The 72089-nt window shown below is 37.5% G+C and overlaps 1 protein-coding gene across 2 annotated transcripts; it reads left to right on the forward strand.

Annotated features, from left to right (window-relative positions):
- The first annotated feature begins 8482 nt into the window (after nt 1-8482).
- Nucleotides 8483-56200, forward strand: GABRG2 (gamma-aminobutyric acid type A receptor subunit gamma2). 2 transcript variants are annotated; one of them, XM_053464718.1, is made up of 10 exons: nt 8483-8662; nt 25712-25860; nt 30837-30904; nt 32002-32222; nt 34277-34359; nt 35744-35881; nt 46593-46745; nt 47122-47327; nt 51797-51820; nt 54782-56200. In XM_053464718.1, the coding sequence occupies exons 1-10, from the start codon at nt 8553-8555 to the stop codon at nt 55055-55057; spliced, it is 1428 nt and encodes a 475-aa protein (XP_053320693.1). In that variant the 5' UTR covers nt 8483-8552; the 3' UTR covers nt 55058-56200. The 2 variants fall into 2 exon arrangements, with proteins under 2 accessions (XP_053320693.1, XP_053320694.1); XM_053464719.1 differs by lacking the exon at nt 51797-51820 and having other exon boundaries at nt 8489-8662; nt 54782-55059.
- Nucleotides 56201-72089: the final 15889 nt, after the last annotated feature.

The raw sequence follows: 72089 nt of genomic DNA on the forward strand, positions 1-72089 counted from the left end.
TCTTCATGGCTGTCACAAGGCTACCAGACACATAATCTATCCAATTTAACTTATGTTATTATCTTCCCTCCTTCTATTCTCTATCACCATTAAAAACACAACTATCTCTCGCACTAGCCAGGCCTTATGGCTCGGGGTCATCCTCGACTCAAACCTTTCCTTTATACCTCACATTCAATCCCTTGCCAGATCCTGCCACTTGCACCTAAAAACCCCAATCTCTCGCACCCACCCATTCCTCACCCAAGAAGCCACAAAACCCCTGGTTCATTCCCTTGTCATTTTTCATCTTGACTATTGCAATACTCTTGGCATTCCTCTGTCTCAACTCTCTCCTCTGCAGTCTCTGCTATGCTTATCTTCCTTGCACAACACTTTTCTTCTGCTTCCCCACTCCACTAGCTCCCTATTACACTACTCCTTCATACATTTATGTCATCATAACAAAATACTCCCTTACTCATTCTTAAGGTTCTTCCCACGCGCAAAGGCTTTCCTTTTCACTTGTAATCTCTTTCTTTTCTTCCTTTTTAATCTCATGCGATTTGAGTATCATCTGCATATAGATAATACTGGAAGCCTATATAGTTTCCCAAGAGATGGAGTGTAAAGAGAGACCTGCAGAGGGCCAAGTACAGATCCTTGGGGACGCCAATAGAAAATGGCAGAGGTGATGATGACTGCCAAAGAAGCTGACAGATATAAGGAGATCCAGGATACTGCTGTATCTTGTTATGTAGACACCATGTCATAGACGTCAGAAACTTCAGGTAGACACTGTTTTTTTTCAGGAAAAGTTCTGTAAGGGGATAATTATTATAAAATGGGCAAACGTTTTCTCCCACCTCTAACGAAGAGTATCATTCATTTCTGTAATACTTTCAATCTTGTCCTATTTTATTGTGTAATTCAAAATCACTGGTTGCTACAAAAATATATGGAATTTGCCATGTTACAATTACAGCAATACATCAGAAACTAACAAATCAAGATTTGGCTTCATGTTTACATTTTTCAATGTGTTGAGTGCAAAATCTAAGAACATTTCTGAATGATTAATGTCATCAAAACTCAGTGGGTGTCAACTTTAGAAACTCTGTATTAATCTCGTACGATAAATGTATTAAAATTAATGCATTACTCAATTGCAAAATGCAATGATTAATAACTGTTGGCAATCCCTGGTCATACTCATTTATGTCAGTGGGGGAAATTTTATTCAGTCTTGGAATCACATGAATAGTCTTACTGAAGTAAAACAAACTTCCTGTATTTGATTTGACATTCCCTCAATTACAGTGGTGCTTAAAATAGGTTTGATGCATTTAATATATCAGCACTGCAGAATAGCTTACCTTTAATTTTAATGACATGCTGGAATAAAGTATTTAATACGAGGAAACTGAACATCCATGTTTCCAGTCTTTGGTTCATATACACTCACTGGCCACTTTATTAGGTACACCTTGCTAGTACAGGGTTGGACCCACTTTTGCCTTCATGGCATGCTTTCTGCAAGGTGCTGGAAACATTCAATTGGTACTAAAAGTGTGCCAAGAAAATGTCCCCCACACATGGGCGTCGGAACCGGAGGGGCCGATAATGAAGAAATCCCCCTAAGGGCCGTAGGAATCCCCCCAATCGAAACGCCGTACGGCACCCAGGCGGAGGAGAGAGGGGTGCTGAGCAGTCGCTCATGAGTTTTCGGCAATCGCTCTGCGCCTCTCTGCTCCCTCCCGCCACCCGCCTCAGCATTGCCCTGACTGCAGTGGTGGCCTTGCGCTCCCACTTCAGCACGATGAGTGAACTACAAAGGGGGGTAGGGAGGGGGTAGGTAGTAAGAAGGGGAGGAGAGGGGGTAGATAGTGAGAAGGGGAGGAGAGGGGGTAGATAGTGAGAAAGGGGGATAGATAGTAAGAAAGGGGTAATAAGAATATTGAAATAAAGAGTGAGAATTAATTAATATATGGGTGAATTGTGTGACTGAGTGAAAGAATGAATTAATGTGTAGATGAATTGCTTGAATGATCTGTGAGAATGCATTAATGGATATGTGTATCATGGGTGTGATTTAGGACAAGGCAAAGATGGCTCAAGCAGGGTGTTTGAACCTTGGGGACCAAGATGGCACAGACAGCTTGTTAATGGGACAAAGATGGGGGCTGTTTGGTGACAAAGATGGCTCACGTTGGGCTGTTTAGGGACAAAGTTGGCTAAAGCTGGACTGTAATCTGCTTGTGGTTGCTGGTCAGGTTCTATGCGGGTAATGTGAATGTTGGGGCTGGCTTTGGGTTGTGCAACCTTTGATCTATGCCTGTAATTTAGGGGGCTTTATCTATACCTTTAATGCTGAGTTTTTATGTGAATTCCAGTTGATTAATGCCTGCAAAGCTGGGTTTATGTGTTATTCTGTTGATCTGTTTCTGCTGTGCTTTGTTTTCATACATTATTTATGTATACCTGCAAATATAGGGCTTGTATGTCTTATTCAGTTGATCTATACATGCACGTGCTGTTTCATGTGTTGTTTATTTGATCTATACCTGAACTACAGGGAGTAAGTAAAAGAGCGGTATGGTTTAGTGAATGAGGGGACAAAGGGACTCTGGGGATGATTACGGGAGGGAGAGGACCTCTCAATGTCACGGTAGGGTCTCACAGTCTTCCCCTAACCTGCAGTCAGTGTGGAAAATATTTTTTTTTTGGTGTGGGAGCGGAGGGAATGATTGCATGTTAGGAAGCGTGGAGCGGGGCCCAATGAAATGCTTGCCTAGGGTCCAATTTTTCAATATTTAACAAAAAGGAATCATCCCAGCTCACAGCTCAATTCTTCCAAGAAAATTTAACCAAGGATATCGACTTGGGAAGTGTATGGGGAGCATACAAATGTGTACACTTAATTAAGAAAGAGGCTCAAAATAGAATAAAGGGTAGGAAGAAGATGGCTGACTTATACATCTCCCTGAGTCAACTAAAAAAGAAATGTGCTGACACAGTAGATGCTGTCTCTATATCCAAGATGATTCAAGTTAAAAAAGAGATTGAGGAACAATCTGTCATCAAGGCAAATATTAAATTAATGAAGCTAAAACAAAAATTTTACTATGTGGGCAATAGAGCGGATAAAATGCTTACTAACCAACTAAAAAAAAGTAATTTAAAATCAAGAATATATAAAATTACAGATGGAGCAAATCATTGTTATAGCCCAACAGAGATAGGCCAGGCGTTTGAAGAATTCTACTCTAAGCTGTATAACATACCAGGGCAATTTCAAGAAAGAGATCAGATTAAAAAATACCTAGCAGAATCAAAACTCCCTAAGGTTTCAAAAGACATAGCTACTCAGCTTGATACCCACTTTAATGAGATCGAAATACTCAAAGTGATTAAGGCACTGAAAGTTAACAGGGCTCCCGGACCAGACGGCTTTACAGCATTATTTTATAAAAAATTTATGAAATTGCTCTCTTCTCATTTAACTAACACATTTAATGAAATTAAAGATATGGGGTTTTTTCTAGGCGGTATGCTTGATGCATCTATAATTCCTATTCCTAAACTGAGTAAGGATAATACGATATAATATAAAATATACAATATATAAAAAGATATCCAATTTTAGACCGATCTCTTTATTAAATATTGACACAAAGATCTACTCAACTATATTACCTGATAGATTAAAACCGGTATGCCCACTCTTAATTCATAAGGACCAAACTGGTTTTATTAAGGGTCGTCAATCTAATGATAATCTACGCAAAATTATTAACTTGGTGGAATATGTTTTAACATATAAACTTCCCTCGATATTTTTAGCCCTAGACGCCGAAAAGGCCTTTGACAAAGTAAGCTGGTCTTTTCTTGAGGAAGTTTTACATTTTTATGGCCTGGGAGATAATGGTATTGGCGCAGTGATGTCCTTATATATCAAACCTTTTGCCAGAGTAATAGGTCAGGGGATAAGCTCCAACTGGTTTGGGATAACCAATGGTACTAGACAGGGATGCCCTTTGGCTCCTCTTCTATATGTCTTAACTTTGGAGCCATTAGCATCTAGAATAAGGAATAACACTGACATAAAGGGAACTAGGATCGGAGACTTAGAGTGCAAAATTAGGTTATACACTGACGATGTTCTGTTAGCTCTTTACGGTCTAGAAAATCCTTGGCCTCAGTGATGGAGGAAATTTCAAAGTATAGTAAATTTTCGAATTATAAATTAAACATAAATAAGACTCAAGCTACGCTAGTATTTATCCCAGAACCGGTAAAACATAATCTGGAAGTAAATTATGATTTTATTTGGGAGGCTGGCAAAATAGATTATTTAGGGATTGCTATGCCACTTAAGATCTCTCAGATAATAGAAATCAAATATTCAGGACTGAGGGAAGACTTGTGCAGACAAATTAGAGAATGGAAAGGCTTATTTGTTTCATGGTTAGACAGAATGAACATACTAAGAGCCTATATAATCCCCAAATGGCTCCATTTATTATGGATGATACCAAAAAAACTTCTGTAATTTGGATTAGATTATTTCAAAAAAACATTGAAAGATTTATATGGGCAGACAAAAAACATATATCGCTGAATATTCTATTTGCCAGGAAAGATAGAGGTGGGCTACATGTACCCCATTTAGGACGATACGTTCAAGCCAGCATGTTATCTCACATTACAGAGATACAATATAATCAAGGTAAAAAGGAAGACTGATATTACATTGAGCGAGAGTTTATTGGTACATCTAATTTAGAATGTATGTTATGACTGCACCAAAACAAGTTGGAAGCCTTAAAAAGCACTATGCCGACTTCAATTAAAAGCTGTTTAGAATTTTGGTAAATATTTAAGAGACGTGTTAACATGAAAGATATTATATTGACATCATCCCCTCTAGAAATTTTAGAGAATATCCCCCAACTAAGTCTTCGTTATTGGAACAACTACAGGAACTGTAAGATAAAGGATATCATATTATCGGGAAAAATAAAATCTTTTAATCAGCTTTCTAGAGAATATAAATGTAAAAACTCAGAATTTTTTAATGTACTAAGGATTAAAAATTATCTAAAATCACATTTGTACATAAACGGGATTCTGATACTAGAAACATGATTGAGGATATGTTTACGACCGAACTTATTATGAACAGTTTGAGGAAGTAGTACATATTATTGGAAAAATTAGAAACCACTATTAAGATAAAAGCTGTAGACTCATTGCAAAAGGAACTAAATCTTCATATAGATAGAAAGCAATGGTTAAACAGTATGCTGGAAATTAAAAGAACTACTCACTGCTTAAATATGGTTGAGTTACACTATAAAGTTCTGTTATGATGGTATTTATTTAGTTCCTGTTAGGATAGCACAATTTACTCCAGGAACTCCATCTGACTGTTGGAGATGTAGACTGGAGCAAGGCACTTTTAGTCACATATGGTGGAGCTGCTCCAAGATTAGACAGACTTGTATTTAATTATTTAGTATTATTTCCAATCTTACAAATATTATTTCCGTACTCACACCGGAATTGGCACTGCTGCATCTTAATATGGCCACTATACCCCCCAACAGGAGAGCCTGGGTCATACAATGTTTTTAGCCATGAAAATTGTTATTGCCAGGAATTGGAGACAGCAAGAGGTAATACCCATTGGGAACATCTTAAACCAGATATATTTTCAATGTCAAATGGAGCGGGGCTATTGTCAAACACACCGGGAGATTTATAAGTTCCATAGAATCTGGGATGCCTGGCTGGGTGTCAGGAACTGAGTCCATACAGATGACTGTAACGACCCAGAGCGCCCACAGATGGTTTCAGGAGTTGCTGCGCAGTAGCGGAGTTGGACAGGGCCCAGCGCAGGGCGACGGCACTCTCTTAGCATCCTGCACATGATTCTACTGCTATGTCATGCCTACTCCAAGGTGCCTACAGGATACCTCCAAGTTCTGCTTTGTTCTGGACTACATCAGCTGCTATGCTGCATCCTGCAGGCACCCTGGAGCAGGCATGAGACATAGCTCTAGAATAATGTGCAGGATGCTGCAGGTTGGGAGTACGGAAGCTAATCAGAGTATCAACAGAAACGTAGCAAGGAACAGGGAGACCGAGCAAGGAGCATCGGAAGACAGGACATACCTGCTACAGAACAAAGGTCAGGGAACAAGAGTGAGAAGCCGGAATCCTCGGACGCTTCTCCTTAAAGCAAGGATAGGACAACTTAACTGGGACATGGGGAGAGGAGAGAGGAACCGAAATCCTCAGATGATTCAGGGTAGGAGGGCAAAGGTAAATAAGAGACAGACAAACATGAATACAGGACTAGCCTGGTATGTAAACAATGAGTATTTAGTTCCAATGAGCGAATTGTTGAATGCGTGAATGAGCGTGAATGTTCTTGTCCACGGTGGGAAGGGACCCGTGGTTATTGGAGTCCGGTTATTTAGGTCCCCCTCACCGATTGCCGTAATTTTTACGGTTTAGACATTATTGTTACACTGTTTTCTATATTGATATGTTGTAATTTTGTTATTTGGAAAATAAAAGAAAAAAAAGAAAAATATTTAAAAAAATGTTTTTGTTACAAAGATTAGCTGTTTTTTCCTATATTATTAAACGTACGTTATTTTTACCAGTGTTTCAAGTTATATATTATTGTACCTGTTTCCAAAAAAGAGATGGGGAGAAAGTAGGGTAATAATAAATAGTGAGGAAAGAGGGAGAAAAAAGGGGGTATCTGATGCTATTCCCCCAGACTTTTAGAGGTTCTTACGCCCATGCCCTCACACCATTACACCACCACTACCAGCCTGAACCTTGATACAAGTCAGGATGGATCCATGCTTTCATGCTGTTTACGCCAAATTCTGACCCTGCCATCTGAACGTCATAGCTGGAATCGAGACTCATCAGACCAGGCAAGATTCTTCCAGTCTTCCATTGTCCAATTTTGGTGAACCTATGCGAATTGTAGCCTCACTTTCCTGTTCTTAGCAGACAGGAGTGGCACCCGGTCTGGTCTCCTGCTGCTGCAGTCCATCTGCTTCAAGGTTTGACGTGTTGTGCATAGATGGTATTCTGCATACCTTGGTTGTAACAAGTTATTTGCCTTTCTGTCATCTCAAACCAGTCTGCCCATTCTCTTCTGACCTCATCACCATTTTCGTTCACATAACTGCCACTCACCATTCTCTGTAAACCCTTGAGATGGTTATGTGTGTGTGAAAATCCCAGTAGTTCCGCAGTTTCTGAAATACTCAGAACAGCCGCCTAACACCAAGAACCATGCCACGTTCAAAGTCACTTAAATCCCCCATTCTGATGCTTGGTTTGAACTTCAGCAAGTTGTCTTGACCACATCTACATGCCTAAATGCATTGAGTTGCTGCCATGTGATTGGCTGATTAGCTATTTGTGTTAACAAACCATTGAACAGGTGTACCTAATAAAGTGGCCAGTGAGTGTATATACACACGTTGTCTAAAGCAGATTCTGTAACCCTGACAACAATTCTAGTGAGGAAGGTACTGCAGCCTTTTGTGAGTATTGCATGTAAAGATAAGGTAAGAATATTAATCAGTGACTGGATAGACTGACTTGACCTATCCTCTTTCATTAAAAGCAATGAAATATGTGACCAACTTGTGCACATTGTACACAAAGCCAATGAGTGACTTAAGAGCCCAATTAATTTTAAACATGCCCGATAAACCTAATTGATATTTCCCAGTTTAAATATGCCACACACACGAGAGCTACAGACATGGACCAACAGGTCCGGACTGGCCACCTGACACAATAGGCAAAAACCAGGTCAGTCGTGGCAGATAGGGCTACATACTTATCAATGTTGCCGCTCTAACAGCAAATCAGGTCCTGCAGTCTGTTGCTGCATGCTACGAATGTAAAAAAAAAAAAAAAAAACAGAACGTGCAGCCACATCTATGTGCAGCCTGTGACCACATGTACATCATTTGGTGGCCAATGGCCCTAAAGTGCCAGGGCCGCTTAGTCATCCCCAGTCCTGCCCTGTGCACTGACTTAGGGCCACAGACATGAATATATGTATACAATAGTGACATATGTTTTAGAGCAGTCAAATGTTAAAAACCATCTCATCAGACATGTGTTAATCTGCATTGCTGCAGTGTGCATAGATTCCACTTTGACCTCTTAGCTAATCTGCATTCACTCAGAGGCTCTCTTTCTCTGATAGATTTGCTGTGTATGTATGTATGTGTGTGTATGTGTATGTGTGTGTGTGTTTCCCCTGCTTCTCCTTGCCTTTTTTTTTTTTTTCCTCCAATCCCTCTGCTTTCTCTTAGCTTTCAGAAGCAGTGCGGGCGCTCAAGCTGTCAGACACTGGATCTGCTGCCTCAATACACGTAAAACGGATCTCATTTCTTAAATATTAATTCTTCCAGCCTGGCGGAATGTATCATTACAGTCAATGTACCTGGTAGGGGGTGGGGAGGGGGGCACGACGGGACTATTCCATTTGCAACAAAGAGAACGGTGGAGGGGGGAAATCGGAGATGTGTTCGCCAAAGAAGCCAAATTTTGGAAAAAATACCTTATTCCATGTACCATTTTTACACCACAAAATGATCGTGTGGATACTCCTGCTTTTCTCCATCATCCAATGGTAAGGTCGCCGTGCTACATTTAATTATTGTTTGCATTGTATATGCGAGAATGTGTGTGCGATCTTGTGTGTCTGTGTGTATTAAGGGTATATGTATATATAAATACATGTGTATGTAATTTGTTATTTTCAGATTCCATGTTGCACAGTGTGTAGTTTTAGAATCCAGTGTCAATGGCATTTTGGGGATTTTTTTTTTTAGACGTCTAGGATCATTTTCACCCTAAAACAATATCCGTTTATTCATTCATTACGTGTCAATGCAGTGGGCACATTTAATGAAGGATCATGAAAGCCCCAGGTGGAAAAATATCACAGCTGCATATGGAGAAAAAAAAAATGGGATCCTTGCCTTTGACATAGTCTTTCACATCATAGCGTTTTCATATCATTCGGTTGTTTACCGTGATGAAAAGAAAAAAAAAGGAATTTGCAACCGATTCGTATCTAGTCTATTGGAAACGTACGGGGGATACGGAATGAGCGATTCAGCACCTTGGATACGGTACCTGATTCCACTAGAAATGATGGGATACGTTCACATTTCTGTCGTGTAATTCTACAACCAGTTATGCACTGTGTATATTTTTTTTTGGTAATATACTTTGTTTTCTATAGAAAATGAAGCTGCACACATCTAGCTTTGAATTGTACCTCATTATTTCCCACACCTATTCCTTGTGGCTGGATGCAGTAATGATGCTGGTGCTGAAGCAGCCCTCCTTAGTGAATCACTATGGAGGGAGAAACACTTGAATAGGCAGAATATGCCATGGAGAATGATTGCACTGCTAGGTCATTCATAAGCTGATCTCAGCTTTTGTTTATTAACGCTGACCTTTTTTTTTTTTTTTTTTTGCATATGCTCGGTGGACGTACGTCTCACATTTATTTTGACAATATTTTGATGAAGAATTGGAGCGAACGCATTTTCTTTAGCAAACCATTAAGCACTGCCATGTTGAAATGTGCTCATTACGGAGCACAGTTTCCAGTGGGTTTCCAGTGGTTGTGTCTGTTTCTGCATTGATCCCTGGGATATCTGTGCTTGCATTTGAAATCATCACCAACATAGCACTGTGTCCTATACGCAAGAGCAATAAATAAAATAATAAATAATAATCATTTTAAAAATGTTATAATTATGCTGAAATTAAGGACACACTTGTGGAATATAGTTTGTGTAGCACTATTGTATCACTATGGACATGTCACAAAGCTGATTAAGTTTGTAAACTTTTACAGTTTTTAGTCAATTCTGTGTCAATTTCCCATTAATGTTTTAGTATTTAAGGTAACACCGGTTCTGAATTGAAAAGGCTTTTAAACTATAAAAAGGTAATATTTCATTGCTATTTTAATTGAAGTAGTGCATTATAAACTATAGGCAGGGTTGTAGACATTTACTACAACCTATGGGATTGCTTAGGCCTGAAGTAGGTAGCTGTAGGTAAAGGGAACTGATTTATTTATCACATTGATATTGTATCCGCTACAGAATGCCTAGTCATAAATCGATGCACCACAGAGATATAGACACACATTTATAGACGCCCCGTTTTCTTCTGGGGCACTGGTTTCTAGAACAAATATTTTTTGCAGTTTTAATTCACACACATTTTGCTATCATTAAGTTTTTACGCTTTAACGTTTGAAATATGTAATTGTCTTAACTTACGGCAGGCCGAGACTGGCCATCCCACACACTGGGCAAATACCTGAGCCACTGTTCGACAGGGCCCCAAACTCACTCAATCTGCCACTCAAGGGGCAGATAGAGTCCTGTAGTATGAGGCAACCAGTTAGATACACCCAGATGCCCTCTGCAGGAACATAAAAATGCTATGTACACCTTTACCCCTTGGCGACCAAGGAAGTAGGGTATATATCACAATATAATCTGGTTCTTAAGGACCTAAGACGTATGCCCTAGTTCATGGCAATTTTGCTCTGGCAGGACTAAATTTCTCCCAGGGGAATGGGAGATAAGGCTGCAACATCATAGCCTGGTCTCTCCTCTAACAGCTGGGGCCAAAATGTGTGGCCCCAATATGTCAGATTGAATGTAATGGTGCTCAATTAGTGTGGTATTACATTCAGCAGGGATTAAAATGCCTGAACTGGAGTTCGGGTAATTCGTTTTGGCAACGTCATTGCTGACGTCGCTGGGGAATCCCAGTAATATGTCAGGGACTTGCACGGCCTGTAGAGACCCTAATTGAGTACCCTGCAATTGTAACCCACTGACTGATTGCACACTGTGCTTCCTCCCTATGACAGAGCTGTCACATGGCTTCCTTATTTGCAATCAAAGGGCTCCCTGAAGTATTCCCCTGGCTGCTGTAGAGGGAAACCCCTCAGGGGAGCTCTCTGCTGTACAGGGGATCCCTACAGTGGACCCCCAGTGACATCACAAGAGTTCCCCTGTGCTAATTAGAGATCCGTGGGATCATAAAAGACACCAAAGTGGATCTCTATATAGAGAACAGTGTAAACATAAAAAAGGTAAAAACATATTTAAAAAAAAGGTAAACAAAATTCTCTCATAACTATCCCTATCACAAGTTGAAAAAATTCCATCCCCTACAATGCTCAAGTTCTCTCAAGAAAATAAAATACATATAATAAAAAAATGCCAAGTACAGATACTATTTTTATTTATATACTTTCTTGTCTAGAATACCAGCATGTGGTGATACATTAAACCTCTTTTTTTCTCTTTTCTGAGAAAAGGTCACATCAGTTATACATTGGTTCAATGTATAATTAAATGATTCACACACTGCTTGTAATTACAATATGTGGCTGCCATTTGCATTAATCCTTGATTTAAAAAAAATGTAAACATTATAAATATAAAATTAAATTTAGCTATCTATATTTCAGATCTTCACATAAAATGTACAATACATAATCCATATTTTCACCCCATTATGTAACCGTGTTGGCCTTCTCTCAACTAACCTGAATGTAGTTATTTGGTATTTAAAATAAACAGTTGATTCCCCATATATATTTTTACTTAATCTGTGACAGTACACGATGCTATGTAATATTTGTAATAATCCATCAACAACATCTAAGTGTTCTTGATGCCATTCTTTCAATTAAGGAGGTAACCTATGTGACCTATTTGGTTCCAATGTCAGTTTTTGATTCTACTATCTAAGGTCAATTGGCTTGAGATTTGCAGAGCTGTTAGGAAATCAGTAAACAATAAATTAACAGTTATAATCTCAACCCCAGTGCAAAACATGTTTAAAATAAATCATGGAATGAATATTGTCATAATAGCTATATTAAAAAAAGATGTCTACTTCCATCAGATGCCTCTAGACAGCCAGATATGGTGTGCTAGTGCTATCCATATGTTCAGGGCATATAGTTATCCACATATTGAAAGGGTTATTTCCTATTGCTAACCATCAGTGCAAGGGTATCTGATAATGTTGGCTTTAATTTAAAGCAGCAAGACAGTAACTACTTGGCTGACATTTTTATCAGGAAAATAAAAACATAGCTCTTTCCAAGTTCCAGCTAAACTGTAAGTACACTTTTTAAATAACTGTTAATATTTCTATAGTTCCATATACAGTAGCTACCAAACCTTCAGGTGCTCTATGTACAAAATGTAAGGTAATACAATGTATATTTCACTAAGATTATTTGTGATTGTGTTGCACCACTGCCCAGCTCCCAAGGTGCAGGAGATTTCAGAAAGATTCTGTTATTTAAATCTTGGTACTAAGTATTAACATGTAAGTGGGTTAAATCCAGAAAACGTACATAAGGACAATATTACCCATTCAGCTATGAAATTTTAAAAACTATTTTTATACAAGAAACTGGAACACAAGGTCTCAATGGCAAACATTTCACAGATGGAGAATAAGAATATGTTAACGTAAATTTCTTTTATTTAAAGGGGACAGAGGGTTCTTGCTTTTGTTCCGGTCTTTGTTGAGATTCACTTAGGATTGTATTTTCCGAATTAGATTTTTAGCTATTCATAATTGCATCCTAAGAAAAAAAAATGAGCCGACATGGCTGATGGAAAGGTATGGCTGAAAACAAGCAACTAGTTATTATGTTTTGAATAATTCCCAGAATGAGATTCTATAGCAAATGAACGTTACAACAGTAAGGTAAATACCGATAATCAGGACAATAGAATGCTTCTATTGCAGTAAGAGCTCCGCTGACTCTGTATACTGCATAGTTAAGTCAGCAAAATCTCCTCAAATGGATCAGGAATTATGCATTATCAAGGGCCAGCTCAGCTCTTCTTGCTGGAGGAACTTGCCAGTGCCTTTCAATTTGCATAGTGAAAACCAGAAAGTTAAAACCATACCTACGCTACAAATTCTCATGACAAATCTCTCTTTAGTGAATAGGCTAGAGTTCCTTTTTTTAAATGCTGTAGAAACATGTCAAAATACCACACTAACATACAGTGAAGGAAAATATTATTTGATCCCCTGCTGATTTTGTATGTTTGTCCACTGTCAAAGAGATGATCAGTCTATAATTTTAATGGTTAATTTATTTGAACAGTGAGAGACAGAATAACAACAATGTTGTAATAGTGTGACAAATAAGTTATAAATTGATTTGAAATAAGTATTTGACCCCTTTGCAAAACATGACTTAGTACTTGGTGGCAAAACCCTTCTTGGCAATCACAGAGGTCAGACGTTTCTTATAGCTGGCCACCAGGTTTGCACACATCTCAGGAGGGATTTTGTCCCACTCCTCTTTGCAGATCCTCTCCTAGCCATTAAGGTTTAGAGGCTGACGTTTGGTAACTCGAACCTTCAACTCCCACCGCAGATTTTCTATGGGATTAAGGTCTGGAGACTCCAGGACCTTAATGTGCTTCTTCTTGAGCCACTCCTTTGTTGCCTTGGCCGTGTGTATTGGGTCATTGTCATGCTGGAATACCCATCCACAACCCATTTTCAATGCCCTGGCTGAAGGAAAGAGGTTCTCACCAAAGATTTGATGATCCATGGCCCCATCCATCGTCCCTTTTGATGCAGTGAAGTTGTCCGTTAGCAGAAAACACCTCCAAAGCATAATGTTTCCACCTCCATGTGTGATAGTGGGGATGGTGTTCGTGGGGTCATAGGTAGCATTCCTCCTCCTCCTCCAAACACGGCGAGTTGAGTTGATGTCAACGATCTCGATTTCTGTCTCATCTGACCACATCTTCTCTGAATCATTCAGATTTTCATTGGCAAACTTTAGATGGGCCTGTACATGTCCTTTAAGAGAGTGCTACTAATTTCAGCTTGTTACCTGTATAAAAGACACCTGGGAGCCAGACATTTTGCTAATTGATAGGGTATCAAATACTTATTTCACTGAGTAGAATGCAAATTTATAACTTATTTGAAATGCGTTATTTTTTGTTGTTATTCTGTTTCTCACTGTTCAAATAAACATACCATTAAAATCATAGACTAATCATGTCTTTGTCAGTGGTCAAATGTACAAAATCAGCAGGGGATCAAATTTTTTGTTGGGCAAACTATAATCAAAGTTTTGTAAAACCTGCATTACATTTTCTAAAAACATCTAAACATTTAAGAGTCTACAAAAATAGAAGTGGGTGGGTGAAACATAATTATCATTATATTCTATCACAGTTCCAGAAAACATTAACTTCATATATATCACAGAATAAAAAAAACAGCATAGCCCATGAAAATTGATGTAAGAATGTCAATAAGGGAGGAGTATCTATGCCAGATATTTATAATTTACAAGAAATTTGCATGCTTACTCATCTTAACTGGAATAAGGATGACGCTCACACATCAGCTTGGTTTGATATGGAGAATACGGTATATAAAAATTTTCGAAGCCTATACACTATTTTGGACAAATTTAGAAGACACTAGAAGACAACATGATGGAGATTATATGAATTAAAAAAGTTTTATAAGATTAACGGATATTACCGAAAACCCAATGCTTGAGGAATTTCTAGGGAAACAACTTAAATAGAAATTGATATCAAGAACTGGAAAGTATAACTCCCAACAGAAATGGAAGTCAGATTTGGACAAACCATGTAATACTGCTAACTGGTATCACGCTTATACGCTCGCTCACTGTATGGGAATACACAAGCTGTGTTTTAAAATTCTTCAGAGATGGTATATGGTTTCAAATTGAGTGCTCAAGTTCAATAGGAATATATCAAACATTGTTGATGTTCTAAGGAGATGGACACGCTGTACCACATGTGATGTCAATGTGAAGAAGTGGCGGGCATCTGTGAGTGTATTTCCTCATTATTCCAGTTAGTTAAGACTAAGATAATCATATGCCCAAAGATGTTTATTTACCACTTAGATATTCCTAATTGCACTTGGTATCAGGAATCTTTGGGCATACAAATTGGTCATCGCGAGAAATTGGAAAAGTATGGGAAACTGCTCTTCTCAGATCCAACTCCAAGGCAGAATGTAAGAGGGAATGAAGTAGAGGACTACGTTGAAAGTTTATAAACATCTGGGTGTCCTAGATGGACCGTGAGCATTAAGAACTAAGAAAACCTAAATTTGTTAAGTGGCATGAATAGATAATATGACCTTTATTTGATGAGCCTGACCTTCCTTGGGAACCTTCCTCCTAGATTTTTTACAATGACCCGTTGTCCTCTTAGCTTTCCAATCCTGTAAAATGTTTGATGGGGTGACTAACTGCTACCTATCAGTTTTGTCTCTTAATTTACAGTGTCTGCATGTAAATCAGCATGTAATATTGTTGATAAACATCCTATATGGACACCTCTGTTTGTATGTCTATGCTATTAAAAGAAATATATAAAAATTAATATTATCTAATAAATGACGTAATTAGTAGTGTGTATGAATGGAAATGGGTTTTGGTGTTGTAATTTGCCTACAAGTATATACTATAATTAATTACATCATGTTTTTCACAGGACCACTGTTACAACCATTACAAATGGTGTACTTAAGTTGTGACCAAATAAAAAGTGGTCAGCGGCCTCAAATATGCACACATGGGACAAATATAGGATGTGTGCTGCTATTAGTATTAAAGCCTTAATCATTTTAATATCAAAAATATTAATAGTCTATAAATGTGAATTTTTAGATTGTAATTTTTTTAATACACCCCTAGCATCATGTGTTGACAAGTTACCATAAACATTTATGTAAAACATGCCTTATGTTTTAACATTAACTTAAACAAGCAATTGAGCACTTATGCGTGTATTGTTAATTATAAAAACTTTACTAACTAAATATTGATATTATTTTTAACAGAGTATAGGCTTCCTTTTTTAGTCTTATTAAGGTCATGGCTCACTATAGGGCTTAAAGGGAAAAGCCTCATTGGGCCATAGGGTCTGGAAGGTCTACCGGGACGCGGCCAGGAGTACCCGCTGATGTCAGCGGGCTGTCCCGTGACGTCGGTGGGAGTACCCTTTGACGTCGGGGGCAGTTCCCATGTATGGCTATAAATGGCAATATCACTTTTTTGTCCAAACGTATTAATTGGAGTTTGCCAGTCTCTGACACTTTCTGAGTGCTTCTACAAAAAATCCTGGTGAGCAGGGTTGCCATTTTGGGTATAATAATAGAGTAATAATAATAAATACACAAAAGAAAGAAAGAATTCAGTGCATACCCAGGGATTTAAATAACACCCAAGACATAGCATAAATATTGGAGAATATATGACCATATGTTGCTTAGCCCACCACTACAAACTCGCCAAACTTGGGATGCTCTGACGTAATGGTGGGCTAAACAATATATGGTCTTATAGTGTGACAGAATTCCTAATATTTATTCCTTAGATATGTGTTTTTGGATGGTATTCATTGGTTATACACTGTATTTTTGTATGCTCGACATAAATTGAACATTCTGTATGATCTTCTCAAATAGAGACTCATTTTATTTATTGAGACTCAAGAGTCTTCATCTTAGTATGCATGTTTTTCACTTAGAGTTTCTATCGTTTTTCTCTTTGTGGTCTGCAGTCCCTTATGCTTAATGGCCTTGATGACATCAGAATTAAAAGCTTTTTTTATTGGTGCAAAATTCCCACTATTTGCTAAATCTAGGCCATTGTACAGATCTAAATACCAGCTGTTATCCAGATGCAGTATGTCAAAGTGATAAGCTTACAATCATCTAATGCATTAAATTCTTACAGAGCAGAGAAGCCATTTTATATAATGTTACCAAGCACAAAATACATTAGCTACTTTCATGCTGGCTTTGGAAGGGTTAAGTTGGTTACTACAGACTAAATTTTGTACAATGGACGCTTTCACAGATGCTGTCACTTGAAATATACTCATTAAAGCGAACAAATATTGTAATTTAGTAAACACTTCTATAAGATTGCCTTACAAGGTGAAGTACTGTAGGTTAAAGAGACATTCTTATTTAGACTATTAGTTTATCTAAGCAGGAATAATTTAACATACTAATGTAGGTTAAAAAAAACACAAGTACATCAAGTTCAACCACACTCGGGGGACTGAGACCATCAATCCCCAGGCAACAAAAAGTAATGCCCCCCCCATGGTAACGCCATTTCCTTAGCCATGCCCTATCAGGATCATGCTTCTTCCTGGTTAAGTCCCTCCCTGGTGGTAACACCCCACATATCTAATTTTTCTGTATTTGTACTAATAAAAAGATAACTTTAACAGTGTAAAAAAATTTGGTTTTCATAGTGCATCTCAAAAATATAATTCTTATTAAATAATATGGGCCGCTATTGAGAAATACAACAATATTGCACGAGTAATCTTAAATACATAAATATATAAATACAGAAACTCAATATGAAAAAATACAAAAGTAAATATATTTACTATCACTGTACACAAAAACTAAAAAAGAAATGCAAAGGCTCTTGAAAACATAATAAAAATTTGACACAAAGTAGGTCTTATCAAACAACCAGACTAAATGAGTGTGATTCCCGCATTAACTCTAAAGACGCTGCAGAGGAATCTGGTCTCTGTGAATACTGGGTCCTGATTTCTTCCTTCCAACGAACAGAAGGTGGTATCCGAGAACTTCTGGAGCAGTGCCACAGGTTTTTATGATGTTTTATACGACTGAGCACTTGAGCTGGTCACAGTGCCTCACCTGGATGTAAGTGTATATAATAAAGTGTGCAGATTAATTCATCTACAGGTCTACGCTATATATATTCTTTTTTCTTTCTCCAAATATTATTCATTTTGTTTATCCATTTAAAGTGGAATTTCTCTAATTTTTTATGGTCTTTCGAAATAGAAATGTTTTATCAAATATGAGTGACTCAACTGTTATAAATATGAATGTTTCCCCTAAAACTTACAGTAGAAGAACAGTAGATTGGCTTGGCTTAAGTTTTGGCATACAAATTATAGATGGAGCAAAGAGCTGAGTTCAAGGGGTAAGTGGACTGAATTGTCCTCAATAGGTATAAGGCTATGGGCTCATAGGGTAGTCCTTAGGGTGCTGACACTCCAGACCCATTTAAGGCCCATTCACATCCCTTCATTCTAGACACCCACTTGAAGGGCCGTCACCCCTGAACTTCATCCCAGACCCCCTGAAGGGCTTATCACTCCCCTGGGCTGCCATTCACTGTGTTGTAACGTACATGAGGAAACTGTGGGAGGGAACTCTCTAAAGACAGAAAGCCCACATGACCACTTCTTCCTCTCTTCTTCTGTCTTTCTCTGCCTTTTCAGCAACATTTAGTATAGTTCATCTCTGGAGGGACGCATACCTGGGGCCGGCCCTTGTGTTACCCCCCTGATGAGTGGCACCCAGGGTGGACCAGCCCCCAGGTCCCCTGATCCTTGCATGCCCTCAATCCGTTCCCAATGAGTCAGTCTCTTCCTGACCACACTGTTTATCCAGAATAAGGCAAAAACTCACATTGAAGTGATTTCCTATTGTGCGTTACTGGATCAACAAACTATTATTAATCATGTCTTTATGACCAGTTATAATCGTGAAAAAATATTCCGAGGCTCCCCTGACTTTTTGGCTTTGTGTTTTTTGATCGGGCTTCTAAAGTAATCCTTTGGACTTTGTCAACCCTTGGGGCTCAACCCCTGCAATTAGGAAACTCCCTGTTATTAATAGCCATCACATTCTAGGGGACGTTTGTGACAGATTTATTGATGTTTCATGTGTCAAAATATAACAGACACGATTATTTCCTTAAGTGTCAGACTTGTTTACACAGTATAGTAGTAATTTAAGGGTTATTCTCAAAAAAGTATGTTTCCACACATGAGTATGCCTTTGTATAAAGCCATGGTAGCACAATTTGCTATGGAATACACTAATTGTGATACAAACAAATCTTTAACTTCATTTTAGGTTAGTGTATGTCCCTAGAATAAAGAACAGTACATTTAGCAAATATCTGTATTGAAATATATATTTTTTCCCTCTATCAATAAGGTATTTAAAGCTCATGACCAATGAGATTCAATATAAGTTTAGACTAATATTGGTGTCATATAACAGGAAGAACTTCAGCCTGACCAAATCATCCATGGTTAACATCAATAAAACAAAGCCTGGCATCTAGAGCAGTGTTAATTAGCTGCAAAAGGTCTGCAGAAATAGCTGGTTGATCAGCCCACATTTTTTAAACCTAAAATAGAACAGTTGATAAAGATAGAAACAGATTTTCAGCAAACATTTAGTTCTGCAAAAGTGACTCAGTACGTAGCAAACTCTGGTTTCTACAGATATTTAAATACAAATCAAATAAAGGCTTATATATTTTTTGGAATGGTACAAAAACTTAGTGTTCAAATGTTATTATCTGTGTGAAAATGCAATCAATGTATTTTAGTCAATGACAAACTGAAGTGGAAATTGATTTGATGAGAATTCAGTTAGGGCTAAATTTGTATCCAAGATGGCTCCTAAGGGCAAGCATTAAAATATGAGCTTCTTCAACTGGTCTCCAGTAATGATAGAGAAAATAGCTCACCATAGGCAAATACATTTTTGTTATGTATAATTGATTAATGTTTTAATTTTATTGAGACATAAAGCACATATTCCACAGTATATTTGATAATGATTTAGATACCATCTCAAGAAGAAACATCCAAGGGTGTCAAAATTTATTTTACTATTTTTAATTTGTTGGCCCATTAAAAGGTCAATATTGACCAAAAACTCTGTCCATTCGTGTGCACAAATACACTATAAGAATAATTTTTAAAGACACATTAGTATAATACATATATTATTTATTCATCTACCCATACTCCATTCCTCGGTTAACTTGTCAGATCTACATTATATTTTTAAAAATGAGTATACATTATTTTTTGGCATACTGTCAAGACCAAATTTTATATATGAAAACCCTAAGCTCTTTGCACAGAGGTTTGCCCAAGTGTTCTTATAAATTGTAGGAACTTAAGTGTTTTTTCCTCAGCATATCTTCGGGCGGAAAAGATTAAATGATACCAGTATTTTGTCTTGGGGTTGATGTATGTTGAAGAAAAGTTGCCCGAATTGCTTTTAAATCTTAGCTAAAGCTGTGGGGGTGCAGGTAGGACGTAGGACTGGCCATCCGGCATTGTGGGCAAATGCCTGGTAGGCTGGTGCTACCCACGCTACAAAAGTGTGGGGTATGGCCATAGGCAATTAATTTAGGTGGCCACTGTCCTTAAAGTGCTGGGGCCAATTTGTTTTGCTCTACTTTAGTACTATTGGGCTGGAACTCAGGGAGAGAGTAGAAAGAGTGAGCACATCAGGTATACTTCCAACCCAAGCGCTTTCTGTTAGACTTGTGTGCAATGGTATCCGTAATGAACAGGAAGGTACAGTGATGCTGGTATGTATTTGCAAATGAACTAAGGCTGTGGACAGTTTTCTTCCAGTCTGTTGTTTGTGTTATTATTTCCGGATGGTGAGGAGAAGCAAGTTCTTTTCTAAGCTGACATATGGGTTTTAGGAATTTGATTATTTTAAATGACAACGTGGTTTTAGGAAAACTAAACTTTTACTTAACAAGAAACTCTAATATTATTGCAAAAATTCAATTGTAAAAGTGAAAAAAAATGTACATGTATATCCTAACATGCAAATAAAAGTTTAAAATTGCTACACAAAATAATTATTTTATACTGTAAGTATTCATCTGAAAGTGAATAATGTTAAATTTAGGGTGACGATAGCCTAAAAACTAATACATTCAGTGAATTTGTCAATTATTTTTTTTACACCGCAGGCCTAGCGTGACCTATAAACCTAGCAGTTTATGCGTAAAGCTACTGAAACTAAGTATGACACAAAGGTTTTAATTATCTTTTATTATGTTACATGTTATCCTATTAACGTGCATTAAACAGAATATGCAAGAATATTATACCTCTGTGCAAAGCATTATGCCTTAATTAAAATGTGACTTATTAAGAAATATGAAGAATCACAAAATTTAAAAAGGAGCAGCTCCATTTCAGCTACAGAGAAAGTACATTTTACTTGCGCTAGAAAGAGGCACCAAAAGTACCCTCATTACAATGTACTAATACATTTGAGACCCATATAAGCTATTTTGTCCACACGCACAGCAGATAACAAGAGGCCATTTATTACGATTAGAGATACTGTGCCTAAATCAAAAAAAGGACATTCCTCCCAGAATTGTTTTTGTTTTATAAAGTATGCAGTCAGAACAAATGTAAGACTTAATACCAAAGGCAAATTAAAATACACTTAAGTGATTATAGGGATGTCTACAACGTTTCTCTTCTGAATTAAAAAATATGTAAACCTTCCAATAAGTTAAAAATAAGGTCACAATTAAATCAGTCCCGATTAAATCAGTCATAAAACCAATTTCTAAATGTATACTCACTAGTTAGCAATTAAACGTCTAGGAGGTAAAATAAACTAAAAATATTGCCATACAATATTTCTAAATCCATGTTAATTTAATGTTTTTAAAAGTTATTCGTTAAATATGGGACAAAACATCTCGATGTCCCTTACTAGGCTTACATTCATCACCCCACTTCGTACATTGGAATTACTGATCCCTGGTCTACTTATATCTCATTGGACTCGACCTAGTTTTAGGGTTCTGAGCGATCTTCACACTGACAATATCTTGTCCTCCTTTACACACCTCTCTTCCACACATGGCATCCCACATCATGATTTCTTTAAATACCTACAAATTGGCCACCTGCTTCACTCACTTCCGAATTCAATCTCTCACAACTCCCGTGACCTCCATTCAGTGACTTCTTATGTAATCTGGCCCCAAGGTTTACAGGGGCGATTTCAATTTGGTATTCTCTGTTAATTCCTCACTTTTTCTACCTGCAAACTCCCCCATATGATAGCATGGGAAAAAGAATTACATCTTAAGTTCCCACTGGCTTGAGTCAGAGGATATGATGAGAGGGGTGTCCCACTGCACTAATAATCTTGAATTACAAAAAAAGCTTAGCTATTGCTGGTACCTCACTCCTGTTCGACTGTCTTTCATGCTGAGGTCCCAGTCTAGGCTCTGCTGGAGAGGTTGCGGACAAGACGGTTCTATGGTTCACATGTGGTGGAGCTGTCCAGTACGGAAACCACTTTGGGAGACAGTGTTTGCTTCCTTTCGTCCTATTTTTCACCTTGAATTTGATTTTCTCCCTGAAATTGTCCATGTTTCCGGACCCTATCTCTAACCCTATCCGGAAATTAATTATACATATTTTTTTGGGCAACTAAATTATATATAGCCAGGAAATGGAAAAGTACATCTCCCCCTAGTTACACTGAAGTTGTCTCTACTCATTGACGATGATTCGTTCCACCCCCTTGGCTCATAGCTATGTGCAGGGAGTGGTGCCGCACCTGACCGGCGCCTGCCATTCCAATGTGTTATCTATGCATGCTTGTTACTGACCGAACATGTTTTTCCATGCCATATGGTTAATTTTGCACTGTTTCGGCAAAATACGATGTATTGCTACTACATGTCTAGACGAGACTAGCTATTTTCCCCACTCGTACTATTTTGTTTTGTTTTCTTTTTGTGTTACAAATTGTTTATTCGAAGAAAAAAAAACCTCTCACCAAGCTACTATATTCCTCTCCGCTTGGCATTCACAAGGTAACCTAATGATCTTTTATTGTGGTAACCACCTTCTGAGCTCCCTACCTCCATTTTACACGATTGAGGTCATGCTTTTTCCATACATGGTGTTTACTTTACATATGAGCTGTGTCTCGGATCTGAATAAAAAATGTAATCATAAAAAAACTATTAGTCTATTAGAAAATACAGTAATTATGTAAAGATTTTAAAATTATAATTTCAATTACATTTACTTATACCGATTGGTGAGGATTATATGATTTCACCAACATTAAAAGGTTTACATTTCGACATCAGGCAGGCGAGTATCATATATTTGCCCCTAATATTGTTGACTAATGTAGAATTCAACTATTTATGGGCTTTTTGCCACAGAAGTGTCACTTCTCAATAAATTTATCCACATTAAATTTAATTAATTGAATTACCTGCTGCAAGTGTATATGTTTTAAGCGGGATAAATCCATGTTGTTTTTCATTTTGCAACCTAACCATTATTTAAAAAAAAGCTTATAGTCATATATTACCAGCTGGATTTTTTTGTTTGGATTTTTACAACAGCACTATGTATGAAAAATACCAGGATATTCAGGCAAGATGCTACAACTTGTTCAGGAAAATGTTTAATAAAAGATATGTAAATATATCTTCAACCATAGAGAAAACGCTGAAATGAAATCCTGCCTTTTTATAAATGCTTTTACTTCCATACTCATGTTATATCATGCTAATCATATATGTTTTCTATCAAATATACAATATATGTAAGGCTAAAGAAAAGGCCACAGAGTTCCAGGCATCGCACCTGCCAATAAAACAGGACCGGAGAGGCCGAAGCAGCAGCAATGAAGTGTCCCTTCTGTCACACAATAAATAAATGTAGGCCAAGCAGATAAGCTGCGCACTCACATATGAGTCACTGTTATCTGCTTGGCCTTCATTTATTAATATATGTAAGGCTGCCCGTTTAAAAGGGAATCTTATGTTTAGTTTATACGTGAAATATTTTTCCAGATTAAAAAAAGTTGATGGTTTTTTGATAAAGCCCCTCCATAAACATGTTATGTGGACTATATAGTTTTATACAATGATTGCATAAGCGAAATATTTAGGGAAAATATTCCAGCTGTGAATCATACATGAATATAATTGAAATATATTCTTTTTTTGGCATTTTCTCCACAAAACCGTTTTTTTGAAGTATCTCTTTTTTTAGGTAGCGTATGTAAAGTAACCATTCACTCATTATTCCAGTTTTCATATGAAATGTGACAGAATCCTTTTATATGACAAATAATAAAAAAGGCTTTTGTGCATTGGCAAATACAGTTTTTTTATGATTTACTGATTAAATCAAGAACATAGAACAGTACATATTCTTTACCTATCAATAGGTTTATTAAGAACAAGCAAATATTAAGAAAATGAATTGATGTGTCAAATATGAGGTAATGATCTTTTTGATATTGTTATAATTTAAGTAAACACAGATAATATCATGATTAGTTAAATCTTCAGATAATTATGAAGCAAATAAAAAAAAAATGTTTTAGCACAAAATATTTAATTCCCACAGACACATTGCAATGTCATACGTGTGAATGTAATCAGTAATATTAATTGATATATTATTGTCATTCCTTCTATTGGAAGTCATACATTATAAGTTATTAACCTTTTTTTGATTATTTTGATTAGTCTAATTGTTAAGAACAACAGGGTATTTTCAGAATTTCTGATGTTTTCTGCTGTATTATAAGCCAAAGAACAAAAAAAATTACATTATATTTGTTCTTTGTACACAAATACATTAAGGCCCAGCAAGAAAATGCTGGCATGACAAGAATCATAGAACAAAATATAATTTAAGCTGCATTAATATGCAAACCATACTTCATATTAATTATTAAATAGAAAGGTTTGCCTGTTGGAAATGGGGTTTGTGGTGAGAATGTCATAGGGATTCTTATATTTTTTTTGTACAATAAAGCAAACGTAACCTACCATTTGTATTTTCAACCACAGCAGGTGTATTGTTAGGTGGCAGAACAAGAAATGTAACTGTGGAAAATGATAAAATGCAAATATGCATTTATCCATTTGGTTTTGCCATGGAGTAGAATTGGTAAATGTTTTTTTGAGACATCCACTACATACAATTTACCTTATTTTCACAACTTCTTTATATAGTATGTGAAGAATTATGTGTTGACAATATACTGCTCGTTAGAACTTAATCCTGGTGCCCATATAAAAATCAAATTTTTATTTCAAATGCCAAGGATGTATAATGATGAATATTGTGTATTTTACTCATAGATATTCTGACCAAACATTAATCAGCAAATGCCTTAGGTGCCATTCTACATGTTAAGCAGTTATTCTGTGTTTTTTCAGTCAATAATCTCTAGTCAATCACTAGACAATATTAAACACATACCCTTTAATACTTGAAAGTGGCAAATAATAAATCTATTGCAATTTTAAATGCATCATTTTAACACTAAATAATTTCCATTAGAACTGTGTAATAATGTTACCTTGATCATATTTTGTTGGTCTGTTCTTGTGGTGTCTTTAAGAGTGTAATTAAGTCAACTGGTCAGCTTGCCCACCTTCAGTAGTTTTTTATATTGTATTTTCATTTATATATAAGATAAACATGGTTGTGAAGCTCTGCTAACATTTCAGGTTCAATTGAAAGGTGAGGAGAGTAAACTCTGTCTCAAAGTTGAATTTTAATGTTTTCATCCCTTCTGTTTGTCTTTGAAACATAATTCTAATCACATATATAACACATTCTCACAGCAGAGTTGGATGCTTTTTAACCATTCTTTTAGTATGTCAGCTACTAAGCTTGTTTTTTTTTAATGCAGCATTTATATATGTAATAAAAGTGTACCTAATGTTTTTTCTTAGTTCAGTTCAAAAGGAGGATGAAGATTATGAAGATGCTCCATCAAATAAGACATGGCTACTGACACGAAAATTTCATGATAATGATGTTACATCTATTTTAAATGGTCTTTTGAAGGGGTACGATAACAAGTTGAGACCCGATATTGGAGGTATGTGTGCCTTAAGCATGTTTTAATTTAAAAGAGTTAATGAAGTTGTCTAACAATAGGTAAAATTACAATGTTATTTTAAGTGAAAATGGCACACTTATACATATGTTTATATCCAACTGAATAACATATACAATATGACCAAAAGTAGACACCTGACCATCACACTTATATGAACTAGTTGGACATCCCATTACAAAACCACAGGCATTAATATGGAGTAACCCTCCCTGGTTTCCACTCTTCTTGGAAGGCGTTATCCTAAAGAGCATATGTGAGTTCAGAAAATGATGATAGATTAGTAGGCTTGTCTTACAATGAGCATCCCAATTCATCTCTAGCATGTTCAGTTGGGTTAAGAGCAAGACTGTATGTAAGCTGCTCAAGCTCCTTCTCACCAAACTGGTAAAAACGTGTTTTTATTTACCTTGCCTTGTGCACAGGGGCACAGTTATGCTGGAACAGGAAGGGGCTTTCTCACAACTAGTGCTAAAAAAAATGACAGCATACAATTGTTTGAAATGTCTTTTGTAGCTTTAACACTACCCTTCAATGGAACTAAGGGGCCTCGCCCAAACCCTGAAGAACAACCCCAGACAATTATCCTTCCCCCCTACCAAATGCATTCCGGTAGTTAGCATTTTCCTGGAATATGCTAAACCCAGGTCCCTCCATCAGCTTTCCAGATGTGAAATGTGATTCATCACTCCAGAGAACACACTTCCACTGCTCCAGAGTCCATTGGTGCTGTGCTCTACGTACTTCAGCACTTGGCATCCTCACTAAATTGGCATGTTCTACCACTTTGTGGCTGAGCCGCTGTACTCCTAGACGCTTTCTCTTCACAATAATAGCACAGACATTTTACAGACTCATGGCAAAGGTGGCATCATTTACTGAGGTCTTCTGTACAACCCATTCCACTGCCAACGTGTGTCTACGGAGATGACATGTCTCTAACTTTTTACACTTGTTAGCAATAGGTGAGGCTAAAACACCTAGATTCAATAATTAGGAGTGGTGTCTACATACTTTTAGTCATATAATATATATAACCATAGATATCTCATTGCTTCACACATTTCTTTAGTCTGCCTTCTAAATCATCATCTTAACTTCATCCATTAGTCATATTTATCTCAGGTTATTCCCCGCAGGTGCTGTCATTATGTCAAATCATTACTTTTAACTCACCTGTAATATTGCTAAACAGGCGCGGTACAGTACAGGGAATAGATGTAGATCACACAACTTGTGGGTATTGTAACAGGAAATTTCCCGGTGGGCCGGCCGGTCCGTGGGCCGGTTGCCAGCAGACCAACATTTAAGGCGCCGAATGAAATTAAAGTCGCCGGCGTGCACACAACTTACCTGCGCATTGGCCGCATAGTGTGCAAGCAGCCTCTCGGCCAGGAAAAGCAGGAACCCAGCGGAGTCACGTGAATGCACATCACATGACTCTGCTCCGTTCCTTCTTCCCCTGGGGGGCGTGGCCAGAGAAGTTGTTTGAGAGGAAGCAGCAGCACCCCTGCAGTAGTCTGCGAGTGAGAGATCTGCAGTTCAGGCAAGGGGTGGGGGAGGGTGTATGAGAAAGTATGTGTGATTAAGGGAATGAATGAGTATCTGTAAATGAATAAGTATATGAGTGTGTGTGTGGGGGGGATGGCATGGCATAGGGAGCCTGTAATCACACTCCTATCATGCCAAGGTTCTAGCATGTGCTGGCTGCCTGGGCATGATAGGAGTGTGATTGCAGTTAGACATTATATATATATATATATATATATATATATATATATATATATATATATATAATATTGTTAATGGTTTTTGGTGTGTTAACCATTTTTATTAAAAGTAACAGCAAAATGCAATAACAACATAAGGGATCCATGTATTAAGTCGATATCGTGGCAAAGGTGATAATTGTTAACTTTATTTGCATGCGCCTACCCAGAATCCCTTGTGGTTGTGGAAGGACCATGAGATTTCTGAGGGAAAAACAAGCCTTCTGGCTTGTCTGGTGTCTGTAGATGAGTGTTTAATAATGCTTCTACTACCCCTTAAATTTAAGTGGAAGGGTTTCCATCACCTTTTACCCACCATAACCTATGTAATAATATATATATATATATATATATATATATATATATATATATATATATATATATATATTATTACATAGGTTATGGTGGGTAAAAGGTGATGGAAACCCTTCCACTTAAATGTGTGTGTGTGTGTGCTGCTTGCAATATACATTTTTGATCAACTAGAGAAAGAGAGTGTCACTTACTGTTTATAATTTACATAATGTTGCATTTAAAAACTGTATGTTTGCAATCAATTCATGTATGTAACTCTTCAATGAGCATGTAAATGATCCACCAGATGGAATTATGTATACTACACACTTAGAGTAAATTGTGTTACTAAGAATAGTATATTATAAAAGACAAAGGAACATTGGTATAGTGAATAAAAGCACAAGGAATATGAATAATACCTATAGTTAAAAACATATTCTACAATCAACTGTAATTGAAATATTACTATTATGTAATAATATTAGATGGATATGTAGAAACTGTTTTATTGGAACAACATAAAACCAAAAATAGAAATTTTTCATAATTTTACCAAGGAGATACAATCATATCATAAGTAATGTAATTGGTGGCATTATTCAGAACTTAATGGAACAGGTAGCAAATATAAACCAACACTCTTCTAATAGTTCCCTTTTAATAGGATTATAAATCAGACGTTAATTAGGAAAGAGGGTAAATGCATTGCATTTCTATTCTACACTACTTATCTGTAATTATGTTCAATAATTACACAAACAAAACAATGAAGACAAATATATATTTGTTTTATTTTTACCTGGTAGCATATCTCATTAATTAGGCTCAAAGCCTTGTTATCTGGCAAAATAAGTTTATTTGCTACAAGAACATCTGCTAGAGATCTTGGTTGTCCAGCTGGGAGCCATGCACACTACGTGTCGTCTACACTGGCATTCATTATGTCCTTAGCATCCCTTATAGCCAATATGTTTTATCATCTCAGGCCAAGTGCAAGAAAAGTACAGATTTTAAGTTTGGTAATTTCACCTAACTGCTATTAAAATAAAAATGCAAGCATACAAAAATGTAAATAAAAAAAATTCTCATAACAGAGAATTGTATTACCACACTATTTGATATATATACTATTTTGAAAAAGTAGTTTAGATGTAATGTAAGGAACTATCATTTCATTAATAAGGCAGTAAGGTGTAAGTAAAGCAGTAAGTGTAGCACCATTTGAGCAGTGGTATAGGTTAATGCAGGTCAGGCATGACACTATCCTGTAAATCAGACCAAGAAACAAAAGGGGTTGAGGTTTTTAAGACAAAAAAAAGTCTAGGAGGGCTGAATGGTATCTTATCAAAAGTCTATGTTTCTGTAGTCAACTTTATGCTAAAGCACATTTCTACTTTTGAACATTTTTATTGAATTTTCAAAGATAAAAACAAAAACAAGGAAACCAGAGTACAACATAATAAGAAACAAGTGGCATTGCGAAATGACACAGTACCCCAGTAACGTCCCCCAAATGACCATTGAATGAGAATATAAAGAAGTCTAGCATGAAAACTCTAATATATTATTCCCTCCCCGCAAACATTGACTTGCAACATGGTTATCAAGAACAAAGATAAATTCAATTATGTAGTCACACTCTGTCCGTTGTCAAGTAAACCATTGAATGTCTTATGGAGCAACTCTACACTAAACCAAGACGTATGCTGCAATGTTTGTCATATCTGACGTTTCAATATATTGTCTGGTGTGTAAAAAACCTAAAAATCGATTTGGTGTCTCTTTCTTTGTTCAATGATGTGTCTAACCAGTCCATTCTGAACAGTAATAATAAATTTTTTTTACGTAACAGAAGCAATGAGGGTGGTTCAGGGTGTATCCACTGATATAGTATGGTATTTCTGGCCACAGCCAGGTCGATACGTGTAAGAGAAACATGTGTTGAATCAGGTAATGACAACAGGCCAAGAATCACAGCCTCTAGAGTGATTTGAAGATCACTGCCACTTAGGGCGGAAAGAAAAGTTCATATACTACACCAGAAAGAGCGTATCGGGGGACACGACCAGAAGTTATGATACAGGTCTGACCACACTTGAGGCAAGAATCTGAGGGCAGTATTCCCATAAGAAATTGGCAAATGGGAGAGAGAGATGCCTGATGAACAATCTTTAACTGCATTTCAACATAGGTGCTGGCCCGAAGTATCCTACACGTGGATATTGTAGATCTGATTAAATCCGACCTATTAACATCCGAGCAGTGAGTCATCCACGCCTTTAGAAATGCGGACACTACCATAAACAAATTTAGTGGTGATATGCTTCGAGGAAGGCAATCAAAGTTGTGTATCCAGAGGATTAGTCCATTCCACCCGTTCAAAAAACGTCAATTGGGAAATAGCAAAACTACATACCTGTAAGTAGGTAAACCATGAGACACTAACCATATAAAGACTATCCCTACAAGCTGAAAAAGACAATAGAACAAATTTATGAGAATCAAGAAAAGGAATCAAATTTCGAGCACCGTGGTTTGCCCAACCATCGTAGGGATCAGATGCCACCCCCCTCTAAAAATTATTGCAAAATGGCTGAAACAAGGAAACCTTCCACTGGAGTCCCTGTCTTATTCTTACCACTTTCTACACCCGTATAGTCGCACGAAGAAGTGGGTTGTCACACAAAAAATGATGGAAGTTGTGGTGAGGGAATGTGTAAAAGGGCTGGAAGCGCTATATCTAGGCTAAAGCACATTTCTTATTGTCACCGATAGTTAAATAAGTAAAAATGAGATGAGACTTTTTCATACTATATGTTTTGATAATTAACCTTCAAATTACATTTAGTGCTTACACATGTTTTCTGTTTTTCTTTTTGCTCTTTTTAACAGTAAAGCCAACAGTAATTCACACAGACATGTATGTAAACAGCATTGGGCCAGTAAATGCTATCAATATGGTGAGTATAATTTTAAGGTTACGCTATAATTGATATATGTCCCGCTTGTTGTTTTAGGTCATTCCTCTCAGTCTTTCAAGTTAAGGAGTAGGAGGGAATTTTTGAAGATAATGGAGCGGGATGGCATGGGCCAGGAAAGATGTTGTGATGTTAAGGAAAGGCAGGGACGGGGCAGGACGGATGTTGTTACATTTATGGAGAATAAATGTAAAAGCAATAGAAAGAGAGGGAAGGAGAGAGAAAATGGCAAGAAGAAGGCGAGGGAAAAGGGGAGAGAGAGCGAGAAGGGAAAGAGATTTTTTAAGGCCTGTAAGTTTAATGACTCTATTATTAATACATTTTTGCTGGTTCCGTTTCTTATTATATAGAGCTGCATCAGGGTCCAAAATTTATATATTAAAAAGCAAAGAATTTGTTAAAACATAAAAGTGGAAAACAAATGGTTCAACTGCATATCGTTACTTACATTTCTAACTATCATTATTTGGAAACGGTAAATAAGACAATTGACAAATAACATTCATTAATCCCCAGAATAATGATAAAGTCAAAACTAGGAGGTGAACATAATTGTCAGACTGACAGACATCTTTGAACCCTTATATTTTTTAAATCCATTTGAATGTTTTGTAATGATTTTATTGTCTGAATGTAAGTTGTAAGGAAAAAGTCCTTTTCGTATAGGACAAATCTTTTTACATTTTGCTCTATGAAACTGATTGAATTAGAAAGTTTTTCTGGGCAGCTCCCATTGAAATTAGCGGGATTAACAGCAGACATGTATGATTTAAAAAAATGTTTTACAGAGAAAATTGTAAGCAAGGCTCAGATTGATGCAAATTAGATTTTCATTTCTGCATATGATAAACAAATAAATTGAATCTGCTTAATTATATCAAAAAACCCTAATGAAAAAAACCTGACAAATCAAACATTATTTTAGATATAATAATTGTAAGTTTATGTGGACTGTTTTAAAATGTAACCAGGAAATTGTTTCTTTGCGCACATGTCATGCTATGCAATTTGGTTTTTAAAAAGTAAAAAAAAAGTGTGATATTATATTGATTTTCAACTTTATTTATTTTCTTACACAGGAGTATACCATTGACATATTTTTTGCGCAAACCTGGTATGACAGACGTCTAAAATTCAATAGCACAATAAAGGTACTCCGGCTGAATAGTAATATGGTTGGTAAGATCTGGATACCTGACACTTTTTTTCGGAACTCCAAAAAAGCAGATGCACACTGGATAACAACACCTAACCGAATGTTGCGGATATGGAATGATGGAAGAGTTCTTTACACTCTTAGGTATATAGATGTATTTGGAATCATTTATTTTCTGACAATGGTCTTCAGGTTCTAAATACTTTAGTAGTACAAATCTGCTTCAGGGTGCAATAAATCAAGTGGTTCACATAGTCTGACCTTTACACTGAAAGTCTGTAATCTACAGATAGCTGTTCTGAAGAAAGTAAAATACTAGCCAGTTGATATCCACTACTAGGTTTGCGACAAAAAAAGACAAGTTGGACTTCTAATGGAAGCCTTTGTGCCCTGGACGAGGCTAAGGGGCCAGTCGCCTCCCTACAGACTATGGCTCCTGGCCTTGTAAGGGTTCTGAATTGAAAAAACAATAGGGAAAAGTGTACATGCACTACAACACTCTGTGGGAATCCCACTCTCCCAAACTTCAACAAGAGAAAAGACAGGTATTGGTGGTGCAACCCACCAACAGTGAGCAGATCGACAGAAGTAAATATAAATGTAACTCACCCCAGTGGGTTATGTAGAATAAATGACATGAAAAAATGACAAGAAAAAAAATAATAGTGCACTCTGTATGATAAAATATAGCAATTTTTTTTAAAAAAAATTATAAAAAACTCACATTCTGATGAGTCAGACAAAGACTTACTCAAATCATCAATGCCTGGTGTGATTAGGGATCACACACCCAACTGTATTTGAATGGAGATATCTACAAATGGATAAAATCACATAGAGCAGTATTGCAACACATCCAAAATGGACCAGAAAAAGGTGGCTACAGTTAACGTCTCACCTTGAGCTAGAGCTTACAGAACCTGGCTCCAGGGTTAAAGAACACTGTACTGACTTAGGGCAGTACTCCCCCTTTAAGGTGATGGACAGCAGAGTGGATCCAGCAGAGTGTATGGAGTATATGTATATAAATATAATATAAAAGGTGATGTAAAATGTAGAATAAATACTTTATTACATAAGTTACAACACTATCATAAAATATACTCTATTTAAGTGTTGCTTGGAATCCTCCAAGAGCGAATGTGATAACCACTAATAATCGGAGGATTCACAGAGACAGAGTATATTTTATGATAGTGTTTTCTATGAAACTGAGTTCATTTTACCCTCAAGCATCTAATCTCGGCTGATGTTTCTTGAGGCGAAGACAGTAGCTTGGCCAATAATAAGCTTGAGGTTCAGCGGTCGGAGTAGCAGAGGAAGCCGACTTTAGCGGATATGCCTGCCCATTCGGTTACAGGACTCCCCACTGTTTTCCAGACTTCTGGCAAATATGTATCTAAAATTATATTCTTGCCAGCATTGGGGGACTAAGAATATACACGTAAATTCAAAACATTTACAGGCACATTAGAATTTTATAAATATAAGAAAACTTCATATAAAAATTACAGTTTCACTTATAAAGTTACTAACTCACCAGCCCAGCTAAATTATAGCAATTTATGATGGCAAATGCACTCTAAATTGACTTAGGTATGCAGTGAGTTTAAAAAGCCCAAAATAGCCCTATTATATGTTTCAGGTGACGAGAAGGGTAGAGAAGTAAAAGAAGTTAGTAAAAAAATCATTCTCCAGTTTTCATTCAATTTATTACTAATTTTTCCTGTATCTTGGCAAATGAAATTATAATTATTAATTATATATAGATATAGATATATATATATATATATACACACATTACTTTTTAACATTAATTATGGCAATAAGGCGTACAACACTAAAGCACACTGAAATCCTGCAAAGCATAATATTTTAAAAATTAGTTTTATTTATCGTTATATGTCCAACAAAAAAACTGTCAAAATATATATGTTTTTTAATTTGCTGTATATTTGTGGAAAAAAAGAGAACTTTCATCCAGGAAGTTCTCCCTAATACAGCTGCACATGTTGTATAGTTATGAAATTTTTTTATTTATTTGCTTGAGATGGAAATTAAACTCCTCTAATCTGAAGCAATGATAAAATAGAACAAAACAATCTCCTCACACCTGTACCAACATTACATAACAATACAATATGTAATTATTCTGTGAAAACACAAATGCTAATAATTGAAATATTTTTTATCCACAGACTTACTATAGATGCAGAGTGTCAATTGCAGTTACACAACTTTCCAATGGATGAACACTCTTGTCCCTTGGAGTTTTCTAGCTGTATGTATGTTTATATATTTTCAGTTATGTACAATTACATGATATGCTTCTAGTCTTTTCACCAACATTGTGTGTAGTCAGATGGAATAAATGAAGGTCAAATCATCCAAAATCTGCATTCTGTCCTGTCAATTAGACAGATCTTCATACATAACCAAATTTAGCTAAAGAGAAAGTAAAATGCGTTTCCAACTACAATTGTCATAACAAATAAGACACAAACATGCAAAAATAAATACCTGCTCTTGACAAATACGTATATGCAATTTACTTAAAATAATACTCTCCCATAACTCTTAGAGAGAACTCTCTCATAACTCGAGAGAACAACCAGTCTATAGCATGTGCGTATTACAGTTTCACCTCTTTGATTTCACTTTACATTATGAACAACTAATCCCTGCTGAGTTTCTGTTCCAAGAATAGCTTGGAGGGACACACATAAAACATATTTATATCAGTGAGATTTCTTGAATGTCACTTCATTGAATTATACATTATGCAGGGTCAGCTCAACTCTATATAACTATATATCTCCTATAAAAAGCTACCTCCATCTGCATCATAATCGTTATATCAAATTATGTAAATCAATATTGTAACAAAAAAAACATGCCCATAAAGCTCAGATCATCATTATGGACCTGACTTGTACCGTCTGTGCTCCATTGCATATACTCAGAAGTGACTATTCATAAACGGTAATAAAGAATACACCAAAATTAGGATAATGGAATGTGTTAATATATTAAATATTTAAAGCCACTTCCCTCCACACCATCAATATTAAAAAAAAAGACTCCGTCACAATATCTCAGATAATTACTATGGGCCCTTCTCTTCACTTACCACATCCAAAAGAAAACACCAACACTGGACTAATAAGTGTAGTAAAAGAAATATCCCCACAAACCTACAATATTTCTAACATACTAACAGGGCGGGACTAGGGATGACTAAGTGTCCTTAGTGTGCCCATATGTACCCAGCTGCACACTGCAGTACCCAATCTGCGATTGGAGAAACAGTATGGCCCACCAGGCACCAAATGGCGTGCATACCGAGCTTCCCATCACACATTGTATCAGATTACTCTTTAAGTAATAAGGTATCCATGCTAACATGTGGCTTGTGTAAGGTTAATGAAGACACTGAACTTGCTAGTAGTCTCTTGAGTAAGCGTAGTATGTGTAAATAGGGCCATATGCTATAAATTAGCTTTTTATTGGTGCATAATTTGGCGCATTGACAGATGTTATTCATAGTATTATTTTAAAAAAGTTTATAGAAGGAGTGAAACCACAAAAGAAAATGTGTTTTTCCAGCCTTAAAAACAATATTTTTTCTATTTCTATATATATAATTATTTTTTATTTCATTGAAGATGGGTATCCAAAAGAAGAGATTATTTACCAATGGAAACGCAGTTCTGTTGAGGTTGGAGATGTCAGGTCATGGAGGCTTTATCAGTTTTCATTTGTTGGTCTAAGAAATACAACAGAAGAAGTGAAGACAACTTCAGGTAGGCTAATAACACTTTATAATTAGGGACTTTTGATTAGCGCATGTTAGCAAGTGACTATTTAGCACTAGTTCTTTTTTTTCAAAGACCAGCAAATAGGGTTTATATTCTATAAAAAAAAAACAGCAAACACTTTATGCGTACCCTTGCAAATTGTCTGAAAGAGGACATGACTCATGAATATGACAATTGTCTCATGGATCTCTAGGCATAACTCTAGTCTGCCTAGTAGATAATCCAGCTCTCATTGTTAAAGTTGATAAGCATTTGAATGCCAATGATCATGGCTACAGAAGTAGCAGGTTAATGCATTTCTTATTCTTTTAAATTAACTTTGTCAGAAACTAATATAATGCCAAAGTATTATTTGATTCTTGTGGAAAGATAAAATATGCTTTTTGCGCTCTGACATTTATTATCTTTCCAATTTGTATATATCTTTTAATATAGAAGGAGAATGCAAATTCAGCTCTAGAGAGCTGTACGATATTTGTAACAGAGGAAAATAGCACTAATGGAATCAGCACAATCTGGTTTTCATTATGTAGACACTGATATATATAATTAAATGATGTGTAGGAAGTTGATTGCATACACAAACAGGTTTTAAAAAGAAATAGTAAGTGTTATCTATTAATAAAAGTATACTCTATGAAAGTGCAATTGTCAGTCTGGACATTTGTTCTCTGCCTTTCTTCTGATGCCATTTTAAAATTACTTTCAACAGATTTTATGTAATTGCAGTCAACTTCTGTATACAGATTAAAATAAAAAGTTTTTTGTCCTTGTTGGTTTTGTTTCTGAAAACAAAGAATATAAACCATTTACTGATTAAAATTTTAAAACTGTGTTCAACACTAACCAAAAAACAAAAAAAATGTGTGGTTAGGGCTCTGAGTTATGCTGCTGCAAATCTTTATTTAAGGTGAACTGGTTGGAGGTTGTTTGGAGCAGGGCCGGACCAACCATGTAGGACACCAAACAAATGCCCGATCTCCCGATCTAGCAGTTAGCCTGGTTTGGAGATACAATTAAAAACTTGTTTGAATATGACAGAAACATTTAAATTTAACTTTTTATCATATACAAAATGTCTGTCCTAGAAAAACATGTTTCGTAGCCCTTCTCTAAACTCTCTCTAAAGTATCTCTATCCTTCTGGAGATAAGGTCTCCAGTACTGTAAGGTCTTAGAAGTGCTCTCTACAGCGGCATGAGCACTTCCCTCTTTCTACTGCTAATATCTCTCCCTATACAACCAAGCATTATGCTAGCATTACCTGCTGTTCTATTACATTTAATACCTACCTTCAAGTCCTCTGGAATAATTACTTCTAAATTACTTTCCTCAGATGTTGAGGTTAGGACTGTATCAAATTTTATGTACTCTGTCCTTGGGTTTGTATGCCCTAGGTGCATACTATTGCATTTATCCACATTAAAGGTGAGTTGCCAGAGCTCTGACAATTTTCTAGTTTACCTAAGGCATTTGGCTTTTGGCTTATCCCCCCATTAGCAAAAAGACATACCTTACCTTCAAGACATTCTGCAGTATCACTGATTAAAATATTACAGAGAATGGGTCCAAGTATCAATCCCTGTGTTACCTCAATGGTAACAAGACCTTGCTCCCAATATACTCCATTGACTACAACCATCTCTTATCCGTCATCCAGGCACTGCCTAATCAACAGTATTGGAATCCAAAAAGATTGCAGTTTATTGTAGGACATTGTCAAAAGACTTACGGAAATCTAGATAAGCAATGATTTGTTAACCTTTTTTTCCCAACTGAGGCCCCTTTCCTGAGGCCCCTTTCCTTAATTATAATTATATATATATATATATATATATATATATATATATATATATATATATATATATATATATTAAACAAAAATATTTAAAGAGGCAGCCAGCTAGCTCTTTTATCTCTTCTACATCTTTGGGTTTTAACCCAACTAACTAAATTGCCTAATGCAATTTCTGTTGCCTTCAATAATTCAACTTTTAAATAATCCAATTTCTCCTGTACTCCATTTAAACCACTCCAGTCATAATGACTCCTTTACACATATTTTCACCTATTATAATATCTGATACCAGATCTCCATTTGTGAACACTAAATCTAATTTGGCCTCCTTATGAATTGGCTTCTTTCCAACTACTTGAAAATTCCAGTAGAGCATGATTAGAACTTGCCCCTATAATGTCACTGTATATATTTCCTCCATTAATAGATTGTCTAACTCTTCTATTTGTTCATGGGTCTATAAATCACACATAGACTAGATACTGTGTGATTATCAAATTCTAACATAACACAAACTGACTCTGTGTTCACCTCAATTACTTATGTTAGGTTAGATTTAATTAGGGCTGCAACAACTAATCGATATGAAATTGTTGATTTTTTAATCTATTTTATCGAATATAAGATGAGGGTTTTTTCAGAGCAAATGCTCTGAAAAATACCGCTCATCTTATAGTGACTATAACACTAAGATACAGATCTCCCGCAGCGCTGCAGGGGACATGGATCCTCTTCTGCCTGCACTTCCGGTTCTATGATGGAGCACCAGAAAGTCACACCGACGCTCTACCATAGAAGCCCCGGCGGAAGTGCTGGCAGCAGTGAAGGTTGTCTATGCGCATCGTGCGGATGTTCACCGGCTGCCAGAGAGGAGCATCCCCCGCAGCGCTGCAGGGGACCTGGATCTTCCTTTCTGGCAGCCGGGAGGCGTCTGTGCAATGTGCGCAGACAATCACTACTACTGCCCTCCACCTCCCCTGGGGCTTCTGCCTCCTTTTTTGTATCACGGAGACTGTCAGCTCCCCTGACCTGCCGCTCTAGCCCTAGACTAGAATACTACACTTATTATCTTGCATATTCTGGAGCAATGATGAGGGCATTGTGGGTATTCATTGATGTGCAAGAATTTGACTTCATAGATGCCACTTACGCACCATAGTATGTTCATATTGCTTTAATCTCATGTTCACTTTCAACCAATGTAATTTTTCTTAGGTGGTGTGCGCAGAAAATTTCTCTTGTGCAAAAATTTTCCCAGAGCCAAAATTTTGTGAGCACAATATGCTTCTGCAAATGTTAAATTTAAATTGTTATTCTATATTTTTGGTATAGCTCTCTCATGGTTAATAACACTACATTATAGTGTGATAATGTAGTATTAGTTACACAACAGTATTACTTACTGTAATGTTTTTTTAAAGGTGAAATTCTCACTGCATAAGTAAATTATGAGCGAATCACGAGCGCATAAAGGATAAAAGGACCCCCACACACACACTTTAAAACTGCATAGCTTCTATCATTAGGCAAACATTGACAGGGGTACAGCATAACTGTTATCATTATTTACTAAGGCAGACATTGACGGTGGTACAACATAACACCTATCACTATATACTGAGGCAAACATTGATGGTGTTACAGCATAACTGCTATCATTATATACTGAGGCAAACATTGACAGTGGTACAGCATAACTGCTATCACTATATACTGAGGCAAACATTGATGGTGGTACAGCATAACTGCTATCATTATATACTGAGGCAAACACTGACAGTGGTACAGCAGAACATCTATCACTATATACTGAGGCACGCACTGACGGTGGTACAGCATAACACCTATCACTATATACAGAGGCACACATTGACCGTGGTACAACATAACACCTATCACTATACATTGAGCCAGACATTGACAATAATGCAGCATAATCCCAATCACTATATACTAAGCCAAACATTGATGTGGTGTAGGCCTACCACTTTAGTGTCTGGCCTAGTATCTATATATATATATATATATATATATATATATATATATATATATACACTATATATATCTATATAGGGGTGCACCGAAATTAAAATTCTGGACCTGAAAATTTTGCATTCACTTGACTGAAACCAAAAATGACCCCCCACACCTTGAAAAAACAAAAAAAACACTTTTACACTTTTATTAAAAGTAACACACCAAAATTAGACAAAAAAATCAATAATATATATATATATATATATATATATATATATATATATATAATTAACAGCAATCACACTCCTATCATGCCCAGGTTCTAGCATGTTAGGAGTGGGATTGCTGTTAGCAATCATATATATATATATATTAATATTGTTATGCCACTCTGGCATATAGGGGGTTAAAAGGCATATCATGGGGCAGAGTGGCATATAGGAGGGTATAAGACATTTCTGGAGGCAGAGTGGCATATAGAGGGTTAAAAGGCATATCATGGGGCAGAGTGGCATATAGGGTTTAAAAGGCATTTCTGGATGTATATATATATATATACCGTATTGGCTCGAATATAGGCCGCACTTTTTTCCCCCACTTTAAGTTTTTAAAGTGGGGGTGCGGCCTATATTCGGGGTCTAGCGCCCGACGCCCGGGACATGCAGTCCCGGGCGCCGGGCAGGCAGCGGGGTTAAGATACAGATCCCCCGCAGCGGTGCAGGGGACCTGCATCCTTCTCCCCGATACGCTCAGACAGCCTCCCCTGCCAGCACTTCCCACGGGGGGGGGTGCCGGCACGGGAGGTTATCTAAGCGTTTTACCTCTGCCCACCCCCGACTTACCGGAGCAGACTCCCGGGTGTCTTGCGGGGCCGGCGGGAGACATTTACGCAATACGCAAATGCAACTTCCGGTAACGGTACCGGAAGTTGCATACGCGTATTGCGTAGATGTCCCTCGCCGGCCCTGAAGACACCCGGGAGTCTGCTCCGGTAAGTCGAGGAGGGGGGGCAGAGGAGGACAGCGGCAGCGTATCGCGGGGAGGGAGGACAGCGGCAGCGTATCGCGGGGAGGGAGGGCAGCGTATCGCGGGGAGGGAGGGCAGCGTATCGCGGGGAGGGAGGGCAGCGTATCTCGGGGAGGGAGGGCAGCGGATCTCGGGGAGGGAGGGCAGCGGATCTCGGGGAGGGAGGGCAGCGGATCTCGGGGAGGGAGGACAGCGGCAGCGTATCGCGGGGAGGGAGGACAGTGGCAGCATATCTCGGGGGGGAGGACAGTGGCAGCATATCTCGGGGAGGGAGGACAGTGGCAGCATATCTCGGGGGGAGGACAGTGGTAGCATATCTCGGGGAGGGAGGACAGTGGCAGCATATCTCGGGGGGGAGGACAGTGGCAGCATGTTTTTTTTGGTGCTTTTTTAAAGAAAAAAAACTTTTTCTTTAAAAAAGCACCAAACTTTTAGGGTGCGGCCTATATACGGGGGCGGCCTATATCCGAGCCAATACGGTATATATATATATATATATATATATAACTGCTAACAGCAATCACACTCCTATCTAGCCAAGGCAGCCAGTACATGCTGGACCCTGGGGATGATAGGAGTGTGAGTACAGCCTCCCTATGCCATGCTATCACCACCACCCCCCTTACACATCCATGCTATCACACACACACAAACATTTAAATACTCATTCATTCCATTAATCACACATACTTCACACAATAATCACAAAAACCCTCCCCCACCCCCTTACCTGAACTGCAGATCTCTCACTCGAAGACTTCTGCAGGGGCCTGGCTGTGCGAGCAACTTCTCTGGCCCCGCCCCCAGAGGAAGGAGGGGGAGGCAGAATTATGTGACACTCTGCTAGCTTCCTGTTCTCCTGCTGCTAGAAGAGACGCTGCTCGCGACCAAAGCACCAGTAAGCAGCCTGGCCCCAGCGGACATTTTTTGAGGTCTGATTAGAAGACGACCTCGATTATAAGACGAGGGGTATTTTTCAGAGCATTTGCTCTGAAAAAAAACCTCGTCTTATAATCGAGCAAATACGGTAATTGCTAACAGCAATCCTATCATGCTCAGGCAGCCAGTACACGCTGGAACCTGAGCATGATAGGAATATGATTACAGCCTTCCTATGCCATGCTATCCCCCCCACACACTTACATATCCATGCTATCACACACACACTCATTCACAAACATTCAGTTTAAACTACAGCATAACACCCTACAGCATAATCACTCTCACACACTTACTAATTCACTCTCACAGAATGTTTTCCTACCTGTCACTTTTCCTACTCTTCGTTCTTCCTCTTCTGTGTCCTCTCCTTTCTTTGCAGTGGAGGCGGTGGGCGTGGCTTCAGTGCTGTGCTCCGGCATATGACATCAAATCCCGACGCACAGCATCAGTTGCCGCGCGCATCGAAAGGGAGCAGGATCGGAGGTCTGCATTAACAGACCTCCAGCTCCCTTGATTTTTTTAAAGACGGTTAGAGGGAGATCCTTGATCTCCCCAACCGAGCTTGCTCCTCTAGCGGCGGACATTACTGTCCGTCTCTGGAGGGGTGCCGTGCGCACAACCAGTAGCGGACCGCCCCCCCTTCGGTATGCTACTGGTTGTGCGCACAATTTTTGTTCGTGTGCGCTCCCTCTGAAAGCTATGTGTGCGCGCACAAGCGCACAGCTTAGGGGGAACACTGCTTTCAACCTTTAAAAATAATTGTGCTCAAACTTGTTTTCATACTCATGCTCAAGCTTGTTATCATACTCATGCTCAGTAAGCAAAAATATCTGTGTTACCGTTATATGACCATCTGGGAAGCATAAGCATCAATTTCTGGAATATATACATATTGAATATGTGTAAGGATATATGCATATTTCTACATTTCTAGAAAATTCTGCTTGCTTATTATCACACCTGGAACTTTCTAAATTAGTTTACCCTGAGATTCTTGAAACCCTTTGATATACAACCATGGATATTCTATTTAGCTACTCGCCATATGTGTTACCGTAATGGCCCTAATACCAGCCCTCATGGAAAGCAGTCACCTGCATTCAAACATGGATATCAACCATGACATATTGGCAGCCAAAGCATCAATTAGGAGTGCTCCCATCAGTATAGAATAGGAAAGAGTAAGCTCTAGACTGTGTGACCCTCAGAATCTGCTCCTTCACTTTGAGATTGAGGTCAAACCCTGAGACTTCCTAGGTAAGCTTATTAATTTTCATTTGCAAATGTATTAAGCATGGCCTTTGAAATTCAACATGCATCTGAAGAATAAATCTGAATAGAAATTATGTTTTTCTGTGCACTGATGTGTTAAATGCTCTTTCACAGCAGGTGCACCAAGAGTGTTCATATTTAAAATTCTACTAAACCCAAAACGATATACATTAAACCCCTTTCTGCTGGCTTTCAAAATACGTTAACACATTCAGTTAGTAGCTACAATATCAGTCCAAACTGTCTGTTGTTTGCCCTACAAGCTGAGTTAAATGATGCACAATGTTGACATAAGTGAATTCTTGTTTGTCAAAGAAATACCATATTTGCTTGATTATAAGATAACCCTGATTACCATATGTGTAAAGGAGTCATTATCAGGCTGAAGTGGTATAATATAAATAGAATCCAGGAGAAATGGGATTATTTAAAAGTCGAATTATTGAAGGAAATAAAATTGTATTAGGCTTGTCAGTAAAAGCAAACAATTTAAGAAACCACTGCGGTATTCTGCAGTGAGAAACATAGACCAACCACAAGAAAATAGTCCAGTCAGTAAAAAAGGCAGTTAAAACATAAACGAGAGAAGGGAAGTAAAACACAAATAAGATTAAAAATAAGGATAAAAAAATCTGTTCAGTTTTTACAGATGAAGATGAAGGAAAGGGACCTCAGATAGGAAAAAAAGACTAATGAATCATTTGATACATGTGATTTTATAGGGGTTCTACTTCAGCTGTCTAAATAAAGACTAATAAGTTATATTGAGGGATACACTCAAAGTTATTTAAAGAGCTTGGTCTTCTACTAACAAAACCGTTACTGGATTTATTTTACCAGTCATTGTTAACAAGAATATTGGAAATGTTGTGCCATTTACAAGACAAGCAGTAAGGAGAAGTGTGGCAACTACTGTATAGGGCAGTAAGTCTTATATCAGTAGTGTGGAAATTAATGGAAACTTATCCCTGTTCTTGAGGGATAAGCCAAATGACAAATGATTTAGGTAATCTGGAAAAAGATGTGACAACTGTCATTTAATGTGAATAAGTGCAAAATAATGCACCTAGGGTAGAGTATATATTATTTAATATAGTCCTAATCGCAACATCTGAAGGAAGGGATTTAGGGGTAATTATTCCAGAAGACCTAAAAGTGCCAAAATAACCTAAAAGTTGTTTTGGCAGTGGAGATGCTTCCCATTGGCTCTGTCTGTTATTTACAATGAGATTCAATGACTTCTGTATGCTCACGGTCCTCTGTTTGGCGTGTTGGGCCACAGATTTGCTAGTGTCCTTGCTCGTGGCGTTTGTTCTCTTGCAAAAGCTGTTTTATTCAAGTTTTCGGGCTGCATGTTTAGTATGTATATCCTGCATTCCTTGTGACATGCCTGTCATTTATTGCATTTTTGGAACACATCTCCTGTATCAATAAAATTACTTCTTAAGTCTGATCCTCCCACATATTCTAGTACACTGCTGAGCCATCATTCATCTCATTAAAACAGTACAAACATATATAGAATGTTTTTGTTGGCAAGTGTTTTTTTTTTAATTCAGTACTAGTATTAGTCAATGGAACATATTAATTTAAGCATTTTATTTCTGGAAAAGCTAACAGTTGCAAAAATCAATAATATTTAGTACAATTAGTTTTTTTTTTTTTACAAAAACATGTATTGGAAACCAAATATATATATATATATATATATATATATATATATATATATATATATATATATATATATATATTGCATTTTCCAAACGCCTTCATTGTCTAGAACAAATGAATTGGTATGACATTTGGAAGGTTAGTGGGATTGTAAATAAATAGCAACACAGAGCTGATGTATGTTATTTAGAACAAGGCAAAAGCACTTTTTAATACGAGCATATAAATAATTTGTGTCAAGCTATGTCTAAGAACATCTGCTTCAAATTTGGCAGGAAATGAGTCACGCATTTTGACAAAGCAGCAAAATGTATTTCATGTTTCCTTTTTTGTACTCTCAACCTGCTCATGTTATTCTTTTTAACATGTAATTATTTTCACCTGTTGAATCATATAATAAGAATTTCCACTAAAACAAGTTAATACAGTTATATTCAGAAAAAAAGTGAGTATGTTTGCAAAGAAAGTGTTGGTTTGTTCTTAGCATTATTGTTTACCAGACAAGCATACATACGGATATGAAAATCAGTGGTATATTCAGGTAGGGTTTGCCATAGGCCCAACCCTGAGTAGCACCCACCTTCATGCTGCCATCCTCTCTGCTGATGTCATATCCTGGCACTTTGCCTCTTAAGAAACCTCTGTACAGATACTACATGCTATGGTGTGCTGGCTAGTCCTAGCCTCTGTAATGAAAATGGACCAGATCTCCTCACTTGGCCAATTAAATAAGTTCTGCCCCAATTGTGCTCTAGAAGGGCTGCGCTAGGCTAGAGTTCACCAACGGTGACAGTTTATTTAAGTCAATTATATCACAATTTGTGTTATACAAGTTGGCTATGTGTCAGGAACCGGACAAGCAGGTCAGTAGGAGCACAGTAGCAGGGGATACTTGGGGGTCTGTCTGTACCCCATGATGCTTCATAGCTGAGGGATGATACAGACAGACGCAAAGGAAGACACCAGAGGCAGAATACTGGGAAATAGTCTATATTGAGGAAACTGGCAGGACAAATACAGGTGATAAGTCTCTTTGGTTGGAAGCCCGATGGCAGGGCGCACGACAGGAAGCCCAATGGCATGGCGCATGGCAGGAAGCCCGATGGCAGGGCTGACGACAGGAAGCCTGCCGTAAGGGTTGACGGCGGGAGGCCCGCCGGCAGGCCTGACAGCACGAGGCCCACTGGCAGGCCTGACGACAGGAAGCCCGATGGCAGGGCGCACGACAGAAAGCCCAATGGCAGGGCTGGCGGTAGGAAGCCCGCTGGAAGGGCTGAAGGCGGGAGGCTCACTGGCAGGCCTGATGGCGGGAGGCCCACTGGCAGGGCTGACGGCAGGAAGCCCACTGGAAGGGCTGAAGCCCACTGGAAGGGTTGACGGCGGGAGGCCCACCGGCAGGGCTGACGGCGGGAGGCCCACTGGCAGGGCTGACGGCAGGAACAATACAGGGTCAGGTACAGGGCCAGAGCAAAGCGGTCCTCCAATGTTAATGCCAAGGCCCTGACTGAAGGACACATCTGCTAGCAATAATGAGGTCTGGGTGCTCCAGAGAGTGAAGGGTGGCCACTAGTGGTTGCTGATAATCCTTGAGGGTATAGAATCACAGCATGGTCCAGGCTGAGTAGGTTGGTGCCTGACACTATGTGAAACTTTTATAACTTGTAAAAAATGTGTGTGCACAGATTTGTTGTGTAACATTTTGGCCTCATTTAAAATGTATTTTGAAGGTTTTCGTAATCATGTTAGAATTGGCAATTTCATAATCAAATTTTGTTTTCTGTAAAATATTTTCATAAAAATGGCATTTGTCATTTCAGCGGGATAAGACATCTTATCAATTTCCAAGGACTCTATCTTCTGTTGGACTGATATAGCTACTGTATATCCAATTTAACTTGTTAAAATTAAATAAAAAATGTGTTGAAGGGGGAAATGTCATTAAAAATGTTAAGAAAACTAAACAAATCTTTGTGAATTTGTGTTTTAACTATATTTTACTCCTCTCTTACAGGAGATTATGTTGTGATGGCAGTGTACTTTGATCTGAGCAGGCGAATGGGTTACTTTACTATTCAGACCTATATTCCTTGCACCCTTATTGTTGTTCTGTCATGGGTATCTTTTTGGATTAATAAGGATGCTGTGCCAGCTCGAACATCATTGGGTAAGCTATTTATTTCTTTTTTTAACATGCGTTATGCATAACTATTATAACCCTCTACCTTGTTCTTGATGCTTGAAGAAACAATAGGAATCACATTCTTAAAATGTACTAAAAATGAACTAACAAACCTAAAATTAAATAAACATAATCGTGAGTAATTATATTTAGGATATGACCATTTTTTAATTATCTTTATTATGTGTGTCATTATGTATGGTATGTATTTATTATGTAAAGAAATAAAAACGTGATAGGAAATGCAGTTAGCTACAACTAACAACTAAAAATTGCAGTACTGTAAATGAGGAGATGGTATGTGATTATTTTAAGTACAATTTTTAGCAGCTCCTACACTTCAGCTTTCTTTTCTCACCAGGTATTACAACTGTATTGACAATGACCACTCTGAGTACGATTGCTCGTAAATCTCTACCTAAGGTGTCTTATGTGACAGCAATGGATCTCTTCGTGTCAGTCTGCTTTATTTTTGTATTTGCTGCTTTGATGGAATACGGAACCCTTCATTATTTTGTTAGTAACAGGAAACCCAGCAAGGACAAAGAAAAGAAGAAGAAAAATCCAGTGAGTATATTGTTATAAGCAATACATGGAGTCGTTTCATATAACCAATGCATATAACCATTAATGAAATAGGATCACATATCATGCAATAAATACATCCAACAAAACAGTAAAAAAAAAGTGGACAATGATAAGAAAATGAGGAACTCACTTTATAAAACACAGTGAATACATATCATCACCATCACGAAGTATACTATGGAGAGAACATCATCACCTGTTTATCAAAAAAAACATGATTTAAGTGTTATTGGAATTAATACTTATAATCTTGCAAATACTGCTAAAAAAGCAGATTCTTTAACCAGAGTTGGAAAGGAAGATTATCATTTCCCACAGCTCTGCTTCTTCTCTTGCCTCTTCTTGTTCTTCTGTCTTCTTTCTTTGTCCACACCTCCCTGGTATCAGCTCCGTTAACCAGGAATGGGGGAGAGGCTGTTCCCATGATGCGTGACGCGGCTCTGCTCTTTTAGGGAAATACTCCCAAGAGGCCAAAATAAGGCAGAGGTGCAGACATGTATACAAGATGAATGCTATGGAGGCTGTGCTGGCTAGACACAAACTGTCATAGTGTAACTTGACTGGTTACAAGAGATATATATGATCTTCCCAACCAGCCCTGTATATACTGTATGTGTAATAGCATTTCTGTATTGTTTTAGCCATTAGTAAATTCCTTATATGACAATAAGGCCCTCTGGATTAGTTTCTCCTAGCCATGTGTCCATTAAATGAAGTGTCTACAACTTGATTAAATTTAAAGGAGGTAAAAAATAAATATTTAGCAGCTGAATGGCCTATATAAAAACAAAGTTTTCATTCATATAATGTAGGCTATGACTGCTAGCCTACAGTGAAAGGTAACAGAAAAACATTTTAGTCAGATTTTCTAGATGAACAAAAATCATGTATAGAATTTTGTAGACAGGTCTAAACTTATTGTATGCACTGTCAACATGGAAAAGCATCACTGAGCACATTCAGTGTATATATACACTCACTGGCCACTTTATTCGGTACACCTTGCTAGTACCGGGTTGGACACCCTTTTGCCTTTAGAACTGCCTTTATTCTTTGTGGCATACTTTCTACAAGGTGCTGGAAACATTCATCAGATATTTTGGTCCATATGGACATGATGGCATCACGCAGTTGCTGCACATTTGTCGGCTGCACATCCATGATGCAAATCTCTCGTTCCACCACAGCCCAAAGGGCTGGTAACTATAGAGGCAATTGGAGTACAGTGAACTCCTTGTCATGTTCAAGAAACCACTTTGAGATGATGTAAGCTTTGTGACATCGTGCATTATCCTGCTGGAAGTAGCCACCAGAAGATGGGTACACTGTGGTCATAAAAGGATGGACATGGTCAGCAGGTTGTCGCGTTTAAACGATGATCAATCGTAATTAAAGGGCCCCACACCATTACACCACCACCACCAGCCTGAACCGTTGGATTCATGCTTTCATGTTGTTTACGCCAAAGTCTGACCCTGCCATCTAAATGTCCAGCTGTAATCGAGACTCATCAGACCAGGCAACATTCTTCCAGTCTTCCACTGTCCAATTTTGGTGAGCCTGCACAAATTGTAGCCTTAGTTTCCTGTTCTTATCTGGCAGGAGTGGAACCTGGTGTGGTCTTCTGCTGCTGTACCCCATCTGCTTCAAGGTTCAATGTGTTGTGCGTTCAGAGATGGTATTCTGTATACCTTGGTTGTAACAAGTGGTTATTTGAGTTACTGTTGCCTTTCTGTCATCTCAAACTAGCCTTTCCATTGTCTTTTGACATCAACAAGGCATTTACATCCACACAACTGCCACTCACTGGATATTTTCTGTTTTTTTTCTCTTTTTTGGACCATTCCCCATTCTGATGCTCGGTTTGAACAAGTTGTCCTGACCACGTCTACATGCCTAAATGCATTGAGTTGTTGCCATGTGAATGGCTGATTAGCTATTTTGTTAACAAGCAATTGAACAGGTGTACCTAATAAAGTGGCCAGAGGGTGTGTGTATATAATATATATATATATACACACACACACATATATATATATATATATACATTTGTGTGAAATAGAGTACACCTTGTTTGAGTTCTATGGTTTTATACATCAGGACATAACAACCATCTGTTTCTTAGCAGGTCTAAAAATTAAAATAGGTTGAATACAACCTCAAATAAACACCATGTATTACACAGTGTCATGATTCATTCATCAAAATAAAACCAAAGTGGAGAAGCCATCTATGAAAAGCTAAATACACCCTCAAATTAAGATGCTAAGTAGATAGGTGTTTCTAATCAAATGCCCTTGATTGATCATCACCAAGTGTGACAACCTTTATAAAAGCCGAAGTTTTAGCAGTTTGCTGGTCTGGGGAATTGTGTGTGTTAACACAATACCAATGAGGGAATACATGGCACATAAGGCCATGTCCAAACAATTTAAAGTCAAACATTGAAGATTGTTGCCAATCTTCCCAGGAGTGGATGTCCCAGCAAATTCACTCCAAGGTCAGACCATGCAATTCAGGCCTCAGTTAGCATGGTAAATGTTAAAATTCATGACAGTAAATTTAAAAAAAGACGGAACAAGTATGGCAAACCACAAAACTTCTGGAACAATGACAAGACCAAAGTGGAATTGTTTGGCTATAATGCACATTGCCATGTTTGTTGAAAACCAAACATAGCATTTAAGCACAAACACTTCACATCAATTGTCAAGCATGGAGATGGAGGGGTGGTGATTTGGGTTTGTTTTGCAGCCACAAGACCTAAGAACTTTGCAGCCATTAAGTCGACTATGAGCTCCTCTGTATTCCAAAGTATTCTAGAGTCAAACATGAGGTCATCTGTCTGACAGCTAAAGCTATGTTAGACAGTGGGGTGAACTGTGATTTTCACAGTCTATCCTCCTAGTGATCAAAGGGTGGACATTGGTAAGTAGGGCTTTTTCATGTTTTCCTGGGATGTGCTCCTTCAAAGGCATCTTAAGATGGTATTCAATATATTTGAATCCCCCATCCCCAATTATAATAGTATGGGGAGAGGGGGACACCTTTCTTATTTATGTACCTAACCTGGGGGGATCCAGAGCCTGACTCGGGGGGGGGCACTCACTTTACAGGTAACACACACACCCAGATATGCATACAACCACATACTCACACTAATATACCCAGAAACTCAGACTACCACAACCAGACACTTGCAGTACCATACACACACACAGACACACCTACACAATAGCACACACGTAGACACTCATACTAACACAACCAGACAGACCAACACACATGCACAACAGCACACACTCACACTACCACAACCAGACAGACCAACTAACACATATACCCAGACACTCACACTAGCATAGCTACACACACACTAGTACACTCAACACATGCATGTAATAACATACTGAGACACATACAACAACATACTCAGACACATACACAAGCATACCCAGTCACATCCACTAGCATGCTCAGACACACAAACACAACCAGATAAAAACACACATACACCAACATAACCAGACACAAACATGGGGGCACACAGTGCATCGTTCCGTGACCCTGTTGAACCATTTCTCCTCCTTGAAATTTGGGAGATAAAGAGTAAGCCAGGACTTGGGAATTGCCCTGTTTTACCTACTCCCCTAATGTACTGCCATCTTCTCGGGAGGGGTTTTTGCCCCGTGGCCCCCCTGGATCCTCCCATGTACATAACACATGTTGTACAATTTGTTTGCTGACCAATCACTACTTCATTTTCTCATCAGTTGAGAAGGGTACAGGTAAATCCTGCACTGCTGCACTGCTCTTTGTAAAGACCACCTGTAGTTATTATTGGACTCGATGCATTTATATATGGTTCATACTCCCATAGGGTGTCTCAAGTGTAAAATATCCTGTGTCCTTAAGAAGTTATTAATTAATGATTTGGTTCATCATAGTTAATTCTTGTAAAGCTCGATGTTATCTAAAGTTATTGTCTGGGGAAGAAAAATGATGACGAATGTAGTTTTGTACGGTCTCCACTGTCCTCTTTGGCTGCATATAGCCACGTTTGGCTGCCTAGTTTAGTTGTTATTACGGATAAACTTGCATTAAACCAGATAAATTAAAAAAAATGGCCCCTAAAGGCTATTTATGTAAACCTCACATTAGCTTTGGAACACATTTCAGAATAAACTTTTTTAAGACACTTCACATTTACATTATGTATTTATTCATGCATACAACATATAATTCTGGCACATACATGATTTATGGTAATACCTTACTTTTTAGATTGGATATACCGATTTTACCTCACCTGATATAAAGCATTTCATTTTTTTTTACATTTGGTTTATTTTAAAATGCTATGCTTTTTATTTCAATTATTTTATATGTGTTTATAAATTCCTTTTTCTTTAAAATCTTACTTTCTTTTCCTATCTATACAACAAAAGCTTCTCTGGATGTTTTCCTTCAAGGTATACTATTACTGGAATGGACATTTGCTGCATGTATCTGCTGAATTCAACTATCAGTTCTGAAATTCAGTACCTTTGATTGGTTGTTACAGTCTAAATGCTAAATTGAAAAAAATATATAAAAAAAAGACAAACAATGTGTTGATTCAGCAGCATTTACACAATATCACTGTTCTGTCTGATCTTGAAAAAGTTATTGGTAATTAACTGTTTGAAAGCACAAGCGAATATTTCATCTCATTCCATCTCACACAAAACTATGCTTTTAAACAAACAATGTAAAAGTTGTGTCATGGATCCAACATTTGCAGGATAATATTTTCACTAATTTGTCTTTGTGTTGAATTTGCAGATATTAGCTGTTAATGCTCACTATAGCTGCAATGCATCCTGTACACTACCTTCATTTTGTTGTCTGTCTCTATGGACAAATTCTTACTTGTTAAGTAAGGGTTAGCTCCTGCATCAATATATATATATATGTTTATTTAAAAAAATTCTGGCATGTAAACAGTAGTTCGAGTGCATGTGTATAATCCTGGGCTATACTTTTTGCTAATTGGCAAACTGATTCTTGACTTTATTTGTAAAATACTTATTGGGGTCTGATATTTTTTTTAAAAGAGCAATTCACCTATCAGTTGCAATTCCTAAAGCAATAGCCCATTCCCTACTATTATTTTTTATTGAATAAAATGCTTGCATTTCTTAAATATTAAGTATAATCTATAATGTCTACTAGTACAAAAACAAAAAGCAAACATCTTAGTGCATGCATGTCAGTTAAACTTACGCAATAATACATGTTATGTCATGGCTGAAGGCTTGTGCCTGCACAGCACCGGGTCTCCTACCTCAAGTGGCTCCATCCAGGTTCCCTCGTAGTCCTGATGTGGCCACGCAGTTGAAAAATAGGCTGCATCCCCGGCCTCAAGTTAGATGTGCAGCACGATCGAGGAATAGGCCAAATCTGAGTCCTCAAGTTATGTATACGCAGTGTTTGCGGAGTAGGCCGCATTCATGGCCTAGAATACCTTAGACGCCATATGTGAACTGCAGCTGGCAGGGGGCATGTCCTAATGTCATAGGAGCATCCTCATTGGTGGGGATACTAGAAGGAGCATACCTGGCCAATGCTGCTCTGAAGGAGTTAATTACCTGTAACTTCTGAGAAGAGCTGGTTACCTGCAGCCCTATATAAACTATGCTGACCCTTTACTCATTGCTTGCGTATTACCAAGCTGTGGTCTTTGTCTTGTACAGTCACCATTCCCTGATGTTCTTGATATAGCTTGTTTATCCCAACCTGATCCTGCTTGACCTTGTTTGACCTCTTTTGAAGGCTTTTGACTTTTTGCTTACATCCTGGATTATCCTGCCCGTCTTCTGAACCTTGACCAAGGCTTGTTAACCCGTTGTGACCCTGTGCTACCTGCCTAGTCTCTCTGGACTGTTTATTGACTTTTGCTATTAGTGTGTGGACTGCCTGCTTCTAGGTTTCTACACCTCCAGCTCCTAACCCAGTCCTGACACGTTATGTATAGCCCTTGCTTAGTATTTGTACATTGCTCTTGCAAATATCACAAATTGGGTTTAAATGTTTGTTAAAGGGACAGACTTATGTCCCTGACACCCTCTCTAAAGAAGAACATTAAAAAAAGAACTTACTTGACACAGCATTTGGAGCCATTTTGCAGCCGCTGCCCTTCTCCTCCACGGTCCTACATGTGTTGCCACTAATTGGCTGCAAAACTCTCCTATTAAAATCAATGCAAAAGCTTGAGACTCATGGGGCCCCCGCCCAGAGGTTTGGAACTGACTGGAGGTGAGTATATAACATTCATGGAGATGTATTCGACCAAAAGCATCTCCTGCACTGCATTTAGCGGGGGAGTGGCAAATGTATGGTGGATTCTTCAGACTCCTGGAAATTTAAAGGGGCCATTCAATTATCATATACATTAAAGGGTACATGATGACTGGGATTTCTCTTTAAATTATCTGGGGGGTTTTTAGTAATAAAACAAATGATCTCATCAAACTTTAAACAAATTTAAATTCTTAGTGTTGATTACTGAAGTTGATTCATTTAAATCATACCAAAGGAAAACAAAAACAATTATACAAAAAAAATTGCTATTTTTCTCCTTTTGTAGAGAAGCATTTGTTGTACAGTTGAAATTATTTTAAGAAGACCTTTACATGTGGAGAAAAATGTAGCATGTGGAGATATTTGTTTGAAAAGTAAGATTGTTTTAATACAGGGAAAATAAGTTATACAAACTGGCATAAGTCCTGTTCTGAAATCATCACTCTTTACATTGCTTTTATTTACACTATATGGACAAAAGTATTGGGACACCTGACTATTACACCAACAGGGCTTTTATGACATTGCATTCTAAATATTTGGACATAAATACAAATAAAACAAAGTTGGTCCCCACTTTGCTGCTATAACAGCTTCTACTCTTCTGGGAAGGCTTTCCACAAGATTTTGGAGTATTTCTTTGGGATTTTGCCCAATCATCCAATGGAGCATTTGTGAGGTCAGGCACTGATGTAGGACAAGAAGGCTTGGCTCGCAATCTCTGTTCCAGTTCATCCCTAAGATGTTAGATGGGGTTGAGGTCAGGGCTCTGTGCGGCCGGTCAAGTTCTTCCACACCAAACTCACCCAACTATGTCTTTATGGACCTTGCTGTGTGCACTGGGGCACAGTCTTGCTGGAATAGAAAGGGGCCTTCTTTAGACAGTTCACACAAAGTTTGAAGCATAAAAAAATGTCTTGGTATGTTATATAGCGGTCATTTTTTCCTTGATTCAAAAATGTAAATGCTAATTTGGTAGGAAAGAAGTTATGATATAATAAATACATGTTTATTCAAATTATTATCAATGTCTACTAAAGTTAAATTATGTTGGTGTTTTTAATGTTCTTTTACTTGTGATTATTTATTAGGCCCCAACAATTGATATCCGTCCACGTTCAGCAACTATTCAAATGAATAATGCCACACACCTACAAGAAAGAGATGAAGAATATGGATATGAATGCCTAGATGGAAAAGATTGTGCAAGCTTCTTCTGCTGTTTTGAAGATTGCCGAACTGGTGCATGGAGACATGGAAGAATACATATTCGTGTTGCAAAAATTGACTCCTATTCTCGGATTTTCTTCCCAACAGCCTTCTGCTTGTTTAATTTGGTATACTGGGTATCATACCTCTACCTTTAAAATAGAGAAAAAAATATATAATGCATATAGTAAAGTGATACGGGCCTTATAAAACTTATTTAATTTCTTTTAAATATGAATTTCTTTATTTAGTCGTATGGGATGTGTTTCCAAACACTATACGTTTTGTCTCAAATTTACAGAGTGCCATAGCTTAGTATTTCAATGACCATATATGGAAAAACTTGTTTACAGAACAAATGTTAAGTCAAATATTAAATAGTATGTGATGTTAAAGGAACACGGAGGTTGATCTTAATAGGAATGATGAAGTTTGTTAAAGAAGTAATGAATTCAATTTATTAATTAAAGACACCATCCTCTTCTTCTTTAAAAATTATTTTCTACTCTATTACATTTATGTAATTAAATCTTTTACTCATGTGTCTATTCTTTTAAAGCAGGAGAAAAAAAAACATTTTTATAAAATAGCAAAAACCTTACAGCAACTAGTTATTGCGCATATGTACAATTCTGTAAATAATTTTATTAATTTAAATCATGTATTCTATAGGAAAAAAAACAGTTAATGCATGCATCAATTAAGGTCAACCCGCATATGTTCTGTACCACCAGTTTTACATTTTCCTGCTTTGTCAGCCTGTGCTGTGTTAGATATGACAATGGATTGACTCCATCTTTTCCCTTGACCTTAACTACCTAAGCTATCATGCATGAAAATTAATATATTCTGCACTTTTTTTAACTACCATCCTTTAATGCCTTAAGGATATCAAAGTATAAAACAATCTGCTTTTTCACTCCTTCTCCCCATTTAGTTTTTTAAACGCTTGCCAAAGGGAACAGAGGAAAATGATTGCAAATGTCTACTGTTTGTCTTTTGGATTTTATATTTCTATTTAGCTATGTAGATATTTTCTTTTCCTTTAGGTTGCAAATGCATTTTCCTCATGTAATACAATGGTCACAGCACCCTGTTGCTAAAATTAATCAAGTCCGATTATATTTCTTACACGTTATATTATTATGCATTACAAAATGACTTGGAATTTAATAAGTCAATGTCACATTACTAACATTATTTAAACATATTTGGAGAATCATGAGAACATGAATGAGGAATACCATTTACTTGACAAAAAATTATTAGCCCAACCCGTTTGTGCACAACAGTCCAAATAATTATGTTATGTTCTAGATTGCATCACAGACCTCAGATTCGATTCTTCTATACTCATTTGTATTAAGAAAACACTAATAGAGCCAAACAAAAATATCAAAGAATACCGATCAATTCCAGTGATTGAGGAACTGGCTTCATTTAAATACACCTATCTAGATGTCCTCCTTTTTTGACACTCAAAAAAGTTGGTCACTAATATTATAAGTTGTACCATAAACATGTAAACATTTTATACATTTAATATAATATGCACGTTTTAACCTGGGCATTTTTACATCAGGGAAAACATTACCAAAAATGATCCAACAATGGTTTGTATTGCATGAAGGGCCCGATGACACTCATGAGCTAAATTTAGATCAGCAAGAAGAAGCATTCAGTTGGTTGCTACACTGATTTCACAGCATTTGACGTTGGCTTAACATTGCCCCTGAGGTGTCTTAATAAAGTAGGGCATGTTCCCAAATTATCAGCTTAAAGGCATGTATTAACTATGTTGCTTAAAAACATGCTAGGCTGTGCCATGTAAGCCAATGCTCTGTGTACAGAATGAGAGGATGGTGAAGGACAGGTATTCGGAAGTCTACTTCTATAGACTTTTTAATTATGATTAGAATTTATGAATGAGTACAGTACCATTTTCTATTATCAAAGTAAGCGTTCTAGAGAGCAGCCATTGTGATAATGATTGCCGCTATAAAACAATTATTATTCGTGCCTGCACTGAAAAGCCAAATCATTTAGGGCATATTAATCCTAAATGTAATCCTACATTTATTTGAACATGTGGCTATAGTGTACTGTGTCATCTATTCACCTCTGTGACAAACTCAACATGGATATTATAAAAACAAACCTACTAAGGGCCAGGTTTACTGTTTTTTGTTATTTACCAGTTGCCCACATTTTAAGTAAAACATAGGTGATACGTTTCCTTACATAGTCCACATAATTCATAATTCTATATATGTCCATTGATAACTCACACTGTACATTCTGGCCATCTTTACTAATAGTGCATTACACTGCTGAAGTGCCAATATTACTGTTTAGGAAGTAAAACACAGTGGATTTAGGACTTTACTACTCCACCAAAGTGCACTAACTAGAGTTCTGTTTAACATTACATTCATACTTTCTTAACTGTAAAAGGTATATAGGTAGGATCCTAAAAACAGTAACATTATAGCTCTACCACATAGAGGTTAACTTCCAATAAGTCCATTTCTTCATTTAGGTCAGTGATTCTCATACTAGACCAGCAATGATTCTCCTCTATATCAATTCTGGAACACAATATTCCTACTATCTAATAATATAGTTATAATATAATAATTATATAATATAAATCATTATTATTGTTTAAATTACATTGTTTTATTTCTTTTATCTTTTATTATTTGCTTTTCATCAATGACCTTGATAAAATTAGAACGCATTTGGAAATCATATAAGTATTGTTTAGTATTTTAGGGGAGGTTGGATTCAACAGAGCTATGTTTTACAAGGAAATGTGATGTTATGTACACTAAGATTCCTAAGAACGTTCAAAGCTTTGCTTGCCTTCTGCAGAGCGTAATGCTTTTGCAAGGCATAATGCCTTGATAAACTTGTACCAATACAATTTCTCTGATTTTTTTGATGAAATGAAATGATCAGAAGGTCAGAGAGCTACTGTAATGTAAAAACTTTAGTTTTTCATTCCCATAAAGAGTATTTTGTCCTATCTTGTGTTATTTGTAAATAGATCTAATATGTGTCTAAGCATTTGTTGAGTAAGTAAATATTAATTTACATTTTTAAGAATGTCTGATAACAAAAGCAAATTATAAACTTATGGTAAGTGTTAGTTATGTGTTATATGTGATATTTCTGGTGTAAAAAAGAGCAATATTCTGAAATGCTGCTTTTGTTTGAAAGCAAATGTTAACAACATTGTTAATTCATTACATTTAGTCATCTTATAGCAAGTTAACACTGGTTACGGTGGAGCATTTATCACTGATTTGATGTTAGGGGAACATAACCACATACTTTTAAAACCTATTGTATATTTTTATTAATTGATTTTACCTTAAACTAATGAATATTAAATGTTTCTATAAGGTCATGCAACTTGGATTTTAATTATGTTATTTACTTTTAAATGTTGAGAAGTATCTTGTCACTGGTGCCGTCAAATCGCCACATTGTATTTTTGTTACTGTTCTTTGTTTACTAAATAATTGGACAGTTTTAAATCAAGAGATTAAATGTATGATTTACACAAATCAAATAGGTATATTTATGTTATTTATATTAAGTTATTTAAATGGGGTAGTATAAACACAGATTTAAAAAATAGCTTGTGGTGGAGTGGTTTTTGCAGGAGTATTATTACAGTATTTTGCTGACTATTTGATCCTACTATTAGGTAATGATTACCCCAAAATGTAGCCATCATAAACTCCTGCTCAGTACATTTAACACAATGAGCTTAATGGTTGTGATATTACATTCATTGTCTTTGTCTGTAAAATCAGTGTAGAAGCCACTTTGTCATCACAGAAATGTATGATACTAATTGTGGTAATACGTTATTTCCTTTAAGAGTATTAATCCATTAATTTTAATTGAAGAGACAAATCATAACTCTTCTATAAATATACATGTTTTTTTTTTTAAATACTCCCCAAAAAGATAAAGCTGCCAGACAATTTATTACAACTTGTAAAATAATATTTTAAATACAGTTTGCATTCTTATTATAATGTTTGTTGCTTGTTTCTTAAATCAGGAAATAGTTTAACGCTTTGGAAACTATATAGACACAATGTGCAATTTACAGATCTATTAAATATAAACAATCAATTGTGTTTATTAAAGGAATGGGTTTGAAAGGAAAATGTAAGCATGTAAATGCTTAAACATTCTGTGTTGTAATATGTCCTATAACCAACTATCAATGTTTACTGAAAAACTATTATACTGCTATTAGTTCACTATAAAAATAGAATGAGAAAAAATAAATAAGAGATCAATATTTCAATAAACTTATTTTTTGTTATTATTTGATAATTATATAACTAGATAAGATTATTCGGTAACATAATTAATAATATTTGTTAAATACTTACATTTATGTTATAGTGCTATACGTATCCACTAGGGATTTTCATATATATTTCCGTATGATTAAAGATATAATTATTTAACAACCAATTCCTGTTATTAAGATGTTGTTGCTCAAAGCTTTTGTTAAATGAAATTTACGCAGAATTATTTTATTTAATCAAATTTTCAGAAGAGCAAAGTATAAGAAGCTCTAAATGTGTTAGTTGCAATGAAGCAATCACATTTAAAACATTTAAAATTATTTAGATTTAATTAACATTAATCCCATTTAAACTGAATTACAACCTAGGCAGGAAAACATTTTGCAACAGTACTTCTTTAAAACAAATGTGAAGACATCAGAATCCCATTATTGCATCAGTTGCATTTTTATAGTAAATAGAGGTAATTTTTACATTATACATGTGTGGTTATTTTCCATCTAAAATCATTTTAGTAAATGTAAACCATATAAACTGCAATCTTACATTTAATTAAGTATTATGTCTATTAGGTATAATAACTTGCCAAATCAGTTCAAAGCTTTAAAGATATTATGTTTGCATACAATTCTAAAAGGATGCAGCTAAAAAAAACAGTTTTCATCGTTAGAACATGAAAAAAACATTTAGGGGTGGGTTGCATGCATTAATAAATTTATAATGTGGTGTTGCTTTGTTTAACTGGACTTAATGGTAAGAGAAGGTCATTTTCTAGTTTCGCCATACTGAAGAATATGTACAATTTACAATTTTATTCTCAGAATTTTTTCTCTGTCCAATGAGTTTCAAAAACTTCCAAAAACTGCACACCTGTTGACTTTTTAATAAAATCAATGCACAATACTATTAAGTTTGCTTTTTCTTTTTATAAGATCCGAAGATGTTTGAGAAGACACCAAATAAACATAGAGATGTTTTTATTAAGGGACTATTTTTCTTAACATTTCAAAAATGTGGAACAAATATTAAAGCTTTAAATTCAGTATGCATAGCAATTTGAAGGATGAGAGATTATCCAATATAATATAATTATACCAGACTGGATGTAATATGATCTTGGGAGAAAAACTCATAAATATACACATCCTGGCTTTAGGAGTATCCATTTTGTGTATGTATTATTGTAAAATTAAAGTAAACATTTGTTTGATGTATAATTAATAACTTGTGTTACAAATAACTACAAAAACTGTAGGATGTTATTTACTTACTACAAAGGGTGCTATTTTATATTTTCCACTGAGACAGTTTTAACCAATTTGTACCAGTCCGCTTTAACTCAAACCCATGTGATTTACCCATACATTGACATTTTATAGTTATTTATATTAATAGTTATATCTCTGCTGGGACATTTTAGGTTTATTTGTTTAAAGGTTGGATTGGAAAGGTCTAAGAGCACCCTGCTAACTGGCCCTGTAAAATTAAAAGGAAAGGGTATGGGCTACCTTACATGACATGCTTCCTCACTTTGTACTGTGCGATAAGAAGGTGTGTAACATCACCAGTCTGAATCACCAGGTGGGAACAAGTATAAATAAACGAAATGGCAAGTATAAGTCAACAAAAGTGTGAAAATAGAACATTAAAAATAATTTCAATTCTGGGAAAAAGTTGGTTAGAAAAGAGTGAGACTGAAAAGTAGAAGTTATCAGAAATATAGGCTACTGGAGAAAGACGGCCCTTACATTGGTCCCGGTGGGTTCATGGGACCTAGGTGGCACTTTGACAGGCGTGGCAATTGATCGCCCCAAAGCATGTTCTTTTGAGCACTAGTATGCGTTCAGTGTGCTGTATGCACACCGAACTATGTCATTATCATACTTGGGAGCTGCAGGCACCATGAGAGGTAAGCGAGGATGGGCTGGTGGGATATATGTATATGTGTTTTTATATATGTATGTATGTGGTCATGGATTTGTAATTGTGTTTGTGGTTATGGATGTGTAATTATGTGTGTGTCAGCATGCATGTGTAATTATGTGTGTGTCAGCATGCATGTGTAATTGTATGTGTGTCAGCATGGATTTGTAATTGTGTGTATGACCATAGATGTCTAATTGTGTGTGATCATGGATGCACACTCACTGGTGACTTTATTAGGTACGTCTGTTCAATTGCTTGTTATCAAAAATAGCTAATCAGCCAATCATATGGCAGAAACTCAATGCATTTAGGCATGTAGACATGGTGAAGACAACTTGCTAAAGTTCAATTTGAGCATCTGAATGGGGACGACAGGGGATTGAAGTGACTTTGAACGTGGCATGGTTGTTGGTGCCAGACAGGCTAGTCTGAGTATTTCAGAAACTGCTGATCTACTGGGATTTTCACGCACAACCATCTCTAGGGTTTACAGAAAATGGTCCGAATAAGAGAAATATACAGTGAAGCGGCAGTTGTGTGGACGAAAATGCATTGTTGATGTCAGAAGTAAGAGGAGAATGGGCAGACTGGTTCAAGATGACAGAAAGGCAACAGTAACTCAAATAACCACTCGTTACAACCAAGATACGCAGAATACTATCTCTGAACGCACAACACGTCGATCCTTGAAGCAGATGAGCTACAGCAGCAGAAGACCACTCCAGGTGCCATTCCCGTCAGCTAAGAACAGGAAACTGAGGCTACAATTTGCACCGACTCACCAAAATTGGACAATGGAACACTGGAAGAACTTTGCTCGGTCTAATGAGTCTTGATTCCAGCTGTGACATTCAGAGGGCAGGGTCAGACTTAGGCGTAAACAACATGAAAGCATGGATCAGGTCTGGAGGTCGTCTGACATCACGATGGAGGGCGTAGGATTCTCAGGTGCTGAGGGCTGGTTAACCCCTGCTTTACCTGTCTGTGTATGGCCGCAACTCAGGAACAATACAGGAACCAAAACAGGAGCAGATCAGGAACCAAACAGGAGCAGATCAGGAACCAAACAGGTAGTCCTAAAACGTTAATGTCAAGGCCCAGACTGAAGGGCTGGGCAGGTTTATGTAGGCTGGCTTGATCAGGTAATAAACTGCAGCTGGACATGATAATCACTCTGAGTGGTTCAGAGTGACAAGAGCGGCCACTAGAGGTTGGAAACGGGAAACGAGCAGCACAGAGTGAAGATAATTCCTATCAGCAAACGGTGGACGTTACACCTAGAAACCCATCAACCAACATTAGAGGCCATCACATCTTTCCTCACTAAACATTCCTAAATTAGAGAAACGCCACAAACAATAGCTAGTAGCACCAATAACCATTGAATAGTCTGAAAGATCCATCAATCAATTAAAAATGTAATAAAGCTGTTGGCCTGGATGAATTTTTCAATGCCTATTATAACCACTTTCAGAAAATGTTCTCACCCCAGATATGCAGATTTCTTTACCTATATCGATTAGGGGTACATTTCTGAAGGAATTTCTCTTGGCTCACATCACCACTCTCCCAAAAACCAGAGAAACTGCCAAATATTGCCAAAACTTCAGATCACTTCTCTGACACAATTACCCAAATTAACCAAATGTATTAGCTGATTGATGAAGCAACTACCTACCAAAATTAATAAAATATGACTAAGTGGGGTTCGTAAGGACTTGTCAGTCATCAGGCAACGCAAGAAAATTGACTAGTATCCATCATATGCATACAACTAAAACATCCAGTCTCATACTATCTATCTATACTACTCTAAATGTAGAAAAGGCATTTGATCCCTATACTGGGGTTATACGCAACATACACATTCACTCAATTTGGTGTCATATGTAACATCAGTGCTAGCACTCTACCAATTACCTTCAGCTCAAGTCAACACAACAGGCTTTCTATCACAACCGTTTCATATCACAAATGGAACCTGTCAGGACTGCCCTCTATCCCCACTCCTATTTGTGCTGTCACTTGAACCCCTAGCTATTCATATCAGGCAAAATCAGGACATACAGGGCGTTGAAGTATCTTCTACCCTAACCTCATAATTAATCCCATTTGTGGACAGCATTGTCCTCACGCTGTGAAATCCATTAATCTCCCTGCCAAATTTACACAAATCCCTAATACATTGTGTACAACTAACATACAGAAAGTGAATGTTACTTAATCTCAGGCTCTCCCAATTCACGTAGACCATACCAGCCTGGCTATACTTAAATCCACGTTCAGTTTTGACTGGGAGAATTCTTATGTTATCTACTTCGGGATACATATACCCACAAATCTAGAACAAATCCATGAATGCAACTTTGTTAGGTTCTTCAACAAATTTAAGTAAGATATACAAAGATGATCTTAATTACCGACTACATGGCTAAGGAAAATCTCAAATATAACAGTCGAGCTGAAAGCTATGATCTATTTGAACCGGAATTAGCAAGAAATTATTTCTTATATACATAGCATTGCATTTATCGATATAGGTCCAGTTGATTGAAACATCCATTAACACATTCAAGATTCAATGCACATTTGGCACTGGTACATACTGATACAAAAGGAAAGTGGGACCCTGCTCAAGCAATCTTACAATCTAGTCAGTGGTTGAATGGCAAGTAAAACCATAGGAGAAGACTGCTTCTATAGGGGATGAGTTGACTGAATCAAGGATGATCTGTAGAGGGTAATTATTTGTAGGTGATTGTTGATCATTCAGATTAATAATTAGGATGCTGGCTGAGAAAAGGTTGTAAGCTTCTCAAAAAAGCTGGGCTTTTAGAGAGCTTTTTAACTTTGCATACGAGGGGGAAATTTACATATATAGTTACATAGTTTTATAGGCTGAAAAATACATGCGTCCATCAAGTTCAGCCTTTCCCATATCGGTTAATTTGTTGCTGTTGATCCAAAAGAAGGCAAAAAATCCCAGTTTGGCTCTTTCCAATTTTGCACTAACCAGGGAAAAAAATCCTTCTTGACCCCAAAATGGCAGTCAGATTTCTCCTTGGATCAATAAGATGTTTCCCCATATTTTAAAGATTATATCCCCAAATATTCTGTTTTTCCAAGTATCCATCCAGTTGCTGTTTAAACGTCTGTACAGACTCAGATAAAACTACCTCTGCAGGCAGAGAAGTCTGACAGAACATGGCAGGGAAATCCAGAGAAGGGGTGCAGCATGTGAGAAATCCTGAATAAGGGAGACGAAAGAGGTAACCTCAGTAGAATAGAAATGTAAGTCACAAGAGGAACGAAGAGGGCAGTTAGGGGTGTATTTAGATGAGAGGGTAGAGATGTAGGGGAGTTGTTAATGGCTCTGCATGTTAGGGTCAAAAGTTTGAATTTGATTCTGGAGGGCATGGGAGCCGATTGGCACAGTCCAGCAGCAGATGAGGAAAAGTGACAAAGAAAGATTATAGTGGTGAAAGGTGGGGGGAGGAGGAAACCAGTTCTTACTTGGAACACTTACAGTATATACAACTGAATTAATTTACTTTATAACCTACTTTTAACTATTAAATTAATTTGTCAAATAGTTTGTCCAATATATTTCACACAAATGTTCTTTAAATCTGATTAGCATTTTACTTTCGTTTAGTGGAGTATATAAATGAATTTCAATGAAGTTGCTTTTGTGCTATACGGTCTATTGTTATGCAAATATTCTTTAGATCAGTATAATTGGATATGATCTACACAGGCAATGGTTATCAAAGTATTATTATCATATTCTTAGATCAGTTGCGATCTAAGAATGTATCTATTTATCTATGAAAGAAATAATAGAACTAGATATATGCAAATTGTGGTGACGGCATCTCATAAAATTACAAGATAGTTAGAAAACCTGTATTAATCATGATTTATAAGTTAGCAGATGGCAGAATTGTCAGATTTCCTGTATGAGTCAGCTAAAGATGCACTTAACACCCTTTTATGTGGTTTTCTTTTTCTTGAGTATCTTATATCATGTTATGCTAATGGAGTGGAAATGGAAATTATAGACTGTTTATATCTCTCCACATTTAATGGCTGAACCAAACTGAATCACAAGCCCTAATAAAATTAAGATTTTGTAAGAAAATGATCTAATCAACTGATAGATTAAATGAAGTACTTAATATCATGATTAGTGGGAAGTATTTCACATAAATAAGTAAGAAAATATATTTTTAAAGTGTTAGCAAACAATAAAAATACCTTCTTTACCAGTTGTCAGTTGGACAGCTACAGAAAACAAGATGTATCTTTGTAAAAGCACCCCAACTGGACAAGAAAAAGTTTACTAACTCTTTAAAGGATGAACACAGTCTCAGATTCTATTATGGTTGAAGAATGATTTTTTAATCCAATCTCACGGTCTTCGGGCCCGCGACCCCCGTGACTGGGTACTACCTGCTTCGAAGTCCCACGCGGGTGTCCTCTCTGCGCCGATTTCCAGATAAGGAAGGGTGATAAGGGTTCTCCTTCCAGCACTGTTATAAGAAATCTAGTGCTAGTAATAATTTACTAATATAGTGGATAATAGGTGATTGATTGTTGGGACCAAATCAGAGGTGCCTCATTTGCCCCTATAAGGCCAGCAGTGGTATGTCCCTAACCTCAGATGGGTTGTTTGGCTGCTCTATCAACAGCATGTGAGCTAGCCCCTGTAGGCATGTATGTGCCAGCAAAAGTGCGTGACAATATATGAAAAGGGGACTACGTGGATGTCCTTACCTTAGTACTACCTGACAAAGAGTCAGTGGACAGGCCAAAGAAGGGTGAGCTACGGGAGGGTGAAAAAGGTCACTAGTTGTCACGTACTTTTGGCAACTGACTGCAGGGATTTGTGTCATGTGCGGGGATCATGTGTGAAAAGTTTCCTGAAAAGACCCTGTGGTTCATGTACTTTTTATTTAATTTTAGATTTAATTTGAGGATCTTAAAAAGTCACTGCTAGTCAAAGCTAGTTTAAGTATGACCAGCTTCCAAAGATATTGGCTACCTCAGGGTTGTGCTTTGACATGCAGAATGGAAACTTATCGTTGTGAATTACTCCATCTTGCCCGATGTCATTTCACGGACGAGCACTGAATCTATACTTCCTGAAGATTCAACCCCTTAATGACAAAGCCTGTACATGTACTGGCTCAAAATGCATTGTTTTCAATGGGTTTAGGGATTCCCATTGTCCTTAAGGGGTTAAGTATTAGTGTTCATTCTGTGAGGAAGCCCACCTGCCAGTCCGTTGTTTCAAGCTGGCAGGAGCTAAGCAGTTAGTAAGGAGGATTCTAGCAGAGGTGAGTACACCAGTGAGCGGTTCAGTTAAAGGAAGACATTGAAGTTGATAGGATGTTGAAGGAGGTTGTGACAGGTACACTTTCCCTACATCACCGTTTAACCTCTTGGTTTGATACCCAAGAAAGAGCTAGGAAAATATCACCTGATTCATCATTTGTCTTATTCCAGCGTCAGTTAATGATGGAATTGATAAGGAGCTTATGCATCCTTTTATAGGGCTCTTGAAATGGTGAGGTCCGCAGAAATGGGCAGTTTGTAGGCTGACATGAAGTCAGCATTCCGTCTCCTGCCTATCCATCTGAAATGTTTTCCATGGGAATTTAGTTGCAGGGCGAATACTTCTATGGTATGTGTTTGCCCATCGGTTGTTCTATTTCTTGTTATTATTTTGCAATTTTTTACTACATTCTTAGTTATTCAGTAAGTCAGCAATATCCTCCCTGCTGCACTACCGGGATGATTTTCTGTTTGTGGGACAAAATGGTAGTGATCACTGTGTACATTTGCTAAAGTGTTTTTTCAGGAAGTGGCTCAGATGAGGGTCAGAGTTGAATCAGTGACCCACGAGGAAGAGACATGCAAGACAAGTAATATGTGCAAAGCAAAATAAGGAAAATATGATAGCCAGAGATGGATGTCTAGACAGACTAGCATGACTCTATTCACTTGTGCCATGTTTACTTTGGATGAGTGAACTGCTGTATGAAACATTTTCTGCACATATAAATATTATAAATATAAAGTCTTCGCTTCTGACAAAAATAAAATAGTATTTGGATTTGTTAATGAAATGCTTAAAGGACTAAGTAAAATTTACTTTACATACAATTATTGCTGACTGTTAAATCTCAATATTTTGTTGGGCTAGAAAAGAAAATTCTGCCTGGTCTAACGTATATATGGTACTTTTGACTATGTAGAATTGTTCTTTCTTCTTAGTTAAAATAATCTGTAATTCCCTCTGTGCATATTACTAGAAGTGGCATTGCGCATATCAATGTTATAACATAAAAGGCAGACAAAACAATCCGATATACTCTGTAGTAATGATCATAATTATCCTTACCATCAAGAACAATGGAATATATTTCTTGGGTTTCTTAAATGATTAAATTTGAATGAGGGAGATGCAACATGAACAAAAAATGGAAGATGGCTTAAGAGCCCCTTTGTGTCTGTGGAAATTTGTGCCCATTTTGCCAAAAGGCCATTTGTGAGGTCAGACACTGATGTTGGATGAGAAGGCCTGGTTTGCAATTGCCATTCCAATTCCTTTTAAGGGTGCTCAAAGAGGTTAAGGTCAGGTCACTTAAGTTACTCGACCTTGTAACTCTACTATTGACCTTGCTTCTTGCACAGGAACACAGTCATGCTGGAACACCCAAACTGGTGCTACAAAGTAGGAAACATACTGTGACAGAATGACCTGTCATACAAGGCCCCAAGGTAGTCAGAGATGGCTCCAGCCTGGCTGCCAAACAGGCAGGAACTCCATTGTGTAAACTAATCCCATTAACAGGATGGCTACCAGGGGGATATTCAGTAGCTAAAGGGGATTAAAGGTTGGGTTGTCTACATGTACCTGTTTATCAATGTTGATTTATGTTAATGAAGTTCTGAAGTTTTACAACAATAAACTGTTCATTCCTGCTGTACTCAATTCAAGGTAGTTGTGTCTACTTATTGGGTACACATAGCAGGGTTCCAAGGTTCTGGCTGGTGCTGGAAGTGATTCCGGAGACAACAGGAGGATACATGTGGGTGATCTCTGGGAGTTACTACAGCTCTCTTGGTGAACCCGTTACACATACAATTATCTAAAATGTCTTTGTATGCTGAAGCTTTAACATTACCCTTCACTGGAACTAAGGGACCTAGCTCAAACCCTGAAAAACAGCCACCAGACCATTACTCCACAAAACTTAATAAAGGGAAGCAACATGATAAAAGAGTAGAGTATATTTAAAAGAAGAAAAACTATCACGAGAGTATATAGTCTTAAATTAGAGGTGCAAAGGTAATAATCAGCAGACGTGGTAGAGGTTAATACACTGAAGGGCTTTAAGCATGCATGTGATAGGCATAAGGCTATTCTAGATATAAGATAAGGTCAAGGACTAGTGAAAATATTCAGAAATTGGGCAGACTAGATGGGCCGAATGGTTCTTATCTACACATTCTATGCTTCTACAGTAAGCACTATGCATTCTCCTGGCATCTGCAAAAGCCAGCTTCAACCATCAGACTTCCAGTGATTCATCAGTCCAGAAAATGTTTCCACTGCTCCAGAGTCCAGTGAGTCCAGAGTCCAGTGATGTTTCCACTGCTCCAGAGTGCTTAACACCATTCCAGTGATGCTTGGCATTGTGCAGTTTAATATTTTTTTGTAAGCTGGCACAACAAAACAGCCCTTTTCTTAACCTTCTATACCCATCTTCTATACCCCCTTCCATCTGAACTCTACATGACCCCCTGGCCTTAGCTATTAATGCCCTTAGACCGACAGTCCGCGTGAAATCCACCGTGTGGTATAAGACACTGTGAACATGTTCTTGTCAATGTCAACACTGAACAAACCCCTCTTCGGATGAGACAAATGATGGATAAGCCTGAACTTGCCCACCTCCCACTTGGGCATCACCCCTAACAGAGAAACCCAAAATCCAGCCAGCAGTGCCTTTTTGAAGGATATACGCCCCAAACAGATCACACCACCTCTGGATGTGCAGCTATGACTTAAACTCTCCCTCCTTCGCACATATTGTATCCGAAATCCCTGCGCAAAAACGGTGTCCAAAACAGTCGGATCAGCCCTTCTACCCTGACGGTTTAGCCATGGTAGCGTCGCGTCTCACTGGAGTTGTCCCCTTTGGCCCCAGCAGCACCCCCCTTGTTGCCCACCCTGCCCTGCTTTAAACAACTGGACAGCCTGTGAGCCCCATCACACCACCGAACACTTGTGTCTGAATTTGCACGAGGCCTCCCACTTGCAATGGCTGCCGTTAAACAACCAGCAAGTCTCTTTCCGTCCTGCAGCTGACAAAGCCTCTTGTCCTCCGCAGTTCCCCTGAAAGATGCCACGTGGCGAAAAAACTGCTTCTCATAGCACCACCAAGCCAGCCCCCCATATACCCGGTTCACCTCGCAGATCCCATCCACATAGCAAAACAAGGCAGAGCACTTATTAGGATTTTCTCCCCAATAACGCTCACCAGGATGCAAAAAGCCAGAAGCCAGTTCCCGAACGTCTTGGGTAGCCTATGATACTGCAGCTTCTTTTCCTCCTCCTTGTTTTTCCTATTCTCCCTCTTGTCATCCTCCTTAGAGTGTAGTGACTCTTCCAGAGTAAGCAAGGAAAACAACTCAAAGTACTCTCCCTTCTCCTTCACCTCTGACTTCACGTGAACACCAAGAGGCCCCGTAAGCCATTTGCCATGCGAACTCATGCACGCTACCCTCCTTATCAAACTCAGCCTCCGCTTCCCCCCCAGACGTGTCTCCGGAAAAAACCTTCCCCCTCTATGGCCACCGGTCGTGCTCTACCTAACTCCTCAGGAGCCGTGACATCTCGCTGTGCTGGTCTTGAGGTACTGGGGTCAACTGCTGCCTGGATCTTCGGAAATGTATTTTTTGTGTAAATTGGTGGGTTGGCAGGATGCGGGATCAGATTTTATGGTGCATGGCATGAGTACCATAAGGCAGGTGATTCCTGGAGATTGGTGTCGCTGTAGTTGTTGTTGCCTAGTGTTTGCTTTTCTGATTATAAGGTTGTTTTGTTTCGCACAGCTTTTTGTTGGGCTTTGATGGAGCTTTTAGGATGGGTGAGCGATTATCACGGAATATTCATTCTCAGGATAGGCTAGCCTTTAACGAAGTTGAATTATGCAAAAGCAGTTAAAAGTGGTAAGGGGAGATGGGTTCAGATCACAGAGGTGGATGGGAACTTTTGTTCTTGTTTGCTGCTACATCAGGTTTTTGTGGTTGCGTCCAAAGGTTTTCAGGGGCATTTTTGATACATTGCTTCAGTTTGGAGGAGGCAAGAGTTAATTGGAGGGGCATTAGGGTTTGCAGTTGAGCCAATTGCCCCTGAAGTTATGTCGCTTAGCTTTGGGTTGGCATCACCAATGGTTCTTATAGGACATGCAGGGAGGAATGACTTGGATCCATCAGGATGGTCTAGTTCATAAATATGACTAAGCAGAATTTGGTTAAGATGTTAAGGGGGCCTCGGGGGCTGTGACCTTTTGCTGCTGGTTGGCAGATTTTTGCCTTGCCAGCCTGGTTAAAAAACAGCTGTAAGAAGAATGGGAAGTCCAGAAAGGCCTGACGGATTGTTAGAGATTTAACACGCTCACAGCATCGGCCTGTTGTAAACATACACTATATGTACAAAAGTATTGGGACATCTGACCATTACATCAGGATTTTTATGACATTGATGTTAGTGTAATGGTCAGGTGTCCCAATACTTTTGTACATATAGTGTAAATGGGTTGGAATATTTGTTATGGATACTGGATACTTTTGAGCAAGCAGCATTGCCAAGTGTGTTTGAAAGCAGATTTTTTTTTTCACACTATTCTTGGATGACGTTGATGGGGAAACAGATGCACAAATATATGCCAAAATGCCCATAGTGCAATACTTTGGGTTGACTAATTTTCAGAAACATAAAGGGTTTTACGTAGCAGTTTTGAGATCAATCAGCGGTATTGCAGTTTTGGAAAAAAATATCTAGGTTAAACTTTAAAACAATGCTTTTCATTCACAAACGTTTACTTTTTATATTTTTCAGACTAAAGAATGAGTTATATATAGATGAATGTGGTGTATAGGAAAAGCCTACTTGCCCTAATAAAAAATAAGACAATATATATGGGTGCACTAAATGAGAAAGAAGGAAATTATGGTTCAAGAAGGACACAGCGGAACTATAGAAAGTGTAAAAAACGCCTTTTTCCCGAAGGTGTTTAAAATACTTGATACGTGATATGACTGTATTGAAACAGTTCTCCGTAAAACAAGCAGCTGTGTCTCTGTTGTGCCTCTGAAGGGTGAGCCAGCGCTGCAATACTGAAAATATTTATTGGGTTCTTACTGCCTACTACCATAGGAATTAAATCTTTAAATTGAATATGTAACATTATCTGAAAAAGATATGCAGCTTATTACATGGTCACCAACAAGTCTCTGTTTGAGAAATGTTTTTCTGTGCCGCTAGTAATAAGGCTCATTGGTTAGATGCACTAATTTGCTTCCCAAAAGACAATATCAAGTATTGTAATCTGGAAACAGTCTTATGTACAAGATGTATCTTGAATTCTTGTCTATATTCTTTTTGTTTTCTGTCAGACGTTATTACTGTAAGCTGTTATTTTGGGAGAGGGGTTATCTATCTCTCTAGAATCCATGTTATCTAACTGAAATCAAAGATTATTTCTTTTACTTTTCCTTCATGTGCTGGAAAGTGAAAGTGATGTATCTCCAAGAAAAAGTGATCTGTCAATGTCACTGCTTGACAATATTAACAATGTGTGAAACCTCTGGGGCAAATAGTGTACCAAATACAGAGATAATGTGGATATCT

The sequence above is a fragment of the Spea bombifrons genome, chromosome 4, assembly GCF_027358695.1.
Source record: "Spea bombifrons isolate aSpeBom1 chromosome 4, aSpeBom1.2.pri, whole genome shotgun sequence".
NCBI lineage: Eukaryota > Metazoa > Chordata > Amphibia > Anura > Pelobatidae > Spea > Spea bombifrons.

Bases quoted from the DNA above. Each gene is read 5' to 3' on its own strand.
- GABRG2 (XM_053464718.1), top strand. From the start codon at position 8,553: ATGTGTTCGCCAAAGAAGCCAAATTTTGGAAAAAATACCTTATTCCAT. The intron at 8,663-25,711 runs GTAAGGTCGCCG...GTTTTTTCTTAG, and splicing joins CTTTTCTCCATCATCCAATG to TTCAGTTCAAAAGGAGGATG. The intron at 46,746-47,121 runs GTAAGCTATTTA...TTTTCTCACCAG, and splicing joins GCCAGCTCGAACATCATTGG to GTATTACAACTGTATTGACA.